At 39.4% G+C, this 72,089-nt stretch overlaps 3 protein-coding genes and 1 non-coding gene across 5 annotated transcripts; 3 read left to right on the top strand and 1 right to left on the bottom strand.

Moving 5' to 3' along the window:
* Positions 1-33,953: 33,953 nt before the first annotated feature.
* LOC111270699 (uncharacterized) lies at positions 33,954-56,628 on the bottom strand. Of its 2 annotated transcripts, XR_015315038.1 has the most exons (5): positions 56,323-56,628; positions 45,210-45,406; positions 39,376-39,669; positions 38,651-38,941; positions 33,954-36,488 (listed from the first exon to the last, which is right to left on the bottom strand). XR_015315038.1 is itself a non-coding variant. In XM_086972589.1 (4 exons), exons 1-4 carry the CDS (start codon positions 56,610-56,612, stop codon positions 38,760-38,762), a joined length of 963 nt encoding a protein of 320 aa, XP_086828715.1. In that variant the 5' UTR covers positions 56,613-56,628; the 3' UTR covers positions 37,550-38,759. The 2 variants fall into 2 exon arrangements, 1 of the variants encoding a protein (XP_086828715.1); XM_086972589.1 differs by lacking the exon at positions 33,954-36,488 and having other exon boundaries at positions 37,550-38,941.
* TRNAD-GUC (transfer RNA aspartic acid (anticodon GUC)) lies at positions 46,026-46,097 on the top strand. Its single transcript has one exon. It is a non-coding gene; the product is annotated as a tRNA-Asp (tRNA).
* Positions 47,227-54,024, top strand: LOC111270700 (thioredoxin, mitochondrial). The gene is made up of 3 exons (XM_022851070.2): positions 47,227-47,553; positions 52,863-52,944; positions 53,326-54,024. The coding sequence occupies exons 1-3, from the start codon at positions 47,354-47,356 to the stop codon at positions 53,476-53,478; spliced, it is 435 nt and encodes a 144-aa protein (XP_022706805.1). The 5' UTR covers positions 47,227-47,353; the 3' UTR covers positions 53,479-54,024.
* Positions 48,010-50,756, top strand: LOC111270697 (uncharacterized). Its single transcript, XM_022851068.2, has one exon. The coding sequence runs from the start codon at positions 48,382-48,384 to the stop codon at positions 50,380-50,382; it is 2,001 nt and encodes a 666-aa protein (XP_022706803.1). The 5' UTR covers positions 48,010-48,381; the 3' UTR covers positions 50,383-50,756.
* Positions 56,629-72,089: the final 15,461 nt, after the last annotated feature.

Below are 72,089 nucleotides of genomic sequence, written 5' to 3'. Positions count from 1 at the left end.
TTTGCACATACAACATTAACATTTTGCTAACTCGATATATTAGGAGCTTCTATCTCTAACAAGATGAAGAAATTCCCTTTCTCTTCAAAATAAAGATACATGAAGGCTCTTTTACAGACATTTGAATAGGGTACGGTGACTACGCTCAACAACAAACGCTAACCAAATTCAAAGAGCCCAACTCACCGCAAAGGCAGAACGGTAAGACATCGCTATATATATATATATATATATATATATATATAAGAAATTTTATTAAAGCAGACGACTCAAGTCTTTTTTTGTGACTCACGTCTTTATTACGTAAACATACGTTGCAGGCTGCCAGCCAGCCAGCCAGCCAGCCAGTCAGTCGTATCATCTTGTAAGATATCCGCGCAATGGTAAACACACCACGCTTTTCATTAGTAGTACTGCATTAGCTATGTTAGCCATAAAGCAGCAGCTGTAAATTTTTTTTGCCACTCATTGGAGCGTTCCGATCAATAATACAGTTTTATATATGTTATATTTTAAATATGTCATAGGGAGTGGATTAAAGTAACAACAAAAGCCAACAGCAGAGTTCATTGGCGCAGAAAATCGCCCGTCAAACCCGTTTTTTCTCCTTTCCTCTTTTAATTGTTAATAAATTATGTCTAACCGAGGGCGTGAACAGCATGTTTTGCTTGAACTCTGATATTTGCTAGTATGTCCTTTTTTCCGTGTTTTTTTGAAGAAATGGAGTATCAAATAATGCTAGAACGATGCTCTTTCAGATTATGAGTATTGATGCTGTGAGATATAATATGAGGATTAATTAAACATTAAAACGTCGTACTAGAACGAGTATTAGTGTGCAGAACGTAGGCACCTCTACTGCAAGTGATGTGATTATGAAAAGGAACGTGACAGGAACATCCAGTAGGCTAGCTTTTGTTTCTAAGATTAGTTAACGCAAAGATGCGCCTAACAGGCCTACAATATCCCCCCTACATATTTAAATTGCTTGTAATAAGGAGCGAATAACTGAGAATGTTGATTATTTTCTTCAAAAAGATTTAAACAGACATTCAACAACTGAATATAAAGTGATTTGGTCCATTACCTCGCAATGTCTAAACAGACAAATCATTTTGAATGGATCGTTTATATTCCTGAAGAAGAGTGAACCAAAACAAAAAGATCCATTATGTGTCGAACGGAAGCACTTGATAACTCTTCGAAGCTTCCATAGTCTGGGCTCTATCCAGATCGCCCCAGGGTGGCCAATTACATAGCCATCCGATTCCCGAAGCTCCTGCTGAGACCCGAACAACAAAGACATTAAACCGACATTTGGATGCTCGTTTGGCAGAGAGAACTAAATGTTCGTCTGTTCCAATATTTTGCTACATTATTCAAAACGACGAGTTGTGCACTCGAAGAAAACCGCCATGATACCCAATTTTATTAGCCTACGCTTGTACTATTTAACAACAACAACAAAAAAAGCTCACTCTTTGGATCATTGACTGCATAAATTGGTCAGTTTTAATTGTAGCGTTAATTAGCATTTTTTTTTTCTCCTCATAATCGCACTGGTCATTATAGTCCTTCTTGTTTGTACTAGTTTAAGACTATATGGACCCATGGTCACGTCGATTCTATACAATAGGTATTTTACAATAGGTACAACGATTTTTTTTTTCTGGCAAAAAACAATCGTTTACAGAAGGTCGGCATCGATTATTTTTAAAGCTGGTTATTAGGGTACTCATGACTACTAATAATGCATATGTTGAAACATTAGCTGCAAGCGGAAACGCTTCCGCTTTATCATACGGACACCGTTTGTTCAACGTGAACCTCTATCGGGACTCTGTCGACTCCGAACGTCGAATTCGTGTGCCAATGTCAGACTAATTACCAGTTACCTATCGGCCTGCCTTACAACCAACAATAACACGTCAATGGGACTTCGTTGACCGTTGGTAGGTCTTGCAAGTTGTTACTTAGTCCGAGAACGAGCACTAAGTGTCCATGTTTTCATGTTATTTATATTACTGTTGATTTCTACGTCGTTAGTAGGGCCACACTGTTTCGTCCTAATAAGGCGCGGTGATTGGAATACCGGCAGATAGAATAAAACGGCGACGTTTGCGTTAACCAAAGAAAAATAGTTCTTCTAATTCAATGATTTCCAAGTTCAGATAAAGTGCTTTTTGCTATACGTAAATGTTTCCAATATTGCAAGTTGCGTTTTGAAGTTTAATGCAGTAGGTGATTCAGAGACGGACTTTTGTATAAATAGACAGGTAAGCTTGCTACAATCTGGGTAGCTAAACAAGATAAACTTTCGTTCCATATACACATTTAAGAAAATACTGATATAAAATAGTAAGTAGTAAAGTAGAAGGTCTTCCACTGCGAGAATACTGCTAATTGCATAGGGCTAATAAGTAACTATGATTACATACACTGCAATTGATATATATATAATTATTGAAATGGCTTTAAAGTTATATACATGAGGTACCATGACTCACGTCGGGTAGGCGTTCAAAGGTTAAGTTTACTAGTAAAATGCATGTATTCGCACCTAGGACAACGGTCCTCTAAGATAAGTGAAATTTTCGAAGAAAAATCACTATATTTTTTTGGAATTTTACTACGATAAAAATGTAAATGTTGTCCAAACACGTAAAAAGTGTGAGTTGGGATACGTTATCGGAAAGAACGACCTGGACGTTTTGATGTGAAAAATGGTCGTTGCGGTGGTTAATCAACGACGGAAAAAACCATCGAAAGCTTTGCGAAGTTCAGCAAGCGACACGAGTATCGATGATATGGCAGAGGAACTAAACATCTACCATCGAAGATGTTCTAAACTGTTTGAATAACGTTGGAAAAAGAAGAGATCGATGTTAGGGTGTCACATGAATTAACGCTCACAAAGTGAAAAAACTCTACGAGGAACACAACGAAATGATTACGGGTCATAAAACATCGAGCACATTTGATAATAATGAGCAAATAAAAATGCGTTTCACAATCCGTTGTAAAACCGAGACTGACGCCAAAGAAAGCTGCGCTATACATTTGGTGGGGTGAAACAGAAGTCGTTTAGTATGAGCTGCTGTCGCCTGAAAAATGATCGTTTCGGACCTTTACTGTAAAAAATTGATAAGACCGTTACAATCGACCGGAACTAGTGAATAGAAGAAGCGTCGTCAGTTACCATAACAACTGGACCACATACACCTTTAGCTATTCGATGAAGATATAAAAAAAAAGCTTGAATAGGAGATCTTAACGCGTCCGCCGTATAGCTTTTGATCTTGCACTCTTTGAGACTCTTATTCGTTTTGGTCTTTGCAGAATAATTTTAATTTCGTTTCAAATGAGATACGCAAAAGTCATTTGTCGCACTCTTTGCCCAGAAACCACAAAAGCTCTACTGTGACAAGATTATGGTATTTTCAAAACTAAAAAAAAGGCAGACCGCAATCAACCAAAACGGTGTAAAAAAAAATCAACCATATTCAGTTTAAAAATATTAACAATGCTTTCGATTTAGTTTAAAACGAGCTCTACTTTTATTTGGCAATCCAACATATAGAATGTATCGTTATTATTACAAGGTTACAATTAGGTACGACGTCGTAAAGCAGCCATTTTGTTGGGCTGGGTCACAGATATAGACACATTCACACTCGTTGTGTGCAGCATCCAAAGGAACAGTTATCGACTCCTCTGGCTGATCTGAACGAAACATTTGCGCGTGAACAGGTACTTTTCGAATAATTTTGCCTTACGTAGAATTACTGTGACTGACTTCTATAATTATATAATGTAATCTATAATTACTCTGACTATCATATGAACTCGGGGCGCAACAAAGGGGTACACAAGGGTGCCAACTGTAAATAGCATTTTTTGAAACTTTGCTGTGCCGTCAAACTGCTTAAGCACTTTATTTATAATTGATCTATTATTAAGCTACGTTTTCGTGTTCTGTATCAGAACAGATCTTGTTCATCGCTCTTTCTCACTAACTGCACGAAATACCTTTTTTTTTTTATGTATATATATATATATATAAAGTCCCACGAAAACATACATATAATTTCACTCGAAATGTATAGATTTCTAAGTAAATAAAAAGTCTAGGATAGATTCCTCTAACAATTGGGTCTGGATAGTCCGGAGTACTAAACAAGCACTGGATTCTGTTTTTCAGTCTCATAGCTAAATCGAACAAGACGAAAAAATGACCCCTACGTAAAACATTACTAATAGTACAAATGTAATTAACAATGAACTTGCGCATAATTTATAGAAGTGTTATAATAAATATTGAAGTCTTTAAGAAAGTACGTCAGATATTGCACCGGATTTGGCAGATAGCAAGAGTAGGTGTGTTAAACTCGGTGCTCATCAATTACCGTGTTATCAGAGGAACAGAGGTACATAACTGATCGTTTCGTCTCCATGGTTACGTATTAGTTATGAGTTCAAAGATTCGTTGTTAGAACATTACCATTGGTCTCAATGCTGCTGTGGCAATGCAGCAGTAAACGATGGGCGGGCACTGAACGCACGGACTCACGGCAGTAGTGAGCAGAAAAGACTACATCCCTTCTATTTGAAATTACTATCGATAACGCATTGGTGAACACGCACAAAATGTATTTTCTTTTTTTGTTGATATCTCATTGACGAAGCTTTGATAGAATCGTGCCAGCTATGCGTAGAACCTACCCTTAGACGTGCACTGCTACAGATTACTTCCAATGTTTATCTTGTCCAAGCACTGTGGACTTACAACTTAAAACTTCTAGATAACTCAACTCCAGGTCACTTAGCCACAAGCTTAACTGTTATGTGTCCACTGAGATTTATAGGTCTCGCGATGACCGTGTTACTTATAAGAACAACCTGCAAATATCCGCAATCGACGTGTCTCTTTGGGTAACTTAAAGTAAGCTATTCACAAGTTCGACAAAAGATCAAAGTGTTATGGTGGATGGGGATTGACAAAGGACATCGGTATTTGCCATGGAAGATAGCGATCTCTTCCGATCTATTTAACACACATGCTCCCGTTCTTTACAAACTTTCGAAAGTCTTCTTTGCCCTATCGCAGAGCTTTCCATTAGGGGGCTGTCTCCTCGGTCAGTACTACGCATCACGCTGCTACTGTTGATAGATACCACAATGTCTAATTTCTACCAAAAGCGACCACAACGCTGATTTTTACTTCAGCGACAATATTTAACTACCCCACTGATCGCAATTATTGATAAGACGTAACAGAGAGCAGTTCCTCAACTAACCGTTACATAACAATTATCGCTGCTACACTTCATTCCCTAATTAGATAATCATTGCATAATAACAATAAACATAATTCTAAAAAAGATCGTTTTGCATCAATTAACCTCGATTTCGAACTTATATTAAATTATCAACGTAATTTTTATCGAAAATGGGTACATCTGTCAAATTGAAAACTCTACTTGATGCTTGCTCGGTAGACGGATACATTCAAACGTTTTTAGTATATCAGCTTCAGATAAGCTGACGTTTATTAAACTTAACAATAAGTATAGTGAAACTTCTCTAAAGTAACTCTTAACCAGACGTCAAAATTCGATCGAAACAATTAGCTTTTTCAACTTAGAAGTTTTCGACCGAAAGCTTCGAACAGCTCTTTGATACTTGTGCCCGATACTATAACAATTCTACACGAATATCTAATACTTTCTATTACAATTATTACGAATGCTTTATTTCGGATGGTTCAGCATATACTTTATATGTTAATAACAAGTATATAAATCAATCGACAAAATCGACCAGCCATCTCCGATGGCGTGAACAGATGGACTTTGAACATCGATCACATCATCGATTGACCCTCAAGCCACTTCACCGAAACGTATCGGACGATCATTTCAGCGCCCGTATCATATAATGCTGCATGAGTTTTTGAGAAGCTATAGCGTTATGAGCAAATAACCTCGGCCCTACCCACGCTACCTGCGCTAGTCACGCCTTGCTACCGTCAGTCAGCGAGTGGAAATTAGGCGTTTTCGTAAGACGTACGAAAAATGTGCGGGCTCTCATCCCCAAGCACTAGCTTTCCCTAAGCTGGTACCATCTTTTGATTGTGCAGCTTGCATGCATATATTGCTATCCTGAAATATTGCCCTGAGTGGTCTGAGCTACTCGAATGAAATACCAACGTCTGATTTTCTACCGCCTTGACTCGCTTCGGGTCCATAACCACTACAACGTATGCCGTAAGCGGATGTATCAGTTCCTCGTGTAGACCTCCACTAGCTAACTATCTAGATAACCAAGAAGCTCAAGCTGGGGACAGAATACGATATGGTTCCCCGTGTAGCCCGCTGTAGCAAACAAGGCCACTAGTGAAGCTCATTAGACTTCAAATCGCTGTTTTATTCAGATATTGTCAAAATGCGGACTCTAAGCTATTATCTAAAATTGCGTCTACCAGAGAGCAATTTAATATAGTTTAGCTTACTTTGTGTCTCTGCAGGACCAGATACGCGCCTGTCGATGCAATCTCATCGGCCCCTTGTAACCTTGAGACGCCGCGTATGCGGCCAGACAAATCCCTTGGCCAATGAAGGGACATTCATGGTAGTAATTCAATGATAGAGGAATTTTCAGAGATCCGCCTCTTGTTTGTGGAAACTCAAACAGTTGAAATCCGATAAAATAAGATCTGGGCTATAAGCCAGACGTTAAATTCTCCTGGTCCCTAAGCCTCGATAGAATGAAATGTTGCCACACAACGGCTTCGCGCTGTCTTTTTTGAAAAAATTATTCATTTTTTCCCTTACATGTATTTATGTTGTTAGTTTGACGAGCTAAGTCGAAACTGAATCTCTCTGCCTTTATTATTTGCCCGCGTTTTCGAAATTTGTAGTAAAGCTTTACGCTGCAGATGTCACCTAGTCTTTTGAGATCTCTATTAAGGCTGCTTTATTATTAACTGTGCTTTTTTTTACATAGAACATTGCTGTGAAAAGCCTTTTTTATTTCTGGTACATGCTTAAAAAAACACATTTTTTCTTAAATTCTAAGAGCGATGAGAGGCGTATGGCGAACGATGCCAATGGCAGTTTCACTAAGCTCTTGTGGTGCCCACTTTATTATCTTTAATTAATTACCTCGTACATGCAAGCAAGTTCTGCCACTAACCTTTATCTGTGCAAGGAGCTGTTGAGTTGAGCAGGCCAAACTATTTTTACGTAACAGAGGATCCAGATCATAGCCACTGGCTCCTTGCAATCGTCTGAAACGGGGTTTATTCTTCAAATGGAAAGGTCCAGCACAAAAAAGCTGAAACTAACCTTAACCAACGCTATAATATACCCACATTGCCTTTTAGCAAGTCGTCTGTATATTTTCCGTTTTCCTTTTGTCTGTTTTTTAGCAAGAAAATCAAAAAGACAACGTAGAGTATACAGCTTTTCAAAAAACAGCTTCAGGTGACCTTCACCGAAGTGTAAACCGTGCGATGAACACAGAACCATTCAAAAAAGTACTGCTCTGCATTTGTCAATGATTAATCGAGGCATCCGCGTAAAGCTTCCAAACATCTTTTTCTCACTAAAAGACGTATTTCAACAGAGAGAAAAAGACTTCCTTGAGGAGAAATAAGGCTAAGTAAGTGGAACACGTATTGCCTGCTAATCTTAGGGACACCTTATAGTCTTGGCTCGAACCCAGACTTCGTTTTGTGCTGAAAGCCAGCCAGCCAGCCAGCCGTCTGTCTGATAGAATTATGCCTACCGGCGATACTGAACTAAAAAACAGAGATGTGAAATACATACAGAGCTTGCATAATAACGACAAAAAAATACACACCTCAAGGTTTCTATAGTAGCGAGCAAAAGGATTCCAAACCCCTATAACTTGCAAAAGAATCAGCTAAAAGAAGGAAACTGCCAAATTTCGAACCAAAGAATTAAGTGCAGAAGTGCACAAATGGGAAAAGTCAAAAGCTGCCAAAAAACTTACGTTCTTTACGACCAGCAAAGACATGATTATTTCCTATTAAACCGCAACCCAATTGTGTTAGCATCTTTCAGTTTTTAAAGTTCAATTTTTTGTTTAATCACGTGAATTCATGGATCACTTCACGTGATTGAATAAAAAAAATATATTTTGTAATAATTTCGTAACAGTCTTCGTAGTTTTCTCTGTAACTTTCGTCTGTAACCTTGATGCTTACCTTTTGGAACGCATTATTTTTCGTTTAAATCATCACAGAATTCACCATGTTGTATCAGAAGTAAGGGTTTTAACGATAGAGTGAAAATACTGATAAATAGAATAGATTTCGTGATATTGTTGAACTCCAAGGCCATGGATATAGCCGCAGACGCAGGAATTGTCCATTCTAACTGCCAGGTTTCGCTGGTGCTAACTGATGAAGGGGAACATTTATAATACGAACCTTGTAAGCTATTTGGTTACTTTCGGAATACAAATTATTAGTTTTTTTTTTTTTTTTTTTTTTTATTTATTCTACACACATATAGGCCCGTCGGACGCTTTTCGTATGGCCCCATAAATGGTATGCGATTGAATCATCGATGAAACGCTACTGTTGAGTGCTCATATATTTAACACGACCCGCTATGCTTCGTTTGTGTGTACGTGAATAACACGAGTATAATAAATTATAATAATGATCCTCATATGCAAATAGGAAATATATGAATCATATAAGTGAGTGAGTGAGTGAGTGAGTGAGTGACCATTTTCTTCTTTCTTCGGCGTAAGCTTAAACATCTAACTAGATTTAGGTCATCGTTTCACTCAAGTCGAAGAAGGGCTATTATGCAACGAAGGTGATAAAACTGTTTCTATACTTTTATCGGAATACTCACATAAAACACGGCCGGCCAGCTTTATGCTGCGACATAATTATTTTACATTGCTGATAATAATCCGTCACAGTTGTTAGGATCATTAACGCGCTAGCATTGCTAAGCACTTCGCTGATGATGGACGCCGATTTTGACAACTCCATAGGTACGCTCTACATAAGAAGCGATTGAAACACTCAGTGGATTTACGACGGATCAAATCGGTAAGTTTTGTTCTACAATAGGCCAGCAGTGCACGAATCTCGGTGGCGGTCGACTACCGACAGTTGCCTGTCGAAATTTCGAACCTCTTCGATGGCTTTTTGGCGAGACAAACGAGTCCGCCATTGGACGGATAGGCTGAACATTACCATGGTGCAGGGCCTGGTCATAAACGGTCCATGATTGTAGAGACGATCGCTTGCTAACTCACGTAAAATAGCCCACAGTGATAAGCTTATAGGAGTATACGCAGAAAACGGGGAGACGGTCATAGCGACATCATAGTACGCCTCATTGCGAAAATTGCTCGTTCTGCTCTGTCTGCTCGGACTGTCTATACAACCGTCAAAACGATGTAAAATCTTACAGTAAGCTGAGAAATTCATTACGTTAGCTAACCGGAAAACGAGGAAGATGTTTTGATACCTTCCTAGTTCTCCGATTTTATTTATTTGGCGCCCGAAAAATTAGGTCACGACCGATGGGTGAAGTATAGGTATCATATCGGCACCCATTTAGAAGTCCATGACTTTTCATTAGTCTGGTTTTGTTCAAAGGAAAAAATAAACGTGTAAACGGGCCAGTTTGGGAGCAGGCTACCATTCTAGTAGGCCGAAGGCGAAATGAATATTGCTAGATATAATAAACATTAGAAAAATGCGTGAATAATCTGTTAATTCCCAGTTAATCGCCAGATGACAGGAATCGCGTTCGCAAATTTTAATTGACTTAGCCTGTTGCATGTAACTAAGCTTAGGAGGTAACTTTCGCGTTAGGCATCTAGAACCGGAAACACTTCAGTTTATCTAGGCTCAAAATCAGGCATCGGCACACCTCATTTCGTACTGGAAGGTCTAGTCTAATTTAAACCAATGCTTAACCGATTCAGCACCAAACACCAAATCCAAAATGTTTAATAATTGACGCTGGTCTACAACCCCATAAAATATTAGGACAATCGCTTGTCTTTCGCAGCAACACGCCTTACCCCAGACATTAAACCAGCTCGTCTTTACTTCTCTATAACCCTGCGTAAACCATTCCTACACTGTATCAAGTAGGTTTTGTTATATCGGTACGATGTGTTCAATGGCAACAAAGGATTGCCGTGTACAAATGCGAGTTGTTCAACTATGATGATTCAACTTATTCAATAAACAAGCATATAAATATAGAGTTATCGATATCAGTGCCCGGACAAAAAAAATGCATCTAAGGGCTTCAAGAAACTAGTATTAGATAGAATATATGTAACTTACTCAATAAAGTTTAAGTGGGGCAGGTTCTATCTGTCTGTCTTAGTGTAACTAACCTGAAGCGAAAGTTGACACTCCTTCAAAGATTTCCATGGTAATAAATCCAAGCGTACCCACTCCACCAAGATGTCCACCAACAAGAAGTATATGTATCCAGGTGGCGCAAGCGCAAATACCCCAGCCCCATCCGCCCTCCGGATAATAATTTTGAGCCATTGTTTCAACCACCTCTTCATGCATGGCCACATTATTGGCATGTTGATTTTCCTCTGGTCTATCCGTACCTTCCCGAGTCCACACCTGCCCATTTAGACCGACCACGACTGACATCGAACGCTGCTCTCGGCGGGGCCGCCGGGGCCTCTGATCAAAACTGCGTGCTCGAGCGCGTCGTATCGATGAAAGGTGCTCCTCTTCGTCGCCAGAACTAAGCAAGGAATTAGTCCTAGTCAATGTGTCTACAACACTCTTGGATCTTTTGTACCGTCCGATAGGCTCTTGTGGTGTGGTACCCTGAAACACCGTCGAATCTGTTGAGGTCGATGGAGTAGCGGTTTGGTGCGTATTGTCCCCACCGGTGTACTTCGCACCGTAGTTCGAAGGTGCATTAGGGTCCGGTGTAGACGTGGACGACAAAAAGCTTCGTTCCGTTGTCTGGCTTCCGGCACTACAGGCACTCGAATGCCGACACAATTCATCTTTTTCGGCCATTTTCGTTGTTTTCTTTCGTCTGCTTTATGAGCCCAGAGGTGAAATTCACAAATGCAAGGCTAACACATTCATGTTTTCTCAGGGTGACACGACACCGTAGAGTCACGAATCGAATAGCATAATTTTTATTGTACACCAATCATATAAGAACGGGCCAATAGTAGCTGGGCTTTCAAGTGTGCTGACACAAGGCGTTCTTTCTTTTCCACGTAATAGCTCCAAAACAAGCTGGGGCCCACATGCGTAATATTATTTAAATACGAATCTCTGTAGCACAAGGCGCGAACACAATATAATTAACTGTACATTCGTATAATCCTTGGATATGTTGGCTCCGTCGAGCAAATTACGTCATTCATCTTTCGTTGCGTTTGGCGCGAAAATATGTTCACCTTTGACTAGTAGCAAGTTTTAACAAAAAACAAATTCACATATACCCTATGTATGTCATTCTATGACCCGGGTTCCTGCTAGCAACTTTAAAAGTAAGCAGGCAGCGAACATCTGGGACAACTTTTCAGCAAATAATACGTGCCCAACTATAGCGTTTCACGCCTCTAGGTTGTCGTGCTCGACCGCTGCTTTCAGTAGTAAATATCACACACACTTGGTGTTTTCCGAACGAAGTATTCATTCAGGAGTTGTAGAGCAAACACGCTTGCGGCTCGGGCCCCCCGCGTCGAGCGCTGCTGGGTCTTGGGCTCCGCCTTCCAGCGGACGGCCCCTCACTACAGGCGGGCCTTCCGCGTAAATCGTTCAGGCAGACACGGCTAGACAGTAGCGGCGGCACCAGCGCTTATAGTCATATAGTGTGCAGTCACTAACAGCATTAGAAGCGCCCGTGGCAGTGCTAGCTGCAACTGCAACAGGCTACTGGTTCCGAGTGGCTCCTACTTCACATTCGCATACTATGACCGCTGGCCATAGGGAAGACGACCGTCAGCCGTGCGAAGGGCTCAAAGCGACACCAACCGTCATGGACGCGGTTCATGCTGAAAGCGGCCTCAACATGCACGAATACTGCCGCGAGTCGGTGAGGTACAACACCAATTTTAGGCATGATCTATTCAACGTAAATGGACGGATCCGGCAATAGCAGCGACAGAATTCTTGCCATCGGCAGTAATAGGGTCACTGGTCAGCAGTACGTTAAATCGACAACAGTAAGATCAGAGCCTACAACAACTACAACAAAAGCTGGATCTATTTAATCCTTCTCGATCGACGCTCGAGGATCTGTCTAAGAAGGCAGTGGCATCAGACGCACGTCCGCTGCGCACCATAGAGCTTATGGCTGCAACTCTCTATGATGCTAGCATACCTCCCCTGGCAGATGGGGGGCACCATAAGCTGTGTGATTAGTTGGGTTAACCGCCTGACTAGAACAAAAGCAGCGTAACACAAAAACAGAACGGCAAGTTTGTAGGAGTTGTATGATTTTTGCAAAGACCTGCGCTAGTAAGAAAAAAACCGGCGTTCGTGATTGGTGTGGCATGCGCAGTAATCCAGTAAAAGCGAGTGACCAACATCAAGCACTGTATTTGTTATGTCTGTGATGAAAATAGAACGGTATCGATCGATGAGGGAGAATTCAAGTGAAGTTCGTATAAAAGTGGGCGCTAGTGCTTTACGATGACAGCTCCCGTAGTAATAGGTTCTTCATTGCTTTAAGGCGACTGGCAGATAGGACTTTTATGCGTTGATACGTGTAGCATTTGTATGAAAATATGTTTTGGGCACGCTTTTTTTGATCGCTCTTATTAGTTGTTTGTTTGTCTTCCAAGATCGCTTCGCGGCCCCTTCATGCAGGGTACAACTGTCGATTGCAAGCATGATTCTGTATAGTGTAGACTTGAATAAGGTAAAGCTTAGCGCTATAGGTAGCTCGCACAAAATACCTAACAGAAAAGTCATCGAGGACAAGTGTATTCATTCCTATGGATGGTTCTGATGTTAGGAAATGCTTTCAGTGGCAGGGAACGCTTGTAATTGTCATACTCATGTAGATATCGGTACAACCCTTACGCGTAACCCACATGATTCTCCAGTGTGAAAAAGTTATAAAGAAATTACATATAAATAAAGTGACAAAATCGGCAATGCAGTAAGCATAGCATTTATCTCGGATTAGGCCATAAAACGAGAAGTCATCCAGGACCAAATTTCATCGATTTTGGGAGACTGCCTATAAATAACTGGCCATAATAGTTATATTTACGTAGACGTAATGTTTGGACTCTTCGATTTTGTCAGTCGTATTTGAAAAGACATGCTGGACATTTATTATACATAAACGTTTAAAAAAAAATTGTCACACATTTTCAGCTGAAATAGTTAAGCGCTACTGTTGTCGAGTCCACTTTAGACATCCTGTGCCGTACCGGTGGTTAACTACGGTACGTTAAATTAGCAACTCTTTATTAAAAGCGATCATTGGTCGAGCATGGTTATACGAGGCGTTTTGGCGGTAAGAAAAAGTTTGTACGAACTGAGTATCTACAGTGTTTAGCTAAATGAACGCCATTTTGGGGTAAGAGATAGCATTTAAAAGGTCCGATTTGTTTCGCATAGGATGATTCATTAAGCTAGAGTGAATTGCATTGGTCTTGCGACAAAGACCGGTCATAAAGCCAGTTAGTATAGTTACATTTAAGCTATAGTTATGTTAACAGGCACAGTTATCCTATTTGGAGCTGAAAGCGTCCACGGGAAAAAATAAAATGCCGCATCGTTCGGACATGGTGAGAATTTTGTGCGCTAGGTCTTACGTACTAGATATTCACTATGTCAACTTGGTACGATCCTCGCAAGCTTGTGAAACCACTACCGAGACGGTGCTTGATACAGAAAGCATAGAACCAAAATCAGACTCAGATTAATGTGTTTGCCCTTTCCTTTTTTTCCAGTGCAAACGATTGTAATACGCCTATTACTTTGTGATGATGACGATGCCAACTTCAAAGACGCCAGACAAATGATCAGGTGCTTCGGCAGCCTCGGCTAGGTGTGACTGAGCGTCTAGAAAGGTCTAGACTGCCGTTTACGTGTTCCAAAATCTAGCAGAATGTGTAGAATTAGTATGCGAAAGTGAAAGAACTTTCTATTCTTCCTTTTAAACATACGTATTAAAGTAAAGTAACACTCGTAGTAAAGCATGTGTTAAAACTTCATCGAAAATCGTTAACAAATGCGACCAGTTCGAATGTAGAACTTAGATTCTGTTTGTCGGGTAGGGAAGTTACTTCTGCTACGAGCGATGAGCCCAATACCACAAGTTAGAATACACATTTTGTATTAATAACAGCGCTTAGCTAAAGTTTTCATTAATTTAATTATATAGGTACAGTATCTGTTGAACTCACAGCTGTTTTGCCTAATTCACCAGGCTCGACGAGTAAAAAATCTCAGGACAAGTGATATTTACAGTTTACAGATAGGGAAAGATGCGTTCTATCGCGTTGCTTTTATAGCGTTCTCTATAGTAATAATATGCCTTTGATAAACAAGCTATAGGTGCAACAACGAGTTTCGAGCTGAAGCGAAACAATTTAAAAACAACACATAAACAACAATAAAAACTATACATTCACTATCAAAAGTCACGTAGTTTTTTTTCTTTGGAAATTGCAAATCTCAAATATGACGATCTGTCAAAAGCATTTTCGAGGAAAACCACGCAAATCCAATAATAAAAAAGAGCGGTACAGATATAGGACTATAGGAGCTTCTCACGGCGTCTAGAAGCACAATTGTTACGGCCTGTTCATATAGAAATTGTGCATAATTTGTGTGGCAAGTAATGTTCACTCCGGGCTTCGATCATACGTAGAACTTAGTAAACCAGTTATCCATTCGGAAGTCGTAGGAATGAGCTCGAACGTCTGATGGTGGTGGTGCGGTTAATCGAGATCTCGATCTATATATACCTTTAAAATGCAAATGTAATTAAGGCTTTAGTAGCACTTAATTATTACTTTTCTTTTTTTTCGTGAAAAAGGTATCCTTTTGTGGATGAAAAATCATCTGAAAACACAATTAAGCGATTAAAAGTGGACTACACCGCGTTGAAGTCTCAGTTGAGTACTTGTTCGCTGACCTATTGGACCACACGAATTTTCCCACTCGCTGCTTGCCATTGCCGAGCAAAAACTAGTTTTAAACACATATATGAATAGTCAATAACCTGGTTATTACTTGAGCATTTATGTCCGAGTGCTTAGTGGGTTTGCAAAAATTCGAAGCGGTCGGTTTATGATAAGCACACAGCGCACCACTGGGTTCCAAGGCAATAACATGTCTCTACAACATGTGTGTAACTTATATCGCAAAAACAAGAGAGGTCAATTGAAACAAGTCAAATGAGGAACACATTTAACAAAATCTACCTATTGTAGCTTGCTTATTTTTGCGGGCGAGCGATTTGAGGACCCCTTGTGTTACTATGAGAATTAGTTCGTGTGGTATATTTTTATAATAATTCTATTTATTAATTGTTCGCGATTCCATCTGCTAATATTGGCGCCCTCTTCGCGGAGTTTGACAGGGCCGTCCTGTGTCTAGTGCCGATCAATATGACGATATAAACAGTTACTCCGTGATAGCTCGAAGGTTTAACCCTATAAGGCACACTTAGACGTGTGTTTCAACGACATATTTGAGAGTACCCGGAAGTCTGCTCCGTGAACGACACGGCATTACTAGCCTGACAAAGGTGGCGAAATAAATACAGCTGTCAAGCATACTTCACTTAATGTTAATTTCCTAGACCATGCTTTCATAATTAAAAAAAAAAACTTGACACATCTTTCAGCGTTGCGTTCAACAATAAAAAAAAAAATTAATGGAATATTGCTTTGCGAAAAAGTGAAAAATAAAAAACGAAGTTTTATTTCTTTTCAAATATGTCCCAAAAGCTATTTGTTATTTTTTTAATACTCGAATAAATTCGAGGGCATCGAAGTAAAGCAAGAGTATTATTATAAGCTGTTCGCAATGCACCTGTAAGCCCTTTCAGCCGAAGGATAGACAGGAATCTTTCACAAGTAACGTTATATTTATAGACCTGTCTACATCTGCGAACAAGGGGAAACATGTACACATATATGTATATTGTCTGTATATAACTCCAGTCTTCATAGGGTAACAAAGCAGCATATCAAAAAAAGTACTATTGTCATTGTTGTGTTTCAATTTCGTAGTCAAAGGCCGGTAAAAAGGCCAAAACACAGTAGGGAAAGATGACGTGTATTGTCGCTGTTTAACAGTGGAAACAGCGGTTGAGTGGTTAGCGAGGAAGACTGACTTTGAATGGCAACCGCAGGCTGGATACAACGTCCAATCAGACGGAAGGGATTCGTTCTACAGGGACGGTATGATTCTCTTTGTTCTCTAATTGAAATAAAATTTACGCGATTCATCTGCCATTTTTACGCTCGATATTTTAAAGTCACGTATACCAATTAGGCGATATTACTTTTATTAGGTCGGCGTTGATCTTATTTGAAGAGAACTGAGATCTGGCAGCATTAGATGCGCTGAAGCTGATGGAATTTAGGTTTGAGGCATAGGGCCTTGAAAATGAGTAAGATTTCTAAAAAAAAATTGCTGTACTTTAAAGGTACAAATGTTGCGAAAACCCATAAAAAAATTTGCTACGCAAATACGATTCTGTCGCTTCCATTCGGAAAATTACCTCTCGTTGAATAAGTGCTCCTCGTGATGGCAAACTAACAACGAACAAAAATTATTGAATTATTTCGAAAGTTGGACAAGACCGACATGTGGATCGCCATGGTATCGCCAAGGAACTAGACAACCATCACCAAATAGTTCAAGAGTACCTGAAGAGAGCTGGCTGTAAAAAAAAACTCGATGTTCGGGTGCCACACGAGGTGACTGAAAATAACTCACTGGATCATATTTGCGTCCGCAAAAATTCTGCGCAGACATGATGAAATCGAAACACGCGATTGATCTTAGGCGATGAAAAGGAAATTATGTACCACAATAATTCGCAAATAAAAAAACAAATAGTCCATAACAAGGCCTAGACCAAAGCAAGTGATGATATGTGTTTAATGGAATTGGAAAAAATCGTGTAGCATAAGGTGCTACGGCCTGGCAAAACGGTCAATGAGGATCTCTACTGTCGACAACAAACAAGGCTACAACAGGCCGTTGAAAAAAAATCGCCGGAACTAATGAACAGAGAAGGCGTTGTCTTCCACCACGACAATGTCGCACCACATACATCCTTAACTGTCCGGCAAAAATTAGAAGAACTTGGATGGGAATTTTTAATGCATCTGCCGTAAAACCCGGTTCTCGCACCTTCGCACGATCTTTGCCAAACTCCCTTAATGAGAATGTTTTCTATAGAAATATATAATATTATGTGCCGCAGTTTTTCATCCACAAACATAGGGGTTCTACAGTGGTGAGATTATGGTGTTACCAGAAAAATGGTAGAGAGTCATCGATCAAAATACCGCATAGCTGATGTATCAATACTATTAAAAGAAAAATAATAATAATAATTACCTCTATTTTAGGTTAAAACCGTCAATACTTTTTTGACATTCCGATAATTTACTTTAGTAAAAAGTACGGGACCGTATCAATTTAAATGTGCTCTAAATGTGCGTAAAAATTTATTTTTTTGACAAATTTTTACAAAAATGTACAAATTATACCGATTTGTCTAAATCGAGGTACTTACTTATTAAAAAAACAATAGATACATTCCGCTCTTTCTGTGTAAGAAAAATGCCACATACTTATCAAATTTAGGAATAAATTCAGTTGACCGAAATGTCCATGAACTTTTGGGCTCAGTGAAGAGAATACAATTGGAACACAGAAAACTAATTGATTCTTCTTTCCGCTCTATCAAAATATTCTTTCAAGGTGCCTTTGACAACCCTCGAAAAGATATGTAATGCAACAGTGCACACAAAGAAATAGCTTTTTTTTTTTCTTTTTTGTTCGGCGGGTGGATGAATCCGGTAAAAGGACGGGTCCGGTATGTCAGTGGTCTGCCTAAAAGATGTCAACGGCTAAGGACTATGATATGTCGTGGTATTTCGATGCCCGGTGAAAATAGATCACCGTAAAATTTTTAATTTACGTTGGAATTCCAGTTTAAAGAACCAATAGAAGGTTGTGGAAAAAGTCATCGTTTCAGTTGAGAGTATAGATTCGAAGGCGCTAGACTTTACATGTGGCTATGGAAAGCCTCCAAGTGATACTGAAGCAAAATGACCTGTTAGAACATTCCTACATCTGCTTTTCTTGAAGCAAGGTTTAGTGATCATAACTGTTGATGCCCCTATCAGCAACCCTAGTCTAATCATCGCACAGTTATCTTCTGTGCGCCTGTGAGTTTCTTCGCCTATATATGCATATATATATATATATATATATATATATATATATATAGGCGAAGAAAATAGATAAGAACCATGCTGACACATTTGTAAAACGAATTATACTATCAGCTTATAGTACGCACCGGTACTCAGTGTGTCGCTGGAAGGAACGCATCTGGCCACTGTGCTTTGCAGAGAAAGTTGTCTTGCTACCTCTTCTCATAGCATACCTAAGATGGCCTATGAAGGTATGAATTTTTGTCAATGCACGCGATTTCAACAGGGAAATCCAGCTACGGTTGTTCATGCTCCTGGTAAACAGCTAAGCTCCGATAGGCAATCGATATAAAATTTGCGCCTTGCTTACTTTTAGCTCACTTCCGCGGGAGTATAACAGCAGCAGGACTCCACGGCCACTTCATTTGCGATGTTCAGTTGAAGAAATGGTTTCTTCGATCCGAGTGCCAGCTGAAAGCTATAAATCTACAAAGATATAAGCCAACCCTCATCACGAACCATTACTGGACGGAGCTTGTTTCATCGTGTGAGAGGAACAAACAAACAAACAAACGCTAGTGATACGGCACGCAATAAATAGACGACGAAAAATTTTAGCGCAACTTATGTCGTAACGTGGCCCAAGAAGGTATAGTCGGAGATGCACGACTCAGGCACTGGTTCGCTTGAGAGGTTCAAAGACAGCGCAATCTTAGAACGCTTCCCTCTAGTTGAAAGGTGATATTATAGGCTTGCTAGCCAGATCAGCATAAAATGGTCATAATTGCAATCAGGAAGGAAATGCATCGGTTACAACTTTGTAATTCTTTATTTGAGGAACGTTGCATCTTTACGGTTCAACAATACACACAATTCAGTACTTCGATTAATTTGAACGGCAAAAAAGTCGTTCAATTGTTACATTGAAGCGTAGCTAGAATTTCGTTCGTTTTCTGTGTTGTCGCCTTCAAAGAAGAAAAGTCAATATGGTCATACAGGAACTTTTCCTTACAGGAAAAGATAATCAAACTTCATATTGTACGATAAATGCCTCGTTGGCGATCATTACGAAATAAAACATTATGTCTGCTCTAGAGAAGGAGGGTAAAAATGTGTGTTTTCACGAAAATACCAATAATCAATATCATTTGGAGCGTTGTGTTTTAGAGACCGACAGGTAAATTTAACGATTACCTTTGGCACGCAGTATTGTGACAAGGCATCCCATTGAGAATATCTCTTTCTTTTTGTCTGAAACTTTATACCTCGAAGGATCATGTTATTGGGTCCGCTTGCAAAAAAATCCATTGAGGTACTTCAATTTGTAGGTTTTCCATTAAATTGGATGTGCACGGAGCCGCTCAAAGAGAATGTCCAGCGTTGAATTTCGCTGAAGGCTTGGGTTCATATTGTGCCTCTTCTACGAGACATGCAACATAAGGCTTTACCTTTGATCCTGTTAGTCCTTTAGCTTGCTTTACGAATATAACGAATACTCTACAATGAATTTAAAATTGAAACTATATGAAAATAGTTAAAACACGGCAGGTTGCGGCAACCGCTAAATATTTTGCCTACGATACCCATCGCAAGTTAATTGACTATTAAGACATACTCAAGTAGCCATTTTACAGAAAAAATAATTGTTCTCTATCCACTGATTTAGTGTCTGTATCAACAGAACTAGCATCAGTGTCGTTTTAAATGATATAATAAAGATAACCAAGGTCACATCTACGATACTAAACCCGATAGGTTTGATATATACTCAAGGGCGCTAGTGGGTATTGATACGAATCACAATTATCATCGACGACAGAGACAACAACAACAACAACACTTAATGCTATTCGAAGTCGTGCGTTTTTCTTGTCGCTCGCTGTCACTTCTCGTTTGGATGAGAGAAACCGCTCATCTTTATTTGGAAATGTATGCATCTGGCATCCTTGCCGAATGTTTCGCGATTCGTCGTGAGCCTGAGGCGATCTTCTGCTCGCAGTGTTTAACTGTCATTTTACCTATGACAGATATAACTCGTTCGAATCTAGGCTCCTTCTAGCCACCAGTCAGCATACCGATTGTTTCTCAAAGCTTCAATCAATTCAACTTAATCTGGTCGTCGTTGAAGAAAAGATTAGTTATACCGTATAGTTGCATATGTCGTCTGCTAAACGTCAACTCTTCTATCAGATAAAGACTTCGCTAAGTGGTTATTATTGACGAAACTAAAAATAGCCATTTAAGAAGCTCTACGTATAGACAAATAGACGTCAAACCAATGCGGCTATTGAAGCTAAAATTACTCGGTTATAAATTGTCATTCTACTATATTTTATGTATCGTCATAGGAAAATTACCGTGTGATAGTAATTTCTATTTTTTAGCTACTGAGGGAGAGTGGTTGAGCGATTTTTCTAAGGGATTTTCTTTAACAATTTCAACGAAGCAAGCACCACCGGGCTGAGTCGAACAAGCAACCGTTAATTACCTGGCCATTTACTCTTAAGTAACCATATCATACACATAAAGCCGGCCGAGCTTCCGTTCCCATTTGAGTTCAGTAGTGATATTTTTTCCCTAACTTCTTCATAGCCTTTCCGTCTCCGTAACTTTCCTAGATAATTTCACACACATCAACGATTCTTAAATTAAATAAATACGTGCTTGAATAAAGCCGATTTTTTTTTGCTTCAAGCAATCGATATGGGTCATTTAGCAAAGTCTTATATACATTTTTATTGTATATATACGGCTGACCTGCATGTGTATTTGTCAATAGCAGCACCTTTTCAAAATAAAACCAATTGATAAGCTTGCTTTCCGCAAGAAAAGCAATGGCTTTATTTTTTTTTTTTCGTTTTTCATCGGTAGCCGATGCTTTTGTGCTAACGATCCTCGGGAATAGAAACAATCATCGAATCGTGCTAGAACTTGACGTTTAGTTTGTTCGTTAAGCGAGCGATTTTTCATTGATACCTCCGTCGCGTAAGCTGACTACAGTACGTAATTGATAACGAGATGGCTAGGGAAACCTTTCGTTTCAAATAATTAATCTCAGCGATAATTACAGTAATAGTGATGATATTGATCAGAGAAAAGAAAAGTCTGACCTTTTCTAATTGTCTGCCAAAATAGCACACGTCATTAATATGGGGTTCACGTAAAATCGGAATGTATTCTAATCATACTTTGACGGCGAACGGTACAGTTACAAAGAAAAGTGGCATTTATAATTATTGTGTATGCTAGCCACAGGAAAAGGGTTATGTATTTTACAAGACATCATTCATTATTTGCGTGACGATTACGTGCACGGCAACGCTCCTCTCACTAATATCAAATTATGTTCGTGCTGGAAACAACAGCCTGACACACAGTTACGTGCGTAAAACCGAAAACATTTGTTTACGTCCTATTGACCTATACAGATGGACAGTAATAACCAAAGAAATTATCAAATGATTTCTCTAAATTTAGGTTCCTAGCTCCTCTTCCCACATCTTCCACAGCTCACACCTTGTTAGCAACGATATCTACCTTTACCCAACATACAGCCGAAACACTAATAATATTGTACCATTAGTGCCCTGCACGTTCAATTGATAGCAGACTCAACATAAGCTCGTAAGCCAAATTTCACTGATATGAGTTTGGCAACTTGTATAGAAACCCTTAACAATTAAGGACGTTGAAATTGATGGCCTACCCTCCTTTGCATTACCCGCAAACAATTTACATCGCTAATAAATTATATCGATTATACATATCCCGCAACGGACAAGCGATAAAAAAAGAAAAATGAAACTTAGAGATAGATATCACTCATCTTCTGTGAACGTATATTTGGCCAAAAACAAATTTTTTATCCACTTTATTTTGCAGTAGTGTGCTGGAAAACAGGTCAGCCTTGTACATAAAAATAACCATAAGGAGCAAGATTACCGTCCTACTAAACCTGTCTTTCAGGCCGATTCCCTTATACGAAGAATTTACGCAAGCTTATACAAATGCCCTCTTTCATCGAACGCTGCTGGAAAAGGCAGGCCGAGCATTATGCTCAAAATAATAAGCAGCTGCTCACATTTTATAGTTATTCAACAACGAAATTACCCAAGCCTGCCCTAAATATGGATGCCCTTTTGTTTAAAAATAATGAGTCCGTATGTACACAATAAGGGACAACGCACATCAAATAGCTGGATATTATATTAGTCAATTCAAAATTACATCCGAAGCCACTTTTGCGCCAGTTTTCGTTGATTCGTACTTAGCTTTTAGAATGCAATACCTTAAAAATACAACGCTGGAATTAAGGGAAGGTGCAAATCTCGATAACAAGACGGACCAGTGATGACGTTTGTATCCTCTTATAAGAGAGATACGACGAGGAAAATATCTCGGTCATGGACAGGACCTGCACACATCCAAGGACAACTTTGATGGTCAAGGAGGTCTTTGTTTGCATGTCGTGTACTTTGTAGCGACTCGCTGTAAAGCCAAAATCGAATATGAGGTCGTATCCGTCCTACTTTCTTCTTTGTTTTTTTTTTGACTATGTTTTCCTCCATTGGTGCTATTTATATGGTGATCGGTTTTACCTATACGTTCACGCATGCGGGTTTCTGGAATCTAACGTATGATGAATGATCAATGAAAAGCAACTATGTTGATATGTCAATGCTGTTGGCAACTCTAAACTCTCTATTTTAATGTATTGATTAGCATTTAATTGTCTGCGGTCGTTTAGCCTGCTTTGGCCTATTTAGCACAACAGTTTAGAACACGTCGATAGGGAAGACAACAGAAAAGGAACAGGCATGAGACGTTTACAATCGAGGAAGAGAACGAATTTTTCGTTATATGTGTACGCATAAATCGAGAGCCTCCGAGAATCTGTCTATAGGTTTGTTTGTGAGTGCCGTTTTTTCATTTACATCATTACCACACAAAATGACACGAATGATGCTTATGTTATACTCTGAAAAGTGGAAGATTTGAAGACCAAAAGAGACATTTCTCAGCATTTAGAATACGCTTTTCGAAAGTTTTACTAACGGTCTTTCGACAGAAACACACGAAGAAGTAGACGTAAAAATAAAATATCCACAGGATAAGTAAGATCGTGACTTACTGGATTCCGATAAACTTTCGTTGTCTTCCAATGTGTTCTACCTTGTTACTACATCTATCAGCAACCTTCCAACATGACTGAATGAAATACTTCCGGATGCAAAGCATGTATATGAGCCATTTACAACATCGCTGCGTATCAGAACTGCGTATCAGGCTCGCCCGATATAGCTGAACTCGTTTTATTGGTTGTCATTGATTGTGACACATCGTGACCTCTTCATTAATTTTGATCCTGAAAACGTTTTTCGTGCCTTTGAGCAAGCGCTTTCCTTATGATTTTATAAGGATCATATACGCTGTTAGTCTTTTCATCTTTCAATGTGTAACTTTATCAACTGACAATTTATTTATTTTCATCAAATATCTGCACTCGTAGGTGTGTGTAACGAGTTGAGATTTACTTAGTATTGCCGTCTCACCATTTTTTCAAGATGGAACACAGTACATAGAATAATCGTAGTTCGTTTACAAATTGGCAGTGGACAGAGATATGATATAGCTGAAATAATAGGCAACCTCAAGGGAACCAAGTTGTTACGGAACACCTGTTAAAGGGAGGTGCGCAGAGAAACATGTCATAGGTAGAATGCGTTTTCTCTTCTGAGAAAAAGGTCCTTAAAATATAAGCAACACAAGTATATTATCAGGTTCTTGTTTGAGACTAAACGCTCCACGTGGCCCGTTGTTGACATCCGAGTTTTATATCCTTCTGGAACCCAAGTAGCCGTAACCCTTGATGTATCGATGTCGTAGGCCAATTTATGTAATACGAAGAAAAGCGGTAAAGCATTTCCAGGTCTAAGCCTGCTCGATCTTCTCCTTCTCTTTTTTTTTTTCTTAATTCTTAATGGAAGGCCAAACAAGCCAAGTAAGGGTTTCTAAAATTGCAATCACAAGACTAATGATCATATGATTTATCTGTTGTTGCAACATTTGAATCGAGAATACTCAGCTGCGGTTATTCGGATCGGTGTCAGGGTCCTAATGCCATATAACAAGTTTGTCATTTTTTTTACGGAATTTCCATGATATTATATAGATGTCAGTGAATACGATTCGCCGGGACAACTCGAAAATAATTGAGATAAACTACAACTAAGCTAGACTTAGGTAGAGAAAGTGGAAAATGCTAGAATCAGAAGGCTATGGTATGGGAACGATAGCGCGAACAATTGATAAAATAATGATTCGTAACCATTAATGCTGGATTCTATCTGCTGTAATGCGGTTCTGCGTGTGTTAATCTGTGAACATAGATTTTATCAGTCCTTTTCTGTCAGAGGTTGTATAATGCTCCTAGGTAGTCTTACAGCAGAGCTTGAAGGTTTCGTACGATATAGCCCTATTTTCTACCCTGTAAATATATATACTCAGGTTTATTTAAACAAAAAAAGGACAACGTATGTCAGAGGAGCCTTAACTTCGGTTAAAGCATCGGCAACTATTGGAGATCCTACCCACGCTCGTTAAGATAAATGCTTTCGGCTTGTTCCCATTATCCTTTTATTTAAAAGTATACATCTCGATCTGCCATCTAATTATGGGGCAATGTGTGAAAATAAATTGCGCAGGACGCTATGTTGTAGGTTGTCAAGGTTTATTTAATGTCCCTTAGTTTTTAAACATCCTGTAGTTTTTATCTAACTTGGTCTAAGTGGCGCCAGGTTGACATTAGAAACTTGAGCTGATTGCGTCATTGAAACCACTAAATACGATCCTTCTTAACAGGGTAACGGTTTTTCTGTTACATTATTGCTATCATGATGCTTAATCCGAGCACTAATGATCACACTTGCCGCTAGTTTATAATATAGTTACCATTGATGTTTGAGACAGTCCCGCAATCCAACAAAGCAGACGACAAGTGAGCGATAATTGTCTACAACAAGTGGTTGAAAATTCGCATAGCTTGGTTACCTAATGAGCATTTCTTTGAGTGTGTAGATATGGCCGATATGAACACGCAGTCATTCGTGCTTCAAACTTTAGCGCTGACAAATAGTTGCTATAACATATTGTTATTATGTCGTTTCATAGGTTTATTGCAAAAATAAGTCCAAAAGACTTCCCTTCCATCTGGGGCAGGTCTTTGATATTGTACCAAAGAGATGATTCTGAGGGACATCGCAGAGGTAGCCAAAGGTGTCAAAAATGGGCCAATTTCCGCTTTCATGCCGGTAATTTGTAATGAAACCGTGACACGTTATTACAACATCGCTATCATCTTCTGCATACATAAATATACAGTTTCATGAGTATCAGACCCGGTTAGGTGTATGCAATCAAACTGCCCGGAGCGGAGGGATTTAGGTAGCGTTTAAGGGTCTGTCGTGCTCAACAACTTCAACCTTGATCCCCCCGATTGTATCCTCCCACAAACAGCGTATGAACTCTGTAAATTCTCTGTATGCGCAAGCAGACATGGATTCGTTTGAACGGACTGCAGTTAGCCACGCACCACAGGGTCGCCGACATGATAGGACAAGTTGATAGCGCCGTCCTAATTAGAGAACAGCGTAGGGCTTAAAATAAAGATATCGCCCATTGGATTGGACCGTCGATTAGGCTGGGGACCAAATCTAGCACTCAGTGTGCTACCTAACCTGATGACTGATTTTCTAGCGAAAGAGGGAAAGCACATTGGAAAAAGATAAACGGCCACTATCGTGATTTTCTTTCTCATGGGAATAACTGCCAATGCAGCTTAAGCTTCTGTTTATTGAATTCTCTGTCTACTGCACGTGGGGTTTCATCGCTTCCTGCTGTGTATTGCAGTTAGCAACCATTACCGTTCTGAATTTTCTCCCCAGTAACATAAACTGACCCTTGCGGTCCTTCTGTATTCTTTAAAATGCGCCTAACTAAATCTTTCTATCTGTTCTTGGAGGTTTTCGTCAAACCCAAGTGTTGCCAAGAATGGATATTCCAAGGACGGAATATAACGCTTGATGGAATGGTTTAAGTGTTCGGCCTGACGAAAGGTTTGCCTTGGCCTTATTAAACACGGACTGCGATAGAAAACAACGAACAATCAAGATGGAACACAACTCATTATGTTTCATTATCTCATCCAACAAGTGCTTGGCATGTCCATATCTACTGCATTGGATGATCAAATTGTGGACAGAGCCTATGCGTGTCAAAACGCACCGCTGGCGTGAGTTACATTGCTCACGTTTGGACGTAACGAATAAGAAAGCCAAATCAGGCTCAACTGACACTAAGGACCTGCCAGGTGAAACGCGAACCGGATCAGCAAAACGTAAATTGTTACAGCACCAGCGCAATCTTTCTTGTCATTTTCTGTCTTTAGGATCATAAAAAACGGATCGTAAAAAAATGAGCGGACCGCTTAGCAACAGAGGTCACTACTGACAGTGGAATACAATCAGCGGCAGCAACAGTAATGGAAGTTGAAATAGGGACACACTAAAATTCTCTTTTGCACTACTTGTCCGTTACTATCGTTAGTGTTATTGCCGATACATTTTTTAATCGAAGAAAACCTAAGGTTAAAGTTTGGGCGGGAGTTCAGACCAGAAAACGGCTATAACAGGAATTTTGTCAAATTTGGCTCTGCTTATTTTATTTTAGGCTCTATTAATTAACACTTAGGTACATGCAATGCCTTTATATGATAGCTGAAATGAAAAATCCAAATCTTGTATTTGTGATAGAAAGCTTGAGCTGCTTGTTCAAAGAATTTTGGGCTGCAAAGCTCAGGTTCTGTATATATTTCAATGGATCAATTAAAATAATTTAAATCACGGTATTTATTTTTAAATCTGACAAGGTAAAATGCTCGTAATACGTTGGAGGTTTTCATCCACCTGATGCCCCATTCCGCATATATTATCAAGCCTCATTCAAGATGGGCCTTCACAAAATCTTGGATTATTATTATTGTTATCGTTTAATTACTGTGTATATACTGTACTCAGAGCAAACTCAAGCGGACCAAAAGTACAACCCGTCATTAAGTTCAGTTAGTGCCCAGTAATTATAAATGATTTGTTAAGTGACTGTCAGATATCGTCTGTACATATCTATATGATTTATAGGTCTTATAGTGGACTTTGGATTTACAGAAAAATAGTGATCCTTATCTGTACGGCCTACACAGCTAAGTGCAGCATAATTAATTGATAATCTCTACAAAACTGATGATGTAGATTCCATAAAGGCTTAAAACGCGTCCTTGTATGGGTGCGACAACAACATAGCAAGCCCACGCAAAAACTAATCGCAAAGTCCTCAACAAAGGAACAACTAAAAAAGCCCAGATCATGAACACCTTAGCATACCTTGCGTGCAAGTAAGTTGTCGCACAAACCTGAATACAGCCTTAGGTTTGAATTTTGATTCCCAACGTATGAAAACGCAACCCATAACCCAAACAATGCTAGTTCGGTTTGTCTGATCACACGAATTAGATTCGCCAGAGATCCAAAAGTAAGCAAGTTATATTATACCGAATACATTAGGTTCGATTAAAGATCCTATCGATTCGTCTTTGGTGTTATTCTTTTTCCTTGTACTTCTCCACTATATGTATACTTCTCTAAACATTTCAAAAGTGCTCGTTGTCGTATTTAAGGAACCTTTGTCCAGATATACAGGTTTCGGACAGAAAAAAAAAAAAGTACATTTTCGACACTTACTTTAATTCGCCCTTTGCTCAAGTCAAATAGCTGCCGAAACAACACTGGATAATTATGCCATGTACAGCCAAAACTTTATGGCTATAAAAGCTGTTTACGACTGGCTTACGAAGTTCCAAGATGGCGCTTGGGAATTGGAAGTGCACCTCGCCGCCATGGGCCGTCTAAAGTCAAAAAGGATTGAAAGCATTCTTGAAAAAGATGTATAATAAACAATTTGTAAACAGGAAGATGAGAGAAGGAATTTCAGTTATGTGACTATCGATAGCCATTTTAAATTCATAAGACGTAGCAGTACACAATCAGAATGACAGGCCTTTACATTAAATTGCCGCCATTGACGGAAAGTAGTGTCTTCACGTCGAGACAAAGAAAAACTAGTAGTTTCAAGAGATATGCCGAAGCCTAAGCTTTAACCAAAAAGATCATGATTTGCGTTTAGCAGAACTAGAAGGGTCTTATACAGTGGAGAACATGTGAAGAAGGTTAGACGGTTAACAAGGATTTGTATATAGCCCTGTTGTATTAAGTAAACGAAACTATCCAAAGGAAGAATCCAGTAGACAAAGCAAAGACATCCTCCTCATGACGACGGTAGCTCCCACATGACAGAGACTGTGACAGCCGCCCTGCAAGAGATTTGGTAGGAGGTTCTTTTGCTTTACATCTCGCATCTATCTCGCGTCCATGGATTGACAAACTAAGCCAGCACTCATACATTTGACTGCGAAAAGGGTCTCAAAACATAGTTGAACGAATTCAGCGTGTGACCCAAAAATTTCCAGCGAAAATAAATAAATATATTGACAGACGGACAAAGAGTCGAGAGAAAATGATAGTGATTTCTTAATAACATAATTTCAGGCAGCACTCCACGTCCTTCAATGAGCATTGTAGGACGTGGCGGTAGTCATCGGGAACTACAGGTCGGTCCCTTCTTGTTATTAACAGTTTGTTCAGACCACCTTTCGCAGTTAAAGCCGCCCCAATCTTATTTCAATAACCAATGAATAGTCTACGAAATAGTCTCCGTAGAGCAGCCTCATACTGAGACGACGTTGTCTTTACAGGTAATTCTACAAAAGAAGTACATCACTATTGTACAACAGCTTTTAGTAATGCTAAAAGACTACTTTTTTAGGAGTCGGCTTGAATGGTGCATGTTCTTGAGTACCGAAACTGAGCTTTGAGTCTGAGGAATTTTGACATAGTGCTGAAACTACGATGCGGTGTTTCAATAGATTCTAGATTAAGGTGCCTAAAAATCTCATGTCCGATAATGGTGCCCGGTCCAGAATAACAAAGTCGAACAATTTCTGTAATCTACGTGGCATCTGGCACATACGCTCTGCCCATATGAGAAGGCACGCAAAACCCAATAGACTGGCGGAAAGATTAAAAAGACGAAAGCGGAAAAAAAAAGCGTCAAACTGCAACGCTATTAACATGAGAAATACAATAAAAATTATGTGAAAAGCCATTAGCGGAATATACCTTTAGTTGATATCTATGTACAGAATGAGATACAAAGCCAGGTTCAACGTCAACTGAATCGCAAAAATAATTCCACGGTCTTTGACATCAAACTGCGACTACTTCGCAGAGAAAATTGTTGGTCCTTCCAAGAATGACTGCGTCTGCAGACAATATTAGCGCAGCCTGACATAACAAACTTGGTCCCCAGACGTTGTATTGAAGCACACCCAATGGGTGGTTTGTTGTCCAAGTTATAAGTACATTATTTCATTATAAACGGCATCAGACCCACTATCTTTATTAGAATTACCCAGAATGGTAACACTCTTAAACCTAAACTGACACAGGGTTACTCGACTATCCAAGAAGATGGATGTACCATGATATTCACTTCTGCTCCACACATTCTGTAAGTACATCTACGCGATATAACGGATGATAGACCTACTTTCCCTGGAAGCACTATGTGTTTATCTTCGTGAACAAATGTATAACATAAAACGATCTGTGATCGATCTACGTTACTTCGAAAAAGATTTAATTCTTAAGGAGGCAGTAGATGTTCAAATTACATACTTATATATAATTGAAGAATCAATAAATATTAGACATTTTCGTCACTGCTGCTTACACAGCAAAGTACCTAAGTCCTTATTTGCTAATTATTCAAGTGCCTACACACTTAGAGGTTTCGTAGCACCGTTATGTCGGGCCGTCTGCCAGTATCATCCAGTCAAAAAAAATCTAGTTCTGTGCTCGTTTCCATCAATTATTAGAATAAGTATCAACCAGCGCTTTCTGCGAAATCGATATCAAATTAGTGTTATCTGATCGATGCATTGTTTTTATAAGTATCTTTTGACATTTTACCGTTAACTATAGTTATAAATAAACGTATTTTCTCACATTTTGCTTCAGATGATTCAGTTTTGATAACAGATCTTCCACGCACGCGGTACGTGGGCGACATTTGCGAACGTTGAAACATAAAAACTCGCGGCAAAAATTCGACCAGCGGTGAACAGCAGCTGCGAGATGCAGGCCCATGGTGTGGCCCTTATTTAAATTCAGGAGGTGGCCAGTGAGCAATTGCAATTTATTCATGTTACGATACGATAGGACAGTAAAGAGATACGAGTTTTGCTGCTATTATTACTATTTTAGGCACTGTTTATGCTACACCTTCACTAATAACAAACGAAAAACACTTTGTGCCATCGTTAGTGGAAAAATTATTAATTTTTCCATCTAATAATGAAAGATACTGTGTGAAGATTTGAATCAATAATGTGAGGATGCAGCAAATTATAATTATTAGAATGAAAAAGTAGATACACTTTGCCAGATAAGCAAAACCGATTATGATCACCATTATTCTTTACCGTTGTTATTACGATATAATGAAATTAAATAAATTTTCGAATTCTAGGCTCAGTGCTATAGCCGTTAAGTATGGCTTCAGACGACTGATTCCCAGGACCATCTGTTTTCAATTGAAACCTACTAAATTCAGTACACAAATGTGCTACCGCTGGGGTATCATGTTATTTAACAATAGACTGGAATTGCGTCTATGTATTTTAAAGCTTACATAGAACATTAAAAGCGAAACTTATGGTACTATGTTTCTGCTACTTGATGTGTGCAGTTGCCTCACTGGCGTACACATTTTCAGACACTTAGTTATATGCTGAATTGTTGATTTTTCTTAAACTAAAATTCAAACAATAACTATTTTTTTTTATATTTTAAAATAACACTACTTTTACGATTGCAGTCGATGACCTTTTGCTATTTTTCCGATGTTTCCTATTAGAACAGCATTTCTATGGTTTCTGAGCGGGCAGGTGGTGTTGTATACCACCATCGAAACGAAGCTAACACCATCAAGGAGACTTCAAGGAGATCAAAATAGATGATAGCGTACAAAATCCAAATTGCAAGGTGAATACTTAAAAAGTTTCAATACAAGTTCTCTCTGTTTTCACTGGGTGGCCAACAGTGTTTATAGTCATAGTGGGAAACTACGTCTTTTCTGTTCACTAGTTTCAACTGATCTTTTCCAGCGGCTCGTTAAAATCTTGTTGGTGGCTGACAGTCGAATCAATGGTTTTGCTAGCTGGTAGCAGCCCCTACTGCATGATTACATTTCAACTCTTTTAAACACATATCATCACTTTCTCTGGCATCAGTCTGGGCTTTGCCACGGGTTGTGCATACTATATTATTTTCTTTGCCCATTAGTGCCCGCATAGGATCCGCTTTTCATCACCTGTGATCAGGAATAGCCGAATTTCGTTGCAGAGTTTTGCAACTGGGAATACAATTGACTCAGTGCCCTTTACATCAGTTGGTGCGGCATCCAAACATCGAGTTTCTTTTGTAGATAACTTGTTTCGAATAGTTTAAAACTGTTTGGCGCTTGACGTTTGCTTCCTTGACGACATTGTGGCTAGCCATGCGCCAACCGTGCTCAACTTTCAAAAGAACTTCTTCCGTAATTGATCAGTCACTACGAGCAGCGCCTTTTGCATGAAAATTCCTAGAATGAAAGCGGCATAACTCATTTTAGGCTATTTCTTCCGATAGTGCACCTTGGCCATAGCGGCACAATTTTTTATCGATCTAAGCAGAATCCGAGCCCTTATCATTATAGAAGTATGGCAAAGTTTTGGAAAACTGCACTCATGTCAAGGGCGCTCTACCTAAAATCTGAATGAACTGCCAAATCTCAGCTTTCATCAACACCGACCCAGCGAGAGTCATATTGCCTAGAATAAGCAACCCAGCTAGAAAAATGGTTAGTACTTATTTTATAGTCCAGTATTATTGTACGAATATCCAGTATAGGTAACGATAATGACCAATGCCTGATTGAGATGTTGCTAATCTCATGTATGACTAGTATAATCAAAACTCGCGCATTTTTTGAGGTTTACTTTAAATAGAATATACGGTTCCCTCTAGTCATTGGACTTATCTATACCTAGATCTGCAAATAAATTTCTAAACCGAAATAGGTATTCCTTTCACTTGAGCTAGTACCGTGCTGATTACAGAGAAAATGGAAATTCGTTGGAATTCCGTAGTCATTCTGTCAATGTGTGTTAGAATATATGCCTTTAAAGCGTTGGTATTATCCTCTCAACCTACTAACAGGAACGCCATGGAAGATGTGATATGTGTGAGGTAAAAATCACTCGGGACATTGTTAGCCAGCTGTCCTAGTAAACGGATCGACTCTGACATGTAAACAGCTTTGTGTCTTCCTTTGTCCTAGCACTACTGCAATGCGCAAATCATTGAATGTGTCTTATCGGACAAAAGGCCGAAAAGACTGGTGCTTGCAGCTCGGTACCAGCATCGATGCTCGATAGCCCTAAGTACCTTTCTCGAACGCATTCATAACCAAGGCACCCTTCTTGTTATTGATGTACGTGACGTTTACATCACTTTCTGCGAAAACTGGTAAAGGGAAAACAGGGATCACGCTAAAGTTATTGAATTAATATTCTAAAATTACAGCTCTTTTCTGCGTCCCCTAGGTTTTGGCGCTGCCTGCTACGTACTGAAGATACAGTGTGATTTGAGGGCGGACGTAATCGCCTAACAAAGGTGCACGAAGTAAATCTATATATCAAGATGTAAATACCTTATGCTAACGTGGTCTGCGTTACTCAGAAAAGTCGCAGATTCTCTGTCACAGCGGTCATTCGATAGTAAGCGTACAGCACACGAAGAACAATAACAATACGGAACGAGGTGACTCGATATGATGGTAGCAGAAGCACGTCGCGAAGTTCGTAATCCTGTTGTGGTAAATAGGCTGTAGCCCTGGCTGTAAGCCTAAAATCTCCAATTTTCCCCCTTCCATCCACTATCCTTGTGTAGCTTAGCGTTCTAAGTGTCTGTCCACGCTACAACTTCTGTAGCTTTATACGAGGTATCATAAAAATCTGATCTGCTGCATTAAATATTTAAGGCTAGCTAGCGCTGAGGCAGACTTTCTTCTAGACAATCTCGTTGCGATAGTGTTTTTAACGGAAAATAAAGGCAAAGTCGCTACATTCACTTTTGCTTTCACAACCGGCTGTCCTTTTCTTCTGCTTTCAAAGAAGGTTAAGCAAACTTCGCCTGTTACAAAAAAAAATCTACTTCTTTATAGATCACGCTGTGACTAACTAATGGCTGTCATTGTATGGGCAACGGAAGACCCGTAGGATGTAAATAATGATAGACGTTCATTTTAGAAGATTCTGATTTTACAAGAGTCTACGTACTTTATTTGTGATTGACTCTCCAATATTACTCTATTTATACCACTGACAGATGAAATGTAAATTAAAATATTTGTTGGGAATTCTATTCTGCAGTAAAAGGAATATTATTTCTAATACTAAAATATCGAGACCTTTTCTGCTCTGAGTAGAGAAAAGAGTCTTCTTAGATTATGCTAAGCGGGCTTTTATATTTAAGGCTTTAAAACAGCGTATCCTGAGAAAGTCTATTTTCTTAAAACTGACGATACTATTTATTATTTAGTATTTTATCGCGGGATTGTCTTAGTCGTATCGGCTGATTTTATAGGCATCAGCAGCTTTTCGATGAGTTAAACAAGACCTGTTGCATAACACTTCCGACAAACACTGAAAAGGAGTCCATTTTGGAATCGCAGTTGGAGCAGAAAGAATAGATCAGTATTAACATTATATAACACTGCTGCCGACTTAAATACATTTGCTATGTTCGTGAATGCTGCTTGGATGCACCCGATATTGAAGCAGCTCGGTTCATGATGCAATGCACAGTTGTATAAGATTCTATATCCTTGTTAATATACCTTCATTATGGCCATTCTTCTCGAAAAGGATCTCACGCAAACATTGTTTTTCATCTTGTTATAAATAAAATAATGTCAGTAAATTATAGTTTTCATCATATTCTGGCATTTGGCGAACTACGTTTAGTTAGTTCAGCTTATATTTAACAACTCTTAGAGGCAATACACTAGAGGTTTTTTTTTTTATTTGCCACACAGTGGACTTCAACGATGCATCTTCAGATCAATCGGCAAAATATCCGTGCATACATCGGCTACTTGACAGTGGCTAACCGTAGCTGCAGGAGATAACGGCGAACAAGCTAGGAGAGCTTGCGTCTAGATTAGTGGCTTTGCCTATGAAACAAGTGTAGGATCCACATCACAAGGAATACGGAGATACAGTACCGAGGTAGAGGTCTCGCTGAAATTGTATTTGCCTAGACGGAACTGATGCACGTCTCGGATGCCTAGGGAATGCAACTTCAACAGACTTCAACCAGTCAGACAGGCAGGCTGAAGCTAGACAAACGTTGTCTGATGTATCATCCATGGAGGTGCGAAGTCAGCGCCGATTACAAGCGTTGGTTGCATAGCCAGAGCTTTCTTTTCCTCAGCAAGTCATACTTCTAAGGCATATGTAAGAACTACTGGCATACGTTCTTTCTCATGTCACTTGCCTTATTCAATAAAGGACTATCGCTAGGGTAGTTAACTTGCTGGGTCGTCCGTACAAAACAAGCACCTTTATTGGTGATAAAAGGTGGTGATACTCTGAACATCTGTTGATATAAAAATAAAAAAATGCGTGCATAGTTATAATAAGTGTATGATAACAATTTCGTTTCAAACCATCGTCTTCGACATATTCACATGTTAGTTTGAATATCTTATACCGCATTAAAAGTCAAGGTGCAATAGAAAATTTATCTTTAATTAATTCGACAAAGCCTTCCTTCACGCCGAACGCTCTCCACACATGACATATGAATAGTGTGAATGTATTAGACAGTAGCCCTATGTTCAACACGAATTCAAAAGATAGACAAGCAAAGCTTGGCTTCTTTGCTGAGGGGAATCTTTAACCATTAGGCCACTTAGTCGTGTTTTGCCGAGACCCCTCAGGCCAACTCTGGGGTGTATATATATATATATAGCCATGTATCCATTAACGAAATGACAACGCTATCAGTAAACTGAGTACATTATTCGTGTCCTGTTAGCACAGTAATAATAAGCGATCGCACCGTACAAATCTATAGTACCTCACCAGCTGTTCATCTATTCACTAGTAGCTTCTGAGTAATTGACCGAAAGGCTCATATGTAACTGACTTACCTGTACGCATTTCAATATGCACTTTTTCTCATATCAATTGCAACCACAAGGAATACAAAATATCACCAATTTAGGAACGATTTTTCGGGCATAATTCTTGCGTCACTCCTCAGATTAGTCCGTTATTCACCACTGTTCATTTAGCAAAAAAAAAAAAAGAAATCTCGAAGCATAAACAACACGTTCCTCTTCGTTAGTTAGTCTGGTTTTCTCGCGTCATCAAATCGGTACGATAAGGATCTTGATCGTGTTGTCTCGTTGAGTTCCGCCTTTGTATCTTAGCGGCTCTGTGTGAATGTGCGCGTATGGCCATGTGTTTTTGCTGGCGTTCTAAAAGGAAGGACACACACTGCCTAATGACACGGAACGTACACCAGTCTTACCGCTTACGGCTAGTTTTTAATGCTTTGGTCTTAGTCTTCCTTGGCAAGCAGCCGAAAGCGATCCGAACCGTCTGTCGTAGTAGTGGTGCCAGCTTTTTTTCCGTTGTTGTTGACGGGGTTATTCGTGACGTCTTTAGACTTCGGCGTCGCTGTCTTCGTTGACTTTCCTTCGACAACGACGACAACTCTATCCTTAGGGAAGCAGCGGCGCAGAACTCTCCTGAACCTGAGATACTTGTTTTTAATCCCGTAGGCCTGTGAAGAGCAGAGCAGAGGAGCGAAACGGCCACTTTCCGTCAAAGAAGTACAAAACGGTTTGACAGAAGTGTAGGCCACAGGATTAGCTTAAGTAGACTGAGCCAGAACAGGCTTAATCGATCATTGATAATTGATCATTTCACTTGACTGCGGACGACCTTTCATTGATACACGTTCGCTTCTACTACTGGGATGGAACCGGCCTTAGTAAAAATGTATATAATGTATAGTATCGAGGCGCAAAAACTCTGTGGGAGACAGCGCTGACCTTTACCTATGCGAATGTAATCTTTCAAAGTTAAAGCCTCCCCATAAGTTTACTATTTTCTTGTGTAAATATTACAACTGAAACATTCAACTCAATAAAACAAAACAACCAGATTTTTTGATCGTTTCGTAAGGGGCTTTTTTCAGCTCCAGGAACAAAAAGGAAAATAAGCGAACAAAGAAAACATAATTTTGTAAGACAGAGGGAGCTTTCCCACGAATATTCAATGCTACTGTCGAAATCCTATAGAGTCCAGAAGATGTAATTAAATTCTTTAATAAAATGATACTCGGAAAGCACTTAAAGATTGTTGTGAGTATGAAAGCTTCGATTATATTTTTCATGTTCATCGATAACTAGAAAGCAACTTGTGTGTCATCTGGTCCCTCACATAAGACTACTCTCATCGGCCAAAATGTATTTTTCTACTTTGTTGCAGTGAACTTTGTTCTATTCTAGAAGGAACTATATGATTGATTGTATACAATTTTGTCCTTTTTCATCAAATAATACAGCGTATGCGTATGCGTATCTGGTATATGAAGAAACATTAATTTCCCCATCAATTGCGAAACGCTATATTGAGCCAATCGCTTTTAGCGACGCAATTAAATATCGTTAGAAACAAGTGCGGATGCTTCGGGATATGTTCTCATATTTTTCTTACTAACATCGTTTATTGTAGGTATTTGTAAATAGTAATTTATTTCTAAGGCCTTGGTTGCTCAAAACAGACTAGATACTTCAATAACGAGGAGATAATCACGAGAAAAAGAAACATTACATGAAGTCGCAAAAAATGGCAGGAACAAGGTGTTTATTAGGGAACGTATTTACAAAATAGAAAATCGTTTGGAATTTTTTGAACGCCTCAGGCACTCATTATTCTGTTCTTGATTGCTTTTTTTTTTGAAATAGAAAATACTATATATGGTATAATGTATCAGTATGAAATTATAACTATCTTTCTATAATTACTAAAAACAAACGCTTACTATTTAGCCAAATTGGCACTGGGCATGTATGAAAACGCGACCCATATTCGACGCCTATGGCTAAATGGCGGCACAACAAGCAAAATGAATTCTCACATAAGGAAGCTAAAAATATTGAGCTAGTATTGAACATGATGAAGTCATGGTTCTACTAGGATACGTATGAAGCACATACTTCTTTCTATTAATTACTGTGATTTTAACTTATGAGATATATTTATTTGGATTTACAAAAGTATGACGTAGAATTCTATCAGCGTTTATACTACTAAAATATTTTATGCTAGCACCTTGTTCTTGATATGCTTTTAAATATTAATCAAGCAATGACAAGTAGTGTGCGCTCAGAGGGACTTAAATCATACGCTAATTATTATATATTAAGTAACTATATATTTAATTAGTATAATGAGCAAAGAAGAAGCAGCAGCCAAAAAAAGTTTGTATATGCATATATGTATATATAAGTGCCTAAGTTATTAAAAAACTTGCATCCATAGCGACACGTAAAGTATGCCATGCGTTTATAACAAATGTGCGAACCAAAGTTAGTTACGTGAGCTACTATCCAGTTCAATTGTTATACTATCGATAAGGTATAATCGGCCCATTAAGGAGCATTCCATCTATCCTCTGAAGTGCATGAAGACTGACTTTTGCCTTCATTGTATCTGCTTTCTGTAGGTGTCACACTTGCTCCTTGTAACACGGACAAACATCTACCACTAGCAACGTGTTATATACTCTATTTACAAAACCACCCCAGTCTTACGATATGTCCTTCTATATGTAACGCTGAAGAAATATTGCTTTCTTTTCAAAAAATGGTACATAGTCCGTTACACTTCGGTATCTAGTGTCTCTAGTTGTCTCCGACCTCTGCTTGTTCGACTCACCCTATTCGATGTTTGTTTTTTCAGCTCGATTTTCCAAAGGGTTAACATCGCCCGATTCAGTCAGCCGCCATTGTTCCTTTTCGGCCACTCGTATTTTCCACACCGTCAGTCAGTAGTAGAATATAGCGAGCACCGTACAAATACACTGGAGACAGCTGCTAGCGTAGAAATGTGACACAGCACCGTCTGAGTCGATATCCCATTGCTGACCATATGATACCCGAATACCGGCTCCGCGGTTCTCCACTATAACGGTGTGACAGATAATCTTATACCGCCCCCCAGTCGTACCTACATCCATATGGCAAGAGGCAACAGTTGCATGAAACAAAGATGTGACGAGATAGCACACGACAACTATGATCTATTGACGAGCGCCGATGTAAACATAGTCGTAGAATTTGACGCATCGTTGCAGTCGTGCTTCAAAATGTAGATCCGATCTGTAGACTATTACCAAATCCATACATTTTTACCCATGTAACGATCAATGAATGATTGATTGATCGATTTGGAACGATCAAAACCATTGTAAAACAGAAAAGCGCAAATCAATCTGTTGTTCAGACGAACTGTTCCATTAGCTAGAAGATATAATTATGACATGGTTATACTTGAAAAATTACGCCGATCTTATTGCATCTTATGTGTTTCTCTTTTTCAAGACGATTTTATAGGAACGTCAGATGTTTTCGGGTAAAAAATACTATCATATTTGTACCTACCGTCGCCTAAGCTACGAATACTGGCTGCCGTCGATGGCCTGACAGCTTCCTCCTCCTCATTGGCATGGTCTGAAAGCTCCTTGAGTCGTCGCACTACCTCTTCTGAGATTCGACGCGTCAGCTGCGATATTATGGTTGCGTCGTACTTTTCGATAGAGTCCAAAAGTGGATTCACAATCTCTTTCATCAGCTGTTTTGCTTCATCAGGTTTAAATCGCAGCTCTAAAGATGGACGAAGGTTGAATTTGTTCATCGCGTAAGCTTTTGGAGGCGTTGTTGTCATCAAACGACTTCCTAAAATTTAGACGCGGGTTACTATTTGTAGGCCTAACACGTAGCAGTTGTGTGTAATGGCAGTGCTACCTTTAGTACTTTGCATTTCACAATCCACGTAAGAGAGTAGTTAAGGTTAAAATTAACATCTTTACTCATAGTAGCTGAAGCATGGTCTAGAACTTCGCGGCCCATTTGACCACCGGGACTTACTTCGCGGAAACTGTCTGACAGTAATTTGCACTGGTCTAAGCGAACGTTCGGATCGCACAAGTTACCGCTACGGTTTTGTTCATGTTACATAATTGAAATTTGGTCTCTGACCGGTCAGTTCATTTAGGCAAAAGCCCACCACGACAGTTGGTCTATCTCAACTGGAGACATCCAAAAGTCTGAACGTTCGAATGGATTTACTATTCAATTGGAGAATCATTTCTCACGTCTTTGCACTAGTCTAATCAATCTAAATCTATTCCAACGTTACGCTGCAAGCTGTGCTAACGTTCCATGCCGCCGAATGTTACCGTTATTGGATTACGATCGCTGTAAAGCGTTCACTGAGCGAGATGTACCCACAATGTGTATTCTAATAGCCCTTTCGTCCCCATGGCAACTAGACAGGCCTCTGAGTATATCATTCTCGTTTCGAATACAAGCAGAGCGAACACTTGACTCGTGGAGTCGATAAAGACTCATACGCGTGCTATGCGCTACGCCAACTTGGATTGGAACCAGGACCATTCGCTTCGTCATTTTGTTGTTGTTATTGCTGTTGTCGTTTCTGTCGTTGTGCCATTCTTACCGCTAAGCAATCCGAACCAAGTTGCGCGGGCAAATATTCGCGTTCAACACTCTGTCCTTCGACCTGTTTTTCGATTGGTATCGAAAGGTGCTCCCAGTTGAGATCGACCCAATACATCGACCCAAAGGATGCTTCCAGTGGTCGCCAAAGTTGGAGCATCGGCAGGACGGAAAGTGGCGGCGGCAGCGCACCATTGCAGTAGAGTCGCTAAACGAAACATCAGTGTAGAAAATCCTTATCGTTTTCCTACGAGCATTACTCGGGGCCCGCTTGCTTGGCTTTGATCGGATCTTTGTATGGTCGCGGGTGTTGAGTCTGTCACGCTCGCGTAATCTAACGACTGAACTGAGTATTAACTTCGCTTGAGCACCAAGAAAAAGAAATAGCACAGGCAATGGAAATGCAGGCAGCCTCGAGGCAGACGATCGCAGGATGCGCATCCTGCTGCCACTTGCATTGCTAGACAACACTGCAGAAACAGCCACTGGCGCCGTCTGCAGAAGTCAGACATCTATAAAACGATGCGAGTGAAACGGTAGTTCAAGGACCTCAAGTAGTTTCCTCTTCAAATTTGACGCTTTGGCTAGATTGGCGTTTTGGCCTGAACAGTAGCCTTCTCTTTGTGACTCCTTCCCACACAAATGCTCCTGGCTGCGACCCCATCTCCTTAGGGCCTTCTTTAAGCCGCTGCCGGGTCAACGTGACAAGTCTCCCTAGGACCATTGTGACCGTTATAGATAAGGAGCTTTCTCGTTAAGCTTATAAGTTTTATATAAGCTATGCAAAGCAATATACAGGACTAGAATGTTATGCGTGTTTGGGCTTATTACTTGCATCTATGAAAATTTTAAGGGCGTATTAACTTAGAAACCTGCTAAACGTTGCCCCTATGACTTTCATAAGTAATCTCATTGATAAATACTGCTTTCGTCAACATTGTGTATTCTAGCAGGTGATTGAATTTTGTTATTTGTGTTAATGTATAATGTTTCGAAACGACCGGGCTAAGTGTTACAAAGTGTCACCGTTTCTGTTAGTACTTGTTATCACTGATGCTCGTCTAATTTATTTACGTAGTTAGATTACTCAACTGCGGAGGGGATGTTTTTATTGCGGAATAAAAGCCGCCTGATTATTCTTACTCTTTGTTTACTGGAAGCCTTACTGGCCAACTAAGTACACACTATTCACCTCTCGTGTATACAACGAGGCTAGACCAAATAGAACCTCTTCAAATTAAAGAGATAGTAACAGTGTAAGCGTTTTTATCTACTTCATTATCGTAAATCATTAATTACCATTTATACATATCAGTAAGGGCGCTACTTTTTTACTCTGTCGCCATGACATTTAAAGTAAGCCACCCGGAGCCGATTCCCGATTGTGGTGGGAAACTCGTCCGCTGTTCTTCATTACAACAAAGCAGCTTATGGATCTTTCTGAAAGCCACAGCGCAGTCTCAAGCATTAAGTGAATGAACTTAACTCCGATGATTTCCCACCATTAGCTAAGAATCTCCTCCATCGAAATGTAATTTTTCCACTCCATAATAATTAAATTTCCACTACCAGCGGACGCTAAAAATACTTATATTTTCCAAGCTTATACACATCAACCTGTGTCAAACGCTACTGAAATAGATTCAGTATTAGTTCTGATGGTAAAACTAATTATCTTAAGATGCAGTCAGATGCCAGTCGTAGGACTGTCGTAGTTGCAACATTGGATTAAATGATTGCTAGTCATAGTTCAAATTCGGTTGAAATCGCTCATTTTAGCTAGTGGACAGTATCTTCATAAACTGTAAAGGCCATAAGGTCCTGAACAGCAGCCTACAGTATTCACTATAGCCGTTCACGTAATTCACCGGATGCTAACACTAGGATGTTCTCTTACCTATCAAGACAGGGCTATCGTGTCCTGCAGATCGGTTGTGGCTAGCTAAAAAAAAAATAGTAATTAGGGCCAATGGTATGGCTTGTTGCGTTTATAAAGTTGGAGGAAAAATTCGAACAATTTTTCTTACGATTACTTAGTCGAGACAGAGATTCTTAGGTAAAGAACTCAACCGATTATTGGTTAAATGGACTATCATAATGGGAGATTCAAATCGATCTTCATCAACTTTAGGGAAAAGTCTATAGCAAATGATAGCCAACACACAGGCTACCATACTTTAAGGATTTCCTTAGGGGACCTTGAAAAGCATATACAAAACGCTTGTTATTTCGCACTTTCAGTTTTGGGCACCAAAACACTACCACCTCCGAAATTTCTTTCATGAAAAAAGTCATCGTTACTTTGTCTTTCGATGATAAATAATTCCAATAATGGCACGAAACGCCGATTTAGCAATATAAATACCAAATAAATTTCTAAAGATTTCAACCGTTCAGCATCATGCATCCCTCTCTGACGTGCATCCGTTGACATGATGCCCTTGCAAGTCTTTTTTCTCTGATTTCAATAACCGATAAACACAGCCTTGCACTCTGAACATAGCTTTAATACTATGATTTCGTATGGTAGTTTCCCACGAAAGTTAGTGCCTGCATAAACATTCATAGATAAATTAGGTTAGTTTTCTCTTTAACACGTGATTCAATAGCGAAGAGACTTCGAGGTAGTGAATTGCATCGGTAGACTCGAGAGGTCTTCTGACCTCTGGAGTCCCACATCCGTAAATATCGAACATCAACACATCTATAGACAATCTTATAGCCCGTTGTATTTGTGCACGTATCTGCTGTGAACTTGTCTTTTTCACTACATGAAGGTGTTCATTCATACACGTACACGTGTGAGTGTAAAGCCTGTATTTTGTTTACATGGAAACAAGCTTTCCAGGACTGTTACAGTCTTAAAGCCGAAACTATATGAATGCTATAATTGTAGAGGTTTTTATTGTTTACCACTATTCTACAACTGCTTCATTTCTGCATTAAATTTCTACCAGGAACACAAAGGAGAATCAAAACCGGAGTCAAAAAATATCGTGAAACTATATAGTTCGCCCTATGCTTGTTCGTTGTACGCGTACATGCCTACTACTATAAAGCGTAACTAACTGATCATCACAGTGCCCTCCTATAATCGAAATATCTATAATTCGCCGAAAAGCGTACTAATGAAATAAATTAACTAAATCGACGCAGATGATCTCCATATACATTATGTGCTTTATTATGATTATTGTCATTTTCGCGAACCGCTTAACGGTTTGTTTTGTCATATGTAACGTTTCGTTACATCTGAATGTAATGTAACATCGAACGTATGCTGTGTGCTTAAAGAAACTACTGTTTAGAGTAACGGCAGAACTTCGCTTCCGAACTTGAGCTAATGAAAACCCGATGACATGCCACCAGCATCCGACTCAATATGAAGATAACGTGTAACTGGGCATACGGCAATACCTATTCACGTTAGCAGTGCGCACATACAAAGTGAATTCCCAGCTAACAGATTTCGAATCAGCTCATCAATAAGATGCAATAATCCAGGTTGCAACAATTTACGTTCGTCAAAGGAAAAATGCTAATCGAAATAGTGATCAGTCACAAGAACGTTTTTGTCCTAAAAGCAGAAAAATACGATGTGTAAACGAATAACGATGAAGTAATGGGTACCATAAATTACAACAAAGATTATAAAATACGAGCGTTTGTGTCGTTGGTTGACCACTGTTACTTCGTTGAGTGCTCGGTTAGCGACTGACTATGTTAGCACCAAAGAAAGCCATTTATGTGGCAGGAATATCGTTTGTGGCATTACTTAAGCTTTTGATCCTCGGAAATCATTGAAACCGTTAGCGTTCATACCTGGTCCTCTTATTTCAACAACAGGGTATGACAATGAAAACGCAAATTCTCGGTTGAATCTGAGCTTTTAAGGACCAAATAAACAGGAGCCATCAACTCTTTGATGCGGGCAAACAGGCTACAGTTTCCGTGGTTAACAGAATCATTTCTCCCATCATGACGTTGAGTACAAGAGCGATTATCAAGCAATTACATCTTTATGATGTCTGGCAAGAAGTCGATCGCATTTGTTGGAATGTAAGTTTTTGTGAGGAGTTCATTCGTTGAGAAAGGTTCATGCGTTGGAGTCCTCTCTCCTATTTGAAACTGTTCATAGTATTTTATTTACCTAAACAAGCGAAGTTGCTATCTAGTCACATGTATAAAATCTAATAAACTTCGCATAAAAGCATGCGATATTTTCCTGATCGGAACTCCGTAAGCGTTCAACTTCTAACTTTAGTAGATCAAACATTTGCATTTTACTTTAAATTAGCGGTTATTTACATCATGGCTTAAATAACTAGCTTCTCATGACGAGCGATGGCCTTTATATATTTTGATGCAGATCTTCCATTTTGCAATAAATAGGTACAGGTCTACCCATACATCGATATACCTGGGATACTTAGAAATATGTATATAAACTAAGCAGATATCCGCTAAGACCTTTCAACTCTGGCTGTAAGTTACAGTTAGATGCCTCTGCCTAACCATGACAAAACGTAATATGACAAGGCCTCGTCGTTTACATCTGCCTTGTCTCACATTTAAGTTTGTCTCATTTTTAAAATGGTTGCGTGATTTAATTTCAAATCCTGATGCAGTGTTCCTTCGATCAAAATTGGAGCTCTTCAATATGGAGGGCATAGTGCGAACCACCTAGTCGGCCTGTTATTGACCCGTAGAACATAGTCACACCTTTGTTGTTGTTTGAGGCGAATAGTTAATTCACTTACCTATGTTGATTTGGGGAACATGATTCCATTTTTGATGCACCTGGCCGAGCAGATGGGCAAACGCTAGTACTATACCATTTGTAAGCAGGTGGACAACGAAAGCACACCCAGAAACGGCCCATCCCCATTCACCTTCTGGGTAATAGTGCTGCCGGATTGTCGCAACCTTGTTTGCCTTTTCCCTGCGACTTTGCAGTCTGAAATGACGAAACAGTAAAGAATATCATTTAAGACAATACAGACTATCAACACAGACAGCGTTGCACTCCAGACAACTTACAGCGTGCAGGTGATCGCTTTACTAATGTAATAATAATTCTATAGAATATAGTAGCTAAAAAAAAGAAATCTCACCCAGAAATGAATGTTGCAGCAATGCCATTTGAATAGGTTTATATCGAACAAAACAACAAGATAACAAATTAGCGCAAGAAAAATGAGTTGAGTTAACCCTTGTATTTCAACTCATTTTCTATAAGGCATGTTGGCAGATATGATTCGTATATTTATCATGATACACTGTCTACACTGGATAATAGCTGCGGGGCACGCCGATAGCCACTGAATTGTTTTCCACTCGATTGTTCCATATTTTTGTGCGATGATACGTTTCTCACTCAAATGATACGTTTATCACTTGAGTCACACTAACAGTATGGCTCTGAAATATAAAATCGGTCAACGGCATAAAGTTCGCGTACTACCGTTTCGTTCATAATGGAGTCGCTTTCTGTATCGCTCTGCATCAGATATAAACATTTCACGTCATGTTTCTTAATTTGAGTTTGAGGCACCACTTAGGAACACAATACGTATTCCTCGTTAGTATAGTGGTCAGTATCCCCGCCTGTCACGCGGGAGACCGGGGTTCGATTCCCCGACGGGGAGTTATTTTTGTTTCCCATTATTTCAATACATGATTTCGACTTACAAAATAAAAACAGTGATTTATTATTATTTCTGTATTTGCTATTGCCCTACCTTGGACGATTCATTCTTATCGTTTTTCAAACTATTTATAAGAATAATTTAAATGACAGGTAGCGATAATAGGTTTATTCGACTTGAACCAATTTAGTATGTGTTTACTTCAACTTGTTTCCATACTATAGATAAACCACCTAAAACAAAAGAGTCGGAAGAACACAGAAATTTTAGATAAAAGCGGCGCTCAAGCAAACATGCTTCCCCCTATAAAAATTAAACATCATGAAATGTACAGGAAACGTTTGAAGTGAGCAACTGGTTACTCGTGTGATACATTTAGAGTATATAAGAAGGAACTCTGGCGGTATTTCTATTTTGTAATATTTCTAATATTTAATCAAACAGAAAAGATTGATTAGTAACACCTATTTACAGCTAAATTTGTTTTTCAAGCTTTGAATACTGAGAATTTGCATCATCATAAAAACTCTTATTGCACCTCCGCGTTAACATTCCCGTTACGCCCGTATATATAAATAGCATACACAATACATGTTTCGAGTGTTATATCCGGTATCGCCGTTAAGCATTATTATTACTGTTATATTCAGACAGCTGGTTCTTAGTACGATATGGATGCGTGTCTACATTTGCATTCGAACCTAGACTAACTCACCTGTTCCAAAATTTACTGGACGAAAGAATAGATCTTTTTTTTTTGTAATCAGCATTTCTAGTTATTATTTTCTCTGTCAACGAGTCCTCGGAATCAGTTCTTTTTAGCATCAAGGAGTTACCCCTATGAGTAGTCTAGCCGAAACTTATCTGAGGTTTCTCGAACAGGCATGACTCTCATTTTCATTTTTCGTTTTATTTTTCGTTCATTTCTTACTTTTCTAATTAACAATATCTGGTACTAATTTTCGCCAACTTTTCAGCATGCTTGCCAGTTATGGTCATCATGGAGACGTATTCTATGAAATGCGCGTTAACCGTCCAGACCATGCCTTCCCTTAATATAGAAGACCTAAACGTCTCGTTGACGATGTCCGCGCACCGGTACATACCACTGCCAAGTCGTCTGCTACTCCGCTCAACCCAGTCTGCAAGACGTTCAAGAGAACATAACAAAATCACGCCTCCAACCCAACGACTCAGAACGTCAATAGAAAAACGCCAGCAATATCGCGCAGTTGTTTCGGTCGAACGCAATCGCTATGGCCATATTTCGAACCTGCTTTTTCTCCGCGATCAGTGCTTTTAGACGATCAGTCAATGCGCCCACTCCCCTGAACAGCTATCGGAACGTGTCAGTAACTGCTTGGCGCGCTGACATGTTCACTATCCAAGATGAAAACGACTTCAAAGAGAAGGTTCTCAAAAGTGATAAGCCTGTTGTAGTCAACTTTAAAGCTACGTAAGTATTGTTTGCTGTTAAATTTGCATACTTAAATCTTTGCCTTGTACGATGGAGTTTCTGTATAGGGATCATGACTCCATTTTTTTCACGTATCAACAATTCTGTAAAAATAACGATAGTAACGCAAATTGTTTATTTTTGTCGTTAATAAAGTTCATTTATTATGAGTTTGCAATTACTGGACGTGGGTATAAGTTGTCTTTAAAGCAAGTGCAGTCTGTACTTTTTGGCGCAGTAGAAAAGGTGAAGGTTACACCGACATCCGTTGCCTCAAATTAGGTGGTTCTTGTGACAGCAAAATAGTCAGTTCCTATCATTAAACCCTTCTATAGAGTAGTATGGCATTTCAACTCCGTTTATAGATTTCGGTTTATGGCAAATTGTTGCCTTTAATAAGGCTATGTTTACATACTAAAACACAACAACAAACACTTTTTTTAAATGAACAATACTAACAGAATGATTCGTATACCCGCTGGCTGATAGCACAGAAGCTACCTTCCTTTGCTTCCATTGTTTCGGCGGTATTCGTCGGAAGTCTTAGAGTCGTTAGGCCGCTCAATATCCCACACACGCTCAATCTGTGCGAATCAAGTATAGACACGGAACTGCTCTCGTTTAGCAAAACACACATTTGTAAACAAATGACTACTGGTCGCTCCATTCGAGGTTGATGTGCTGCTGCGCTGTGTGAATCTGCGTGGAGTTGTGTCGTTTGCTACGGTTTCTAGGCTACCAAAATCACTAAGTGCCATTTAAAACACATACTACGACAAAGATAAGGGCTCTCGCCCTTAAATAATAATTCGAAATCTTCAAGCTAGGATGATTTCTCTGGGAAGAATGTTACTGAGTGTGCGACCTGGCCGTTTGAACCTGCTAGCGCACACTGGTACCTTACCGCGCACACTTGCAGTGAACAAGCAAGGGTATCGAACATCGGCAAAGTCTCTATATTGCCAGATTTCTACCCGTGAGCGGAAGGCAGAAGAATCGCTCGAAGCCGAAAATGATCTCATTCTCGGGGAACTTAGCGGAGCTACAAATACGAGCGATATTCTCGTTGCTATAGAGCAGCACCATTTAGCTATGACAAACAGACATCTATTGGCCAGTTTCCAAATACTCGGAGGCAAGGTAGAAAAAGGTGATACACTGCCACAAAGCATTGTTGAATCCCCATCATTCTTAAAGCTAGCAAACCGGACGCTGAAACGTCTGCGTTTTTACGAAGTTGGAGAATGTGTCACGCTTCTCAAGGCAGCTGCTCTCTTGAAGCTGCCGACAAAATCATCACTGGTGCAAGGTATTTGCCAAATGATTCGCGCCTCGCTGAAGGACCTTTCTTTGAAACAGTTGATGTTCTTGCACTTTTTATTAACTCGATTCGAAGGACAGACGTTTTTGACGGAGGCCCTCAGAACAGCAATTCCTCTTGTGTTTCAGTTAAAATGTCCTGTTGAACTCGACACAGCAAACTTTGAAGAATCTTTCCAGGCCTTACGGTTCGCTCTCTCTAGTGAGTGCGATAAAGACACGCTGGAATTCATTTCTTTGGCCATGCAGAAACACGCCAATGATATGAGCGCAGTGCATGCGGTCAATTTGATGTCTGCTGTTGCTTTCGTCAAAACGAATAAGGTCAACACGCTAAACATATTTGACTCGAAAGCATTTAGGCACCTGCTTGACACTTGCATGGACATTGTTGCTAGTGGCCTGGACAAGCTTGACATGAATAATCTTCGGATGCTGCTCTCAACGTTATCGTACACGGGGTTCACAAGAAAGCTCTGTGATTCTCTTTGGCAATTTGCCGAGGACAATCATTGGAGTCTCGCACGAACGACTACACTCGCGTTTTCAACTCAACAGCATCGGTACTTCACAGTGCGCAATTCCAAGTTTCTACGCGATTTAATCATTAAGGAAAAAGACGAGGTACTTAACAACGAACGCATCCCTCTTCCGGTCTTATCAAATGCGGTGGCAACTCTAGCAGCACAAGAGCGCTTCCCTGGTCTTAAGTCCTCCAGTGGAGGTTCAGAAGAAGCTGTCCTTAATCAAAAAGCTGCTGCCATACTAGCTGACGCTAAGGAAAAGGCCACACGTTTATCTTCAAACCTGCCTTCTTTCATTACGTACATGCGGGATCTAGTTGTTACGGGTATATTCCCCACATTTCAACTGGATATGTTATTCAACCCTCAAGTTCAAGAGGCCGTGTTACAGAATGAGTTCGTGAATGTTACTATTGCACAACGTTTACTCGACATTGAATACTGTATACGGCTTCGGGGAGAAAAGGCTAGTCGATTCTCGTTTCGTATCCTGCCGAGAATACGATTCCGTATACTTAATAAATTTGAGACACACCACAGCGAATCCCAAGCGATTCACAAAGCTTTAGCTACTGCGTTAGAAGGTGAAAAATTTGTAGCCGAAAGGATCTGCACGCCACTTGGTACACTAGCGGATTTTTTGATGGTTCTACGACCGAATGGTCTTCCTATCGCACTTTCGCACTATGCCGAGAGTGACCGCCACAATTTTTTTAAAACGATTCCCAACGAATGTAGAGTGTTGGCCGTCCTGCTGACAAACAATGCTAGCTACCTTCGTGCATCGGGATTGCCTACAGTAGATTTATCTCTTCGAACTGAGCTTCTCCGAGCCCAAAAAATCTCTCCTTTATTGATCAATGTAAACAATTGGATCGATTTGATGGACAACGAGAGGGTGCCGTTTATTCAGCGAGAGCTTAAAGCTGTTCTGGCTTGTAGCGATGCTTATAGGGCACACATAGATGGATCTGCTGTAAATTAAGATTAAGAGATAGTACTATTGCGGTATAAGTGAACATTTCGCAAGATTACGTTTTTACAATCGGCACCTTAATATCTCGACATTGTTTCTATTGGATGAGAGAATTATAGAACTTATGTAACAGGAGTACAAGTCGAATTAGACGAAAGTAGTTATTACTAGTTAGGTTCGTCAAAAAGCATCAGTGCTAAGGAAGACAGATGTGTAAAGAATGATTACTATTATTATTATTATTATTAGCTTTTTTTTCTTTCGTAGCGGTTAACTATTGGTTGAATGTACGACTTTCGTTTTTATGGGGCATTTGATGATAAGTATAATATTAATAAACTGGATGGCATTGTGCCGCTACAGTGTTGTAAATTATATGGAAATTTGTATTTTTGATCTTTACCAGGTGACTTTGAAAGAATGTACGCGCTTAGTAAAATGCTTTTTGGATTATTCTTAATCGGATATTTTTCATGTAACGCGTTTTCAGGTGTTTTTCTCATTTTTATTTATAGAGCTTTTCATTGCTATTTTGCTATTTCCAAAAAATCTAAAGATGTTGCTTTTTTCGTTTTTGAACTGACGAAAACAATGACATCAGAAAGGTATCAAGGATCTTCTTAATAAGTTTAGGCCAAATCTCAGTGCTTTTACTATGTTTAACTGGCAAGTCAGTCTTCTGTACCTTACACGTGCCTTGTGAATGATCGAAAAAAACGTCTCTTGCCTTGCGCACCTTTTGTACATTGTCAATAGTCGCGGACTGTACCAGATAAAAAATGAAAAATTTAGCTTTTTTTACAATATTTTAAGAATTTCTATGAATAACATTTCTATTCATTAGCGAAGATATTTACCACGAGCTGATGGATGATGTTAAGTAACGCTTTAGTTGTATAAGTACATAATTTCGGCTGTGGCCGCATTTGTTATTCGACAAGAAGAGAACTCTGTTCAGTTCCGGCAGGCTAGAGCCACAAGTGCCGCGAATCGCGGCAGCATCTTCCTACTTTGTACACCACGGTAGTGTGACCTAAATTGTCTCAATTACTCTTGTTAAGGATATGTGAAGGATATGGTTTGCGCAAAAAGGCCGTTAACTATTTAATAACTAAGGGCCAATATTCAAGCAATGATTGAAACAATCGATAACGAACCGCTTCAATCTGAAATAAAATAGAGGAAGCAGGAAACGAAACTTAATTTAGTTCCATCTGTTGGCTTTTCTTCAAGTGCGCAAAGGTTCACTGAGGAAATTAGGAAACGCTCTACATACATAAGGTATATAGGAAAGCTGGTGGCCGATTTCGACCCTCTCTGCTGTCTCCGTAAGCAAGCAGAGTGTCGAACGGTAGCAGTTTTTGCGATTTGGTGATGATAAAATACAGCAGTTTACAACGACGTTTGTTTTTAGTAAAAACTTAAAGTCGAAGTACGGAGCCAATGAAGATGATACCCCACAGGTGTCACACAGATTGCAGGCCGTATCTTTTGTTAACGCAAAAAACGTAGAGGCAATTAATCAGGAAATTGAAATCGATTGGCTCACGTGCAGATAAAGTGAGACCAAGGTTACTCCTGTGATCTGCTCGTTTGGGTATAGCTAGTAATGTGGACCCAGATCCAACGACGTTAGTGCGGCATCGTGGTGACCTACTCGATCTAATGATGAACACTGCGACTTATTCTAAAGGAACAATTGTATTGTTATCTCTACAAAGTACCAGCATTCTTATTTCCACGAGAAACAAGCATCGTTTCTTTTCTGAATGCGTTTTGAAACGCAATGCAATGCAGGAAGTGATGCTGGAACGGAAACAATAGTCCACGACGAGCACAAACCTTTTTGTGCCTTGAAATGAAGATATTGAATGCAAAAAACTTTTGGTTTTAACCAAATGGGGCAGTTTGCCACACAGCATGGAAAACAGTTGATCTGTTTGAAGCATGCTTCCAAGTCGGCTGATCTCGACGCGTGGCTGTGGTCAAGTCAAGTGGTGGCCCAGGTCCTATTATCTAGCTTTTTTCAATTTTTTCCCTTGTGGTCATGGGAAAGATAGAGTCATTAAAAACATCACTAAGGACAATTTACTACCTAAATACTTGATATATAAAGTGATTAGTGAAATTGACACTTAACCATTCAGAGCTATTCAAGAAAGATTGATGCAAGCATTTAAGACTATCAAACGACCTTTTGTGTACCCTATATATGTATACACATATATATTTTGTTTGATTTCTTACTCACTCAACTTCTAATGTCTTTGAATTGCCTCACGTCCACTGCTGTTTGATGGCAAGACGGCGTATTCGCGCCATCTGGCATGGATCGCTAAGTAACTTAATCGTGGAGCTTTCTACGACATAATAGGAGCTAAGAACGTCTTACGTGTTACGCGTTTGATGACTTTCGATAACAAGCACTCGTAGCTGTTTTTGCCACGAGTCGTGCAATTACGTGCTACTCTCTCCTGTTTGTTGTGCAGTTGGTGCGGCCCGTGTAAGCTGCTCACGCCTCGATTAGAGAAAATCATGGATTCACGTAACTCCTCTATGCACTTCGCAAAGGTAAACCAATGTCATTGAGGTAATTTATTAACCACGTTATCTTTAATTACTTAAAAAGCATTAAAGAAACCGTGTTCAATATAATAGAAAATATTGTCCCTATGTTGAATTTGTGCTTCGCACTTCTACGATAGAACGTCGCGTTTGATTAAGAAAATGTTCTTTGAAGTTTGCGTTTATTATTTCATTCATCTATTCATAACGAAATAGGCAAGTTCTTTCAGATACTGTTTCCCAAAAAATTTTGCGCACACTGTGTCTTGTTAGTGAATACATCACTGCGTTGCCAATGCATCTTGTTTATAAGAAATTATAGAGTTTTATAAGTATTATGGATATTTCGATTTTTGACTTAAGATTGATTTATGGTTTCAACACAAGGTTGACATCGACGACAACGCGGAGCTAGCAATGGAGTTCTCGATTGATGCGGTTCCGGCCATCCTGACCTTTAAAGGCGGAAAACTTGTGGACAAGGTTATCGGCAGTAAAGATGATGACCAGTTAATAGCGCTTGTTGACAAATTAAAGTAAACAACACGGATTACGATTTTTCTACAATGAACACATGGGCTTTGGAAGTAACTATAGAAGAATGGGGCATGTCAAAAGTATATAGTTACTAGTTTGGATGGGGGTTATATCAGTAATGATCACTCACTTTCCATGTCATATATTGAATATTTTGTTTCGAATTTTATCAGAAGAGTGGAGACTATTAAACGTGTTTTGCTTTCTCACTTGGCAATGACGAAGGTGAGTGCATGAAAGGCGTAAGCCAGAATGTGTTTACAGAATTTAAATAATACTCGCGGAACCAAAGTGCTAGTATTATGAGTAATTCAGTTTCGTGATTAGGAAATTAATTTATTCGTTACCAAGTAATATGGGTTACTGTATTTTTCTTTTGGTTTTCCTGTGTTCTGCAAGTGAATTTTTCATAATACAACCAGAGTAACCCAATTTCTAAGGCCCGCAAATTTTACTGGCGCGTTTTTGCACTATTCGTGAGACCTGTTTTCTCTGTGATTTGTCATTAATTTGCCTCTCTTGGTTTAATAAAGGTCCGTTTGAATCGAATACGTTTTTGTTGTATTTCATGTATATTGAGTGTTACCTGGCCGGAGCGAAGTTTCTATATTTCCTAGCTGGAGTTAATTAAAAAAGTCTTTTTGTGGTGCTACATGGATTCGGTAGATCTTCATAGTATAAATTTACACCCATTTAACAAATATATCAAAAAGTTAGCATAAATAGATGTCAGGTGCCTTTTAATTTTTTTTTTTTGCAGCCTCCAGTGTTCACCTGATTGTGCAATTTGAGCAAATGAGAACAAAAGTTACAAGCACAGGCTCTAATAAAGCACATTCCTAAATATATCAGTTGATTAACATATACAGATAACATTATTTTCAAAATTCTTAGTCAAAGATTTTATCCTAATTGCGGCAAAATCATGATTTGGAATATTCAATAAACCTCTGAATCTCAATGGTCGACGACTTATGCAGTACTAATACTTTGTGTGTATACTCTATTGTCTGAAGAAATCGTTTTTACCACAGCGCTTAATTTTATGAAACTCATCTATGCTGATTTAATTTTAGTATTGACTGTCATAATGTACAATAATTGGATAGTTAGGTTATCGTCTTACAAAAACAAAACTGTTTCCGAACCGAGTTTATCGAGTAACTGTAACAGAGGGCTACTAGCTAATAGCTACTACACAGTGGTCACTACAAAGAAAACTAGGAATGCTCAACCATTGTTGTATCGCTAGTCCCTGTGTAAAAACCATGAATGTACAGTTTTCGCTTTCAAGTGACGCATTTGAGCGATGTCGATCTAATTTTTCAAATATATATAACCGCAATGCTGCGGTGATAACGTGGTTGCCTACTAAAGTTAGAAACGACACGGGCGTAGATAGTTAGTTTTGTGCCGGGGATTAATCGCTTGCAACAGCGTTCAATGGCACTAGGATCGGGCTATCCAATTAATAAATGAGCTCATACAGCACATAACGAGATCGCGAAGAACCTTGTTGGCCTCACACCTGCATATATCGTATTAATTAATTGTAAACATTAAGTAATTAATTGTAAACAACGTCTAACACAAGACTTAATTTTATATCGATAACCAGCTGTCACATTGAATTTCTGCTGGCATGTTGCCGAAAACAGTTCCCGTAAGTTGCTTTCTAGATCAGTTAAACTACGCATCGCATAGTTAGGTTGCACTTTAGGGAAATTAGTACTTGCGTTTTCATCGAGCTAATTATGAGCCCAGGTCAATCCCACAGCAGACCTAAATGAATATAGCGAAAGGCAAGCGGGAACACGTTTTGTGTACGCTTCTTTATGTATTCTTTATGATATAAATATGGTCGGCTATGCAAATTTGTAAATGACTGAATGACGTTGTTCGGTAAATGTGAGGATAAAGCTTTAAGACGATCGGCAGTAAAAATATTGCCGTAACACTTACACTGCTATTGTTCTTATCAACGTAGCAGTGTCTAACTGCCTGTTCTTGATTTATTTTGGACCTCCGTGTTTGCGAGTAAAAAATACCTGAGGGGAGTGACAAGATAAGGGAGTGCTGCAGAGCTGTTGGTTTCTATTCAGGCTGTACATAAAGGTGTAACGTTTGTCTCAGGAAAATATAACTAATTCCTCATACATCTGCAATCTTTCATATATACAAGTTGTCAGCCATTCTGCGTATTGTTACTTCTACAGGCGTCACGTTCACAGTCATTAGAAGTTTGATTAAGCGGCAATTTGATTAAGAGCGAGAATCCTCGATTTCCTACGTAACAAAACCTTTAGTGTTGCTTTTTTTTTATTATTTGAGACAGTTGGTTACTGGCTTTTGTAATTAAATACACGATGTTTATTTCTTTATTTAGGCACACTCCTCCTGTGATCACTTATCAGTCCTTTTAAGCTCGTAAAGTAGTACCGCATTTTCATAATAAGCTGAGAAATAGATCAAGCGGTGAAATTGAATGTAGAAAAACTTTGTTTCATGCTGGGCTCTAATCGTATGAACCAATGCTTAACGATAACGTCCAACATAAAACTCGGAACGTTTATTAGAAGGATATTGAATGTAGTTCTCAACAGAATTATGCTCTCCGATTAGGATACAACCACATTATTCAGAACTTACCAGAATGTCGTTCAGTGCTGCAAAAATTATGTGGTTAGAGAGAGAACCATACCACTAAACTAAAAAATGATCAATCGTTAGGTCAGCTAGTTCAAACATTTTACTATGTACCTATCTCATATATCGAAAAGCAGGAACGTAATAACGATTGTTTGAAAACACAACATTGACAAAACGAATACAATTATAGTTAGTGACCTGTGAAAATAATCCTGGTGGTGACAGATAATTCGGGCGTATTGTTCCTCAAAGGGGGTATCCTGTGGAACCATTAAATTGAGGCCTGCTGGCGCCGACAGGGGTCGTGGAACAGAGTCTCCTCCGCTTGACGAACCCGCGGATGAATCGCCTCGCTCGCGGGATTCACTTCGCTTTGCACCGCCAGCGTGACAGCGTGGCTTTGGCAGGGCTGCACCATCAAGAAGCCCATTTGTATAACGTGGCGATTTGATGCGTTTCTTCTGATTTTTTAAGAAGAACATTTCCATCCTGAAAGATGTTCAACAAGATGCCATTTTAGTAAGATGTTATTAGATAAATATATCTGCTTGTTACTTACTATAGTGGCTGCTATAGCTACGCACTACTTCTGATGAAGGAAAATTTAGGTTAGTAGTTAACGGAAATAAAAGCTAGGGCGCAAGCTCGATTCTTCAAAAACCAAATACATTCGATTTCACAACAGCGCATCACAACCATTTGTTTCACAGTCATTTGCAGTGTAACATAAACGTACACGAAATGGGCAAAGCATTGACTTACCTATTCCGTATACATTTTCTACCCCGGATTTTACTACGTTTTGAAATTAAGGTTATTAACGTCAAAATAATATACTGTAGTTTGTTAAATGCCGCATTTTTGTTTAAAAGTATCGTTTTTATTCTTATTGTGTACTTATCGTCCCAGAGCATTACGAATCCACTCAAAAATAACATAGTAACACTGTAATTCAGTAAAATCATTCGATATAGTATGGAAAAACACCAAAGTTCAGTGCCAGTATATTTGACTGCCCTACTACGGTGGAAGCATTTGAGATGTAAAAGTATATATTACTTCTCGTGTTTTATTTAATCTGCGATGACAGCAGTTCAACATAAAAATCTGTGGCGAAAATTGTACTGGGTTCTACTTCGGTCTTTGTTCGGATGTTGCGGGTTTTTCAGTCAATCATGTTTGATTTGAACATATATCTCTCATAGAGCTGGTTTTTGTCTAGAACAGCTTCACGATTTTGCACTAGTATGACGTGTGTTTTATCCCTCTTCAAACTGCAGTTAATGGTTTTGACGTAAGGCTCACATATCACTAATGCGCGTAGGTACTTCCGTTTTCATTTGAAGGGTCGCTTCTACATTCTATGAGCTATGTTCAATGATCTGACAACTTATTTCTAAATAAACATAGATCTACTACTTTCAGAAGGACATTTAAAAAGATCGGGGCATGTCAATTCACATGGAATTGTTACAGAGATAGGCTCAAGTCTTTTCAAATTTCACGTGCATGTACTACTTTTTCGGTACGCCCAATTCAAAAATGGACCGATGTTTTGTACCACTAGTTACTTTCTTCTGAGGCACTATTTGGCATAATAAGGTTTTGTATGTTTTTTCAAGGCCAGAAGGCAGCTCGTTGTGTTATGGCGTTAATGTATCGCTTTAAATAGGCCTGTGTATCTCTTTTACTTCCACTCGTGTGACGAACTCTGTTAAATTTGATTTCATCTGACGAAAATTCCTTGCGAGAGACTGTCTAACAATTCAGGATCGATGCATTATCTGAATTTCTGTTTAATGGGCATGAGAAAAGTATTGCTATGTACATGATCCAAGCCAATCATCGTTTAGATCGAATGTTGATCGTACAGCCCGAGCAAAGGAGAACTGCAGACTAAAAACTGCGCTACACATGGTTATTGCAAGAGAGTATAGTATTGTGTTTGAAGTAACAGGAAGTCGACGCTGGCATATGTCTGACAAGACAGCTTTTACCTAGTGATAGTAATCATCATTAGTGCGTCGTCTCACCACAATTTCTCTATAACGTGTATTAACTTGGCTTTCTCTTATATGTGCTTAAATATTACAGTCTGTTCTTTAAACGCACCTTTATGCCAAACCGGTAGAAGGAGTTACCATGGAAGCGTCAGATCCAGATAGAAATGATCTATTTTACATAGGTTCAACTACGAGATTGTGTAAGAGTCAGAGAATCAGCATTTTCGAGCGCCCATATGAACATGTATCCCGACACATAAACGTTATTCACAAGAGAACACATCGTTGACTTCGGTACTGAAAGATTCAAATTCGCCTACTATTTTCTTATTATTATATTAGAGGTGGCACGTTACTTTACCTGAGCATTATGCAGTCATGTCATTGTCCAGGGAGGCCATATGCATTGAAGGTTTCACTATCTTGAACATGATGGGCTCTCCCTCTTTACCATAGTATACCGACTGTGACAGACAGGCATCTAAGGGATAGGGACATTTCAGTACTGGTATATGTGCAATAAGCTTCGAAACTGTTTCACTTCGCTCACAAGGACAGACCTATATATTATAACGAATGACGTATCATGTCTGGTCCACTCAGAGGCGCTGCCGTGTTGTGGAAAGGATTTGTAATAATTTCCACGTGAGAGAAGATACAGACTGGACCGGCAAAGTTTTCTACGTAAGCCCAAGGTTATTGTATGTATCAAGTGAAGATTAATACCAAAAAAAGTCGAGAATTTTAGGAGTTTTTTTAGGTGATTTCATTGTAAATTGATTCATCGACACGAATCAAGCGAATGAGTGTACTGCGAGTAACCTTTTTTTTGTCAAGCGATGGCTGGTTTGTCTCTTTATGATTTACTTATTAATTCAAGAACGGAAACGCTTGAATGAAGAAGGCCAGTATATATAAATATACATTTTGGAGTTTTTCTTTTTGGAAAATGGTAGAGTTTTATTATTGATTTATTCACGGGATGGTGGGCATCATCTTGTACAGGTACAACCAACATACGGTATTTAACTCTGCTTCTATTTTATGTTAGATTTTAATTTATCTAGCAATACGAGCATATTCAGATGGAGTTTATTGCTTTCAGATGGAGTGAATGTAAATTAGACTTTTACAAAGTCATCGATGAAAAGGTGCAAAGTTTTTGTTGTGATGTATTATGCCAATCTTCATTACTTAAGGTCATACCTGCACATTGTACAGTATTTTACAAAATAGTTCAAATCTGTCTGCAATCATGGACTTCTTTTAAGCTCCTTCGGAAGATTGTTTCATTCAGGAAACCACCTATTTGACCCGGCTGGAATTTATTCTAAAGGCTTTCTTGTTTCGAATTAAGAGATTCGAGTTTTCTATCGATATATAGTCACTGTATAGATGTTCAGTGCAAGACACCAATAATAGGATTGATAACCGCTGTCACTCAGAGTTTAAACAGACCAACTGCGTTCTCGCTACGTGGGCAGCATGCAGAAATCACTTACCTAATAAGACAGCCTATGAACTTTTTTCATTTGGTCTCTTCCACCTTCACGAATGTCTAAATGTAATACAGTAAAATGTTTAACGACGATACGATTGAAAACTTCAATTCAACTAGTACGACAAGAAAACGCTGCAGAAAAGCTTGGTCCTTTACAGAAATGGCAACCACTGTTCTTTCATATAGTATAGCTTCAGATCATATCTTTTCGCAAATAAGGAATATATGTAGACCTCTTGTAGTCTATCACTGTAGAAGCCACAAGGAAAAGGCACATCGGTAGGCAACGACTAGGTTAATTAGGAGAGCCGTTTATTGATACGGTCTAGTTTGTGATCGACATTTTGGTTTTGATGCATCAACTTGTCAGTAATATCTATTCACTTGTTCATCTATTCATAATAGCGTTCAGATATTCTCTTATGCAAATATATGAGGTTCAACAAAGTACCACATAGACACGCTCAAGCCGGTTTAATAGATATCTTTACGGACGCGCGCAGTAGTACAAATCAATTGTACTAATACTTTGTCTATCGAAAAGTCGGACAAGCAGAACGCAGGCTGTTATCTAATTATTCACTCCCAATTTGCCCAAGTGACTACATTCTACCTTTTTTTATTACTAACAACAACTCAGTTTCATGAACAATGAGCAATAGTGCGTAACTTTTGGAACACGTTAGAGATTACATAGATGTTATTCGTTCCACAGGGTCCCATAAAGTTCGGCTTGTGCTTAAAACGTGGCGTTCATTGTCTGCTATTAAAAACGTAGTTGTCTTTAGCAATTGCATTGCCCTATTGGGCGAAACATTGCCAATAAGCAGAGGTATTTACGTCGTGTAAAAATGTTCCTAATTCAGCGGTGGGGCAGGTCGAGGGATAATTGCTCCGTCCTTCTCTAGTTTCCTTTGCGGGCATTTGTGAGCCCTCTGCCGCCGCACGCGATTGGCGAAATGACAAAACTGTAGGCAATGTCAACCTAGCGAACTTGACAAGTAAAAGGCGCTCTCTTGATACCAAATGTATGCTATGCAAAACACAATTTACCCGCTCTATTTTGAGTCCGAAAGGAGGACGCTGCTGCTAGGTCTTGAGTTCTGAGCAATCCATTTATATCGATTCTACGCGTTCAAGCAGAGTAGTCATCAAAGGGACACAGCAGGGGTTTCCACTAAGATTTTTCCCATCAATTAAATGTAGCCATTTGCAGTTTCGACCGTTTTTCACTAACGGTAAAATAACTGCCCTTTAGACTTTCTACTTTTGGAACAAGAATTTTTGCTTCCATCTCCCTTGTCAAATGTCCCGACAGAAAGCGGACACCGATACGATCAAAAAAGATGTTCAATACGTTTCGCTCGTTGAAGTACGACTTTTGCAAGGATTTTGTCCACTAGTGCTGATGATCCTCGTAATATGCTAATGCACAAATTTTTTGGTATCTCAAAATTGTAGAAAACAGTTATCTAGGACAGGGAGTCAATTTTCTGAAAGCAATAGTTTTTTTTTCTAATGTATCGGGAGGTGAACTTAGAGGGAAAACTATTTTAGTAGTAAAAATAATTTCTTCTTCAAGTATCTGGGAGTTTAGTAAAAATAGCGGGTTCAAACGATCCTCTGTCGACATTATCTAAAAATCTCTTATGGGCTACTATATTGATGGCGCTTTTTTTCTAACAAAGCCAGATATCGGTTTTAGAAAGAGTACTATTTCTCTACAAGTGAAATATTTTTGATATTACTAGCAGATTTCACAAGATACCAAAAGAGGCTTACCAATTAACCAACGTAACTTCCACGCTTCATACTTCATATTGCTCTCGTATATAAGCTTGAACAGCGATCCCACGCGGAATCTAGCAAAACATCGTAATTGTCTGATAAAGCTTTATGCCGTCTTCTGACCTCTGTCGACGCTGCTGAGACTCTTATCGCAACGGTAGGGATAGCGACGGCGGCGGAGTGAAGTTCTCGAAATCGGCGTAAGGACATTCGGTAGCTGCATACGAAGTGAGTTCGAGACAACTCCGGCTACGTGCGGCCAGACATACTGCTAGGATGAACCGGTCATTATCAGCCCTGCCCCTTCAGACGCGGTACTCCATTAGTAGATGACGCGGTCGTACACACACGCAGGAATTGTCATGGCAAGTAAACCGGGGGGTCCAAGTGTTAAATAACAGTGATCTGACCGTTTTGTCGTAGGGGATTCCGTCATAAGAGCCACGAAAAACAACAAAATAAAGTCAAGTGGAATATTATTTGATATTGCAAGACATTAGGGCCTCACTTGATATCTGGCGTATCAGATATGCTAGACAAATGCTTCTGTTTAGTCTTGCAGAATTTAGTGATTTACGAAGTTGTAGACAATAATAAATTCACGAGTCTTGTATGCACCTCGTTTTGAGGGTATGCAGCGTATGATAGGCACTTGTGGCAAAGTTCCCATGGACAAATTGTTCAGAATACAGCTGTAGCTGTTTGTTAATATACATAATGTATTTACAGCCTTTTTGCTGAGTGAGCTTTTTTTTCATAGTTTTCATTATATAAATTATAAGGGACAAAAAATTATAAGATATTCTTTGACTAAATGAGCGTACTTTATGATGAACGAGGAATATTTTAGTGCTATTTCAAAGCAAGTTGCTTCCACTACATATGCGTTCAACTTTGAAATTTGATTGATATGGTTCTGATATAAAGGACGTCTAAGTGGAGCGGTCCGCCAGATAATATCGGACAGTAATATAAGCAGAGACCATGAATACTTTACGATATTATTAATTTGGGCTGGCTGACGCTCAGTTGATCCGTACAACGTCGCATAACTGCCGATGGATAGAAAAATGCGTTGCTCTCAATTGTGCACGGTACGATGATAGATACAGATAAGTATCAAACGAAAAATTTAATTTGTTCCAAAAAAAAAGTCAGTACGCTATGGGTTTTACTATCGATAATGAGCAACGCATATAACTATAGGCAATGTACGACGCTGTTCACATTCAACGGATCCTGTTGGTAGCGAAAACCTATTTTATGTATTCTCATTGTTAGAGACAAGTCATTGAGATAGCTAGCAACAGTAAGCGGTAGCATTTCCTTTACGATATTACGTTTAGACATAGAAAAATAAAATAATTTTCAATACAGAGAAGTCGATCGCCTGTGGCACTTACGTTGACAATCTATACGACTTCTGCATCTTCAGCGCAGTATTGAAACGTGGAAATCAGTTAATTGTAGTGATTTACTCAGAGCGCTAGAATGGGCAGTCATAAAACACTGTCTTAGAGGCAGCAGTGATCAAATGGGGCCTGTAAATATTTCCTTAGAAAAACTAAAAAATTCTAGTTCAAATCCTTTTGGTTCAATAATCATGAAGGTTTCTAATTCGGCCCATGCGAGCTGCCAGTCAGCTATATGCTTATACACTTAATAAAATGTACCGCCGGAAAGCCTTCAGCACCGTTGAAGTAGAGTTGGAAATGCTCCAACGTTGCGTGCTGCCTATTATTTCGGTATGTGCACAAAAAAAAGCTTTACTAACCGGATACTCATAAACAGGGTTTGGTCATAAAGTATATTGTCTGTAACAGTTTTCAGTTATGCATACTGTTATACATTGAATGATTGGTCAAACGAATTTAGTCGTCAGGGGGGCCGGGGCTCTACTTTATGTGCCCTTTCCCTAGTGGCAGGTCAGATAAGACAGTTGATTCAAGAGATAACTAGGCGTGTCCATTTATCTGAACAATGGCCGAACGTGTTTGAAAGGTAAAAGCCGATCGCACGGTCGTATCTCTCTATTGCGATATTGCTCACTTCCCTTTTTTATAATTATTTATATATTTGTAGTTATCTGACAAATATTTCGTCTCTTTAGAGAATTAGTTGACACGCATCTGTTTTCTATTCAAGCCCGATTTAGCATAAATCCGAAGCTAATTTCGCAAACGTATTTACGGCCTCTGTACTAGCGTCCTTGGCGAATCGTTGACCTAACGGCTTTCTTCAACTCTTTGTCTCTTATATCTTACAAAGATATAGTTATTTATAGCCATATCAGCTGATTTAGGTGAGTGATAGACTTCTATTAACGGGGTGGTTACTTGGCTCATGCCACAATATGACAGAACTTGTTTAGAAAAAGAAGCTTAAGATCGTGCTCCCTTTCTAATCTATGATGCAATTCAGGCTTTAATCACTAATAAAGCTATTTTGCCGCTACGTTCTCACTTGATTCCATACGAACATGATGTTGTGTCGCTCGGTCCTTTTCCAGTCGTTAAGTATATGTCAGTTTTGGTTTGTAAGAATGTGTGTGTGTGTGTGTAATACTGGCAGGTTTTTTTTTATTCCGCCACTGCTGCTGATACCTAGAGCAGCGGTATAGCGCGTCCAGACGCATCTTCTTCGTCCATCTACTAGTTTTTGTTAGTGTTTGACGCCGGACCAACAACCTGCACTAAACTTGCTAGCACATCAAAAGTGCAGCCTGTTCTCTCTGCTGCCATCGCTGCTTTAATAACACCGCTACGGTGCGCGACGACAGCATGAACGACGGGCAGGAACGCGACGAGATAAAGCATCATCTCCCCCATCTCTTCCCTTACTCGCATCTCTGGCCTCCGTCCCGGCATCGTACTACAGTCGCTGGGTCTGCCGGTCCGCCTGCCTAAGGCTCATTCACGCACATACCCGCCATGCTACACACAGTTGTCGCTGTTGCTGTTGTCGTTGCAGCTCACTGGAAGCAACAACAGTAATGCAGGTGGTGACTACAGTGGCACGAAGTACACGTTAACATGCGTCGTACCAGCCAAAGTTGTACGGCGTGTGTAGCGCAGTAAACCTGCAGAAGGACGGAGCGACTGGTAGGACCTTTGGGGTGGTCGGTTTCACTAGGAGTTCATATCTCAGCGGGGTTGCATGCTTCCTGCAATGATCGAGTTGGTTAAATGACAAAAAAAACGCCATACGCGATAGCGATTCCGCGTAAAACCGCAACTGACGACGTAAGCAGTGTCCGCGCTGTAATGACAGTCAGCTGCAGCAGTGTGACAGCGTTTTCCGTAGACATGACGCAGATAACGGACGTCGAAGTATTATGATGTACGTGGACACAATTTGTTTAAACAAACAAAACGACCCATCATTGTAACATATTATCGTACCATATTGTGTCATGGGCGCATTTTATCATTGATTCTTTGCTGCTGGTTTTGTTGCTAGCGATAATAATCAAAATTACCTGTTAGAGATAGGTGATATCTATTATGTGCTCGGTTTATAGCTTTGCTAGTTTATGTACGCTGCTTATTTATCTAGTGACTTCCCAGATTGTCAGGACACTCTTTAGTAAAACGCTGGCAACCCAAGTTAGAGGTACATTATTACATACAAACACATACAGTTTTATAAACTTAGGTATTCTGTCTAAATATTATCTGAATGATTGATAGCAAATAATACAGTGGCATTGTATTTTATATTTTTTTTAGGCTCGCTATCAATAATCAAGTTTTCTATATTTACTGACCTACATGAACCTTATGTTCTATGTAGGGAAGTAACTGATTAAAAATAAGGTTACTAAAAGTACAGAAAACAATTATATAGCTTTCCCTGGTCCAATAAATACAAACGCTCACGCGACGCGCAACGGATGGCATGATAGCGCGTAACGTGTTTTCATACTACAGAAAGTGACAGTAGGTTCGAATCCATGCGTAGGGAAAGTTAATTTTGTTTTAGCAGAGCCCACTGGTATGAAATACTGCCTAACGGCGTAAGTACCCAAAATACGGAAATATTTGTGCGGCTACAGTGGATGGATTTGCCTTCCTTCAGCATTGGGTAGAACTGTATTTTGGGTATATGTCGCTTGAGGCAGTGCATAACTGATACAACGTGTTTCGTACTTTTTGCTCTTCGAACGAAGGAGAAAGCTTTTTTTTTCTTTTTTTATAATTTCTTAGCCGTGAATCGTGCGCAGTTGGCTTCGCTGTAATTAGCTCTTGCCAAGTGGTCGGATGGTTGATGACGCCCACAACGGCAGTTTACTGCGAAAAAGACAGAACTAGCAAGAAATATATTGAGGCTACGTGACACACTAAGGGAGAGAAACAGCCTCTCTCTATGCAAGCGACTTAATGTTTAACGCTGCTGATGAAAAGCTGACCCACAGGTTGGGGCGCATCATCGAGTAAATGGTAACTTATTCCAGTGACTGCCCTACCACTTTATAGTATTCAATTTCTTCAAAAGAATGACGAAAAAACAGGAGGTCATAGTCAGCGTCATGAAATATAACGGTTAAAGAAGGCCGTTCAATGTTGCTTTTTGTATTTAGGATTGGAGAGGAACGGCATCTTCAAAACTTCTGGCTAGCGCAGTTTCTGTAGTAAGTATTTCAATTATGGTAACACAATATCTTTCTTCGAATAACCTACTCTGATCACTTTTTTCAGATAATTCCCATAGGCAACTTCCTAGCGTGAAAGGAACGCTTCTAAATATATTGTAATTTAACAAACAGTATCGAGCATTAGTAGCGTTTGACACCGTCGTATTTTTTGAGAATATGTATCTAATTATATTGGAATGAAATTAACATTCACTATTATTTACAGAGGCACCTATTCATTTGACTCGTTCCATTTTCGAATAAATGAGAAATAATTAAAAGGGAAGTGTGTTAATTTCAAGACAAATAGCGTTCGAAAAAATGTCTCTTGAAAAAAATATATACCTAATTATTGACGTAGTAAAATATCTTATTTGTCCTACAATGGGTCTATCATTATCATCAACACGGTATAGTTGTTAACATATTTTTTAATGGAACATTTTGAATTTTGTATAACATGCTAAATATGCACCTTTGGCGTGATGGCCTGGGATGGGACCTGAATAAAGCTTTCTTTCATCTCTAGACAAAGCGAGAAATGCCCAGAATGAGTTCTAATTAGACGTATCAAAAATAAACATTGTTACTGTATAAAATATACGTGTTCAATGATCGTTTTATGTAGATGCACATCTTGGTTCAAGACGCCCTGTTAGAGATATGGCTAAATCACTGCTTTCGAATAAAGCTATATTTTTCATGCTAACCTCATAAAATACGTCTCAAAATTTCATGTGTGCGATCAATTCACCCGACCTACCTAGGTTAGTCATACCTCCTAGTAGAAAAACATCGTCACATTTATTAGATCTGGCGTTCGCAGTTGGCCTGACATTTTCCGGCACAGTTGCGCTCCAGCAAAGATCACCCAACAACGATTCTATGCATTGTGTAATAAAGATACAAAACCGATCCATATTTGTGTTACGTCAGTCTACATTATACGAAAAAGAGGCATATGACGAAGAACCGAAAGCAACGATCTTTGTGCGTATATATATGTGTATACATTATAAGTGTTATTGCGATTGTACATACTTCAATCAATATTATGGATGGCTCGAATTTACAGACCTTTTCTGCTCTGTACTGCGTCTAGAATGCGAAGTGTCAATTACAAGGGCTGATGACTCTCACTGTCCTACTCATTTGGCGGGGGATTAAATTATAAGGCCGATAGAGTCTTGCGATTCACTTACATAATTAGAAGTGATGCGAGGGACTGTCCCATAGAACCAACTTCGTTCAGTCGGCTAGTCCTGTCCAACTAAAACGTTGTATAAAATCTGATCTATTCAGATAATTCGATATGACCCTATGTTCGCTTCTATGGCACTGCCTGATATATATTTAGCTACGTTGTAAAGCAGAGGAGGTCGGGCTTATGGGAGATTTAGAATTTTGAAATAATAATAGGCCTACATTGGCGGGGAAAAGTCTTTCTTCTTTATTTTACACAAGGAGTGAAACTGTCAGAATAAACTATGGTAATTGAAAGTTATTTAGTAACTATGTATAACTATGCGATCCGTAGAAACGTTTGTCCTTCTTGATACCTACTGCATAGCAAACGGTTGCGGTACCGCCGCACCATTTCCGAAGATCGTTAGGTAGAATTGCATAGTATGTTGTAAACGAGCAACCCTGCACGCCTTAAGGCCACTATGGGACGTTACGATGTCCTATGCGTAGAGTGAGTTATGCGACTGCGAGTAATAGGTATTGTGGCGGCATCAATGTCGACTAATGAATACACATTGCTAATTATAATCTATTTATTTTTCGCACAATGGCTGACCGTCTGTGTACCAATTGTAAGTTTCTGATCCAACAATCTAATGTAGATGCATATAAGATGGACAAACTAACGTAACTTAGCAGAGACGTCTTTAAATTATCATGCATTGAGATATAGCACAAGGATCCCAAGGGAGGGAAGCGATACAAAATAAGAGAATACATATATTACAATATTAAGTTTGATTTGAAACACTACTCCGAACAGCACTTGTAGATTCATTTAGAATCATATACCGAAAACAACAAAAAAAAAAAAAAAAATGTGAGTGTCTCTGATGTTTTCTGGCTGGCTTTTCAAGTGTGGTCAAAGATAACGTCTCGACTTAAGCACCTAGATAACCATAGATAATGCGGGCATGAAATATGTTTACTGGTCACAGTTAGGCGCGAGTGTCCTGCTAAATCGAATAGTGTTGCCTGAAGCAAGATTCCGCTAACACGTAGCACGCTAATATGACAAAGGTCTAAGTGCAAACGTTTCGGTAATGGCCACCTCACATATGTTCGCGACTAAGGCTAGCTTTCTAGGTTTATTTTCAAGCCAAAACATGACTGGATAAAATACCAACCAGTTAGGTTAAAGGGCGGGAATACATCAGAATTGTGTGCTGGCTCGGTTAATACGGTTGCTAGAAATTCAGCGTGAGGTGTCGCTTTCTGCCGGTGCGAACATTACGCCTCTTTGTCTAGTTGACAAGTCTTCGTATTAGAGCCACGTTTGTGGTATGATGCGTTTAGATAGCGAGCTGCCAAATTTGACCTCGAGGAACCAATCGCAATGGATACCCCCTATAGCCCAAGTGTTAGTTTCTTGCTGTTCTCTGCTGGACCACAGTGGCTGCGGGCGCGGTACTTGTCGAATGACGTAAGAAATTTTTGCGCCCACGCCACGCTAGAAATGCTCATTTCCAATTATGTATTGTTTGTTCCAATAAAAACGATCATTCGAGTAGATTTTTATGTGCGTGTTCTTATCTCTTCGTAGCACACGCACCAATGGTAATTTTTATATCGTAATATAGTGTCACCTTAATAACAAAATATTGTTCACCCTCTAGGAAAAATAAATGGGGCTAGCTTTTCGGTGCTGATCTCTTCAAGCGGACAGAGCTGTTCAAGCCTCTACTGGTTACGCACCGGTCTCTGTTAGGCGACGACTTCTACTAAATGTGCTTCGTTTGCTATGGCTGTAGTTGGTTCTTACTTCTTAAATTGGTCATTGTTTGATTTACAATAGGTGTATTTTATGAAAATGTGAGCGTCTTAATCCGGATACTGGACACGTTTGTGAGAATCAGATCGGAAAGATACCGAACCTTTATAATAAAACGCACCATACACACTCGCCGAGTTTTTCCCGCCTCGAATTGAGCTTCTGTAGATAGGTGTTTCCCTTATTGGTTATGAAGGCGTCAAGTGTTCTACGTCCATAAATAGATTCTTACCAGTTACGCTGCTAAATGCAGATTCAATTAATAGTTTATTGAAGCATGCGCCCACAACCTCATATCTCAGGAGATATCCTCAGCTAGTAGATAAATCATAGATTGGTTACTCCGCTCAGTTTTCCTGTTACTGAGTGTTATCAGATGCTACTAACAGTTCTGCGCGACCTTTAAGCAGAAGCTTTAAATAAACTTCAGCGTTGTTCATCTCTGTTTTTCTGCTTGGACATGTAACTCGAATTTGCTTCTGTCCTCTTGATTGAGGAAGTAGCATGGACGGTCTTACATGAGGTCAACTACGGCCAAAATGTACAGTATATCTGTACGCGTCGATGTTTGCCCTGCACCCACGTGTCTCATTAACGACCTTCGGTATTTTTTTATTCTCCCAACTAGTTCTATATTTTCAAAGATGTTTATATGATACGTGAAAACATTTCACGGAACATTTGAAGCGTGTGTTTGTTTCTGACGACGTTTACTGAAAATAATTTATTTACTTCGCGTGTCGCCAGCAGTGTTACTCCATTAATTGAATTTTAGTATGGATCTGGTTTCAGGATAAACAAGCTTCACTATAGGTCATGCTTGGGAAGTTGCTCTTTCCAAAGAAGACAGGTTTTTTTAATGAAGGAACATAAAATAAGCGTGCACTTCTCCTCTCGTAGCATGTAACCCACAACACGTAATTGGATTGCCAAAAGCTCTTAACCTGTATTGGCCGTCAAAGCAGCATATTGCTTTTGTACAATTCAGAATTTATAATAGCAGAAACATCTGAGTTCGGGCTTCCAATCAGTTGCAACTTCCCGTTTTCTTTTGTACATAAATGTCGCAATATGCAGCTCTTGTGTGTTGAATTTCCATTTGTCCGTTCACTATTCGCTTCTTGCCCATCTTTGTAGCTCAAGTTTTCTGAGCTGTAGTCTACATGTTTCTGCTCATCAAATATTGGGCTTGCAGTCTCCTTTGAATTAGTCCGGGTATCGTTTATGGCTTACCATGCACCGTTCTCGGTATGGGGTCATATCTCCGCCACGAGGCTTCGACTGTGAAAAACCAAGTATCGTAATCAGAAATGGCCCAGTTCTCGCAAATTCGTACCGCGCGTCGCGTATGCTCTATATGATACTTTATCGTTCCTTTTTTCGATGCTGTCACAAAGGCGATCGACAATGCTAATCCTAGCACGGCGCAATGTCTTTTCCTTTCGACCTTTCCATAGGTTCGGATGATAGCACGATACTTCATTTGGTATACCCTACTGTTTACACGAGCATATCTGAGGGATGCATGATACTGTAACTTATAATATCGTTTGGTTACAACCCAGAGAAGGAATCTGTTGCTTATGTTGGCATGACAAAGGGTCAAATGGAGCACTCCTGGTAACGGTCACCTCATACATGACGGTATCTAAAAGGAATCTTCCACTACCAGATGGCAAAGATATCGCTGAAACAACGGAGTAAAATATTTTGTTATCTCGAAGTATTTTGGGAAGATAAAAGTCTATATATGCCGCTCACCTTTCGACAAATTTCGTCTGAACAAATCGAATACGGAGAGACTTTATATTTTTATAAATTTTTGTTTTCTATGCGCTATAGACAATTTACCTTTAACAACAGGTGTGAGATATATATATATATATATATGTAAGGTCACTAAAAATTGCAGCAAAAATTTTCGATCGGTGATTCAGATCTCAATTGTTTACACAACACCGTAGTGAAGGTTAAAGACACAATCAATACTATAGGGTGCAATGATAACAGCAAGGCAAAATGAAAAACGCAGCTTTATCAAGCGGAAGGAAACATAAGAGCCGAAAGACAGATATAGTTAGTTCTCGAGCAACGGCAGCTGGGACAGGTCACCGTCAACGATGTACCAAATCTATGGTCGCTTTACATAATTAGGACTAGTTAGTGCCATATAGATTTTTTGCAGTTTCAGTTGATGCTCACTACATGCTGCATATATATATGTATATATATAATAATTATCACTAGGCGACCTACTTGCAAAATTTTTAGTGAATCTTCGGTCTCACCTTACCAACGGAGGTGACAATCACAGGAGCAGTTCAAATAAGTATAACATGAGACATAAATTCATGTTCGTGACCGACCAAAACTTCGATGACAGTTGGTGCGCATGTCGACCTATTAAAGTAACTGGGTTAAAAGATAATAAATGGCATAGCCTATCATTTCTCGTTCCTCAAACTTTCGCTACCATTCCTGAGCACCGAACTCTTTTTTCGTTTGTTTCTGCGCTTTCTATAATAAGCAGCTTATTAGAGGTAATACATCCTCGGGGCGGCAACATACATAAGAACGTGGGCAGGAAAAAACCTCCGAAAGAGGTGCTCTATTTTTGTTTCTACCAAATGCGTGTATACTTGTATATGAAGCTTAGCTGTGGTGGCCACGCTGAGGTTCCGTTCACGCGACAATTTTGTTCTGCTACCTGGTGTTGCTCACACTGATGTCCTTGTCTTTTAGAGTCGAGTTGACTATTACTTAGAACCAAACGCAGTTAGGCAAATAAGGGGAGCCTTTCACTCTACGGGCCATTGAGCTAGCAACCAGCGAAGGCGTTTGCGGTCGCAACCACGAGGACGAGGCCTACTGCGATAACTCCTTGAAATAGCCGAGTCTATTCGGAGAAACCCGGTGGCGAAATATGTTGATAATGCTGAAGATACTGACGACAGTGCTGACGGCAACGTGTCTAGAACAGAAATGGGAGTGTAGCATCCACTCTGTTGTTAGCCTTAGTGTATT

This window comes from Varroa jacobsoni, unplaced genomic scaffold (assembly GCF_002532875.2).
Source record: "Varroa jacobsoni isolate VJ856 unplaced genomic scaffold, vjacob_1.0 contig00061, whole genome shotgun sequence".
NCBI classification, from domain to species: domain Eukaryota; kingdom Metazoa; phylum Arthropoda; class Arachnida; order Mesostigmata; family Varroidae; genus Varroa; species Varroa jacobsoni.
The sequence above is the reverse complement of the archived record's forward strand: the minus strand, read 5'-3'. Positions and strand labels throughout refer to the sequence as shown.

Coding starts and splice junctions, on each gene's coding strand:
- LOC111270700 (XM_022851070.2), top strand. CDS start 47,354: ATGGCCATATTTCGAACCTGCTTTTTCTCCGCGATCAGTGCTTTTAGA. Junction 47,554..52,862: donor GTAGTCAACTTTAAAGCTAC/GTAAGTATTGTT, acceptor TTTGTTGTGCAG/TTGGTGCGGCCCGTGTAAGC. Junction 52,945..53,325: donor CCTCTATGCACTTCGCAAAG/GTAAACCAATGT, acceptor TTTCAACACAAG/GTTGACATCGACGACAACGC.
- LOC111270697 (XM_022851068.2), top strand. CDS start 48,382: ATGATTTCTCTGGGAAGAATGTTACTGAGTGTGCGACCTGGCCGTTTG.
- LOC111270699 (XM_086972589.1), bottom strand. CDS start 56,612: ATGGAAATGTTCTTCTTAAAAAATCAGAAGAAACGCATCAAATCGCCA. Junction 39,670..45,209: donor TGTTCCCCAAATCAACATAG/GTAAGTGAATTA, acceptor TCTAAATTTTAG/GAAGTCGTTTGATGACAACA. Junction 38,942..39,375: donor TATTCGTAGCTTAGGCGACG/GTAGGTACAAAT, acceptor ATATGGATGTAG/GTACGACTGGGGGGCGGTAT.